We start from the raw sequence: 72,089 nt of genomic DNA on the forward strand, positions 1-72,089 counted from the left end.
TAACTCAGTAGACTGGAGATCCCAAGAATTGAGTTCAATAGGAAAACCTAATTGTATGAATAAGCGAGGTCACTGTGGGGGAATAACCCTATGCATTTAATAAGGTAGTTTATTATAAAGATTAATAAACTTCCTAGTCCATTCCTAAAAGTGACAAGTGTGAGGCTAAGCATAATATGTGGAAAATGATTTGCATAGATCACGGTAACCACAATGCTTTTAATGATCTAAGGAGAATCACCTATGTTAGAGAGAAGTGGGGTCGCTTCGAATGGAATTGAGGGCACAATTCCTAGAGCTTTCGCAGAACCAGGAAAGTGTTCCACGACCATTATTGGACACGACTATGAGGAGATGACCCGACTAGGGAGAGTCTTGTGTGAAGTGTATTGTTGTCTACACAAACGGCAGACGAGTTCAAAGACATCGAGATCTACTCAGAGCTAGTGGGCTAAGTGCATTTCATGAGCGAAGGTTCAAAGGGTAACACCTACCTATCGTATGCAAAACTCAACTGTCGAGGTTCCATTGGATTTTTGTGTGTTATGATCAATCTCCATTCATGTGGGGGATTGTTGGAAAATTAGAATAGTGTGAATGGAAATTAATTTAGTGATAAGTAGTGGGACTCTTCATGGTGACAAACTCTTGAGTAGAGTTTTTATGTCACTTGATTAGCTTTTATTAGAGTTTTTATTTCTCTAATTAAATACCTAATTAAGTGAAACTTTACTAGAGTTTTATGTCTCTAATAAATCACCATTTAAGAGAAACTTTTCATAACCCACATCTCTTGTAAAAATAGTAGGCTATGTGCCTCATTTTGAGATAGAGAAAAATGCTAGAAAAATACAAGAGAAGGGATACAAGAAATCTATTATATATAATAAATGTGAAAAATTCTGCTGAGGTGTCAAGCTATGAGCCCCTCTAGGTTGAGCATTTTGGCGGGATAACTTCCGGGTATTTTTATTCACTATATGGGTGCACACGGGATCCACATTATGACCCGCTATTTAAATGTCTGAAACCCTAATTCTCTATCTCTTCCACCGCTCCGCATCTTTTTGACCTAAACCTTAAGCCGCTTTCATTCTTCTCCTTCACGATTTCTCTTCTCTCCAAACCTTAAACGATCCTTTCCTTCATCCAGTTCTTCGCTTAATCGATGCATCAACCGACATAAACCCTAAGTTAAGGGTTCTGATGATTGGAACAAAATGTTAAGAGCTTTGTTTGAAAGGTATGTTATTTGATTAGATTTGCATTTTCGTTACATAATTAGGTTAAATTTATTCGTTAACATGTTGATTATGATTCTGATTGAATCTCATCTGTTTTTAGGGTTTTTTTTTTATTTGAGGGTTGCGTTTTTGGTTTTGAGTCTGCTTGGATTTGGTGCATACTCAAAAAAGGTCCGATTTGAATCTGTTTTTTTTTTTTTTTTGCATATGATACTTATATATTTTTCATGATGACAGGTATTTAAAGAAATTCGTACACAAACTCCATGACTTTCAATGCCAATGCTGTCACTACCTGCACCCGTGTCTGTTTTAGATGTATTTCTCCTTAATAATCACAAGAAGATGAATGCTTATAAAAGTCCGATGGCACTCATTGCCGTTCTGATGTTCCTTCTATTGCTAATGGATGTTCTGTAAGCATGATATATTCTTTGTTTAATTATACCAATGAATATATAATCACCTTACACTTTTGGTTCTGTAATGTTTAGGTTGTAAGCTCGAGGAGATGGTCATTTTTGTAATGTTTATACTATACAACTAATGCTCGGGTTATATCAATCTGTAACACAATTTTGACAAATTAGGTTAATGGTTTTTGGAAAACTAAAACTCAAAACATGGCCGATTTGTGCAAAGAATTGGGTTGTATTTTACTTGCTACGACTCAAATGGATGATTTAATTTTGTATTATCTTAGGATGAAGCTCACTAAGTAATATTTTACTTTGCAGGTTATGTGTTATAATTCAAGCTTGGAGTGTGAAAGGAGTGCCAAATCGATGGCATGAGTGCTGCGGAGGGGGTTGGCCAGGTACAAGATTTTTTTTTTAATTATTAAATGCCTCTTTACTCAATAATGTAAACGCCTTTCTTCACACAATATGTTTTCGAATTTACTACTTCTGTTATAATAAATATTTACGGATTTTAGAACTATTGATTTTATTATTAAACCCGTGTAGCACATGAGTCACTTTGTCATCTACTTTCATATAGGACTTTGTTAATTATGTTGATTCTGATCCCAACAATTATCAATAGTCTGTGCTAAATTATATATCCAGTTAAAATCACATTTATTCTATCCCTAGAAGATTTGGGCAAACATTCACAAATCTACGACTTTATTGATATTTTTACATCATTTTTTATGCAGCATTGTTTTCTATTCTGACCAGGAAACACTCCTGAATCAGGTATCAAGCAAAGAACTTTACTGATTCAGATCATTGGGTGTTTGATTTTTCTATAGTAAATCATCATCTCAACCTAAAATCTCAGTTGAAGTTCTGTGAGGTAAGTGAATTTAACCTACAAATGCTTCTGTTGCTTGGTATCTAAGAAAATTGAGTGCGATGTTGGTGTTGTGTTCATGTTAGTTGAGTTTGGAGACTGAAATGAAGAACTTTGGGCTCAACAGTAGGAAGTTTTCACCAACACTGGTGTTTCACATCTTCCTTCTTGGTAAGAAGTTATGTCTAAGCTTCATTTTTCACACAACATGCTTTGATTTTTAATAAATAGGCCTTGAAGGTATAGTCTTTGTTTGTTTTTTTTTCTTCAGCATCATTATCATCACTATTTGTAAGCTACTTTATTCTATTAAAACTAGGGGTTGATTACTTTAAAAGAGCAAGTAAAGTTCATGGTCTTAAAACAGGATATTATTTTCAAAATTTAAGCTATTTAAACTCACAGATTTAGTTGAGAAAGTTTATATGGTCAAATTGTTTAACTTGAAATGGTTTTAAAAGATATGCAGAGCTGAAAAAGGGTGTTTTAAATGTCCTGTTCATCAACCCATACGACCAAATAGGCTGGATATAAATTTAAGATTTATTCATTAGAATTTTTTTTTTATTACAACGGATGCTTAACGTGATTAGCATATTTCCAAAAAAAAAAAATATTTTACATGTGACCCTAGGATTTCGTTTACCTCTGCACGTTACTTTATAACAAGAAGATGGTATTTTTGGCCATGTTTTGCTACTTAGTTGTTGTGTGTGTTTCGTTTTTTTGTTAGCTTTATATTTTTTTCTTGGTAATTTATTTTATTCCTGAAATCCTAAAATATTATATATGATGTCAATTTTGTGAAAGTCGAATGCGACTATCGCATATAGATTTATTGATATCGAATTGGTTTCGTCTAAAAGAAATACATCCACGGAGTGTAAACTAATTATGTTCAGCACAGGTTCACTTTTTCGACTTACTCCAGTTGTGCTTCCTGGTGGTATGACAGCTCGCTAAGTAACTTAAGGTTTATGTATTTTTTTTAATTCTTCAAAAGGTTTTTTTATATATTTAAAAGGGATTATTTGTTAACACATGGTTTCGAACTTTGCATAAATTTTGTCAAAGGTGAATTACAAGAACTATGTAAATCTTATTGGGTAATTTAAAGAACAAAAACCTTTCATTAAAGTTATGGTTTTTGAATATACTCCAAGTGGAACTCTCTTCGAGCACCTACACAGTAAGTTACTTGGGTCAACTTTGACTTTTTCATCACTTTTGTTAGATTAGATAATTAGATTGTATGCATACCTTTTGTTTCAAAATTTTAAACCCAGTCTTAAGATCGGTGTTGCAAGTGTTCAACACCGACGACTAACCTATTCGTTAAACATCGCGAAACATAGCATCTGTGAATTGTGATTATAATAGTCATAAACACCATGACAGGCAAGTACTATGTGTAGGAAACAACTGATTGTGTGTTCAATGCAGTTGGCCTTTTGGTCTTTTCGCTTATGGCTATCATGCTTGATGTTCTTATAACACACAAAATAGGCCATCACCGGGTAACACACTACAAATTGTATGATTCATAGAATGTAGCATCTTATAATAGTTGTTACCGACTTAAAACTGTTGCTAGGATTTTTTTTATCAGTTTGTAGGTCAGATTACATATGGTTGTTTGTAAAATGGGTCAACTTTCCTCACTGCATCGCGTGGGCCAGAGGTGAAATGGATGCAAGCAGGTTAGTAACCAAACTACTCATTTCGGTTGAGGTGCAGAAAATGGCCATTGGGGTTAACGGGTCAGGTTGGGTTTGAAACTGAAGATCCTTAAATATAGGTTTCTTAAAGCATAATCCTTTTAAATACAATTTTTAGTGGCCAATGGGGTTAACGGGTCAGGTTGGGTTTGAAACTGAAGATCCTTAAATATAGGTTTCTTAAAGCATAATCCTTTTAAATTCAATTTCTAAGAGGTGAAATGGTGCAAGTAGGTCAGTAACTTATAACTCAAAAAAGGTCAGTAAGTTATAATCAATAACTCATAACTGATTATTTTACTTGATTTTGGTTGTAGAGATCTTCAACCACATACTATTTGGCATTAAAACCAAAGGTGAAAGAAACTAGAGGTGAGTATTTGGAGGCGGTGTGGTGTAATGTTTAATATTGTGTTTATATTTTGTGTGAATATTGTGAATGAGTATGTGAGTGCTATTTTTGCATGATTTTGATCGAAGTGGATGATGTGGTGTAATATGTTTGCATCCAGTTACATGCAATGATGTATTTGAGCATATATTAAAAATAAAAAGATTTTAAAGTTTAGACTGTATATAATTTGCTGCATACGGTTGTCGCCTATCATGATGCATTTCAGTAAAGTAGTAAATATATGCATAGCCAAGACATTTAATATGTTATACGTGAGATTGATTACGTGGTTAGAGAAATTATGGAGGCCTATGAAATTGTTTTCTATAGTTCACTGTGTCTTTTTCCTGAGTGTATAGAGGGGTTTGTGTGATGTGAGGTTTGGGGATGTGGATGGTCAGCTAGCAAAGTTATAAACACAAGTCATAAGTAACGGAACGTTTATTTTATTTCAAGGTTCATGTTTAAACGTATTTTTTTTCAAAAAATAAAAAACATATCATTTCTCAACATACGTATTCATAAAAAGATTTAAGGGTGTGTTAATGACTATTAAACCTGTATATTATTGTTGCTTTTGATTGTAATTTAAATTTTCCAACCCGGGTATCTACCCGGGGAATAACCTAGTATACATGAATATATGGAGAGTTCTTGGAAAGAAGAAACACTTGGAGACCCATGTGATGGGTACTTAGAGAAATATATTTTCTCTATACGATTTCATCACCTTCGAATCATAATTTTCCACAAGTTCTAACACTACAATAATTACCGGATGTAACCTTGGGCCCGTGAGCCATCTCCGGCAGTACAGACTGCTTCGGCTGTTGTACCCTGGGAGACAGACGCGTCATCTTTAGTAGAGGCGTGAAATCTGTTTTAAGGGAAGCGTGTTTGAACACGTGCCTCAACCAAATTCGTCAACATTTGTTTTTTCTTTTTGTAGGAAATTATTGTACATGAAGACATGGTTCAAGACCTCGTTGAATCCTACACAACGGAGTGAAAACATAACGAACCATACAAATAGATGCGGTTAAAGATCAAGTTGAAGACTTTATCTTTTGAAGATATTGGTTTGAATCGATTGTTTTATTAAATATGTTGTAGTTCATATTTATTTTCGTTTGAATTTGTACACGGTTCATGTGCTACAATTTCCCAAATGTTTAAAGAGAGTATCTTCAATTTTTATTAGTTTTATTAACAAAAATGTGACCCATTTCCTACATGATTTTCACTCAGGAATTTTTATACAGATTATTTTTTATATTAGTGTTGTATAACTTATACCAAATTCTTCTCATTCAGACATCCTTTGTAAATCGATCTGTATCCACTTTTTTTTTTTTTTTTTTGTGTTGTATTATTTATTGAGAGGGCAAATTATATCAACATATATGCATCGTAAAGTAACATTCGAATAGCATGTTTATGTATTTAACATAACCAAATTAGTAAATCATGCTAGAAATGCATATACTAACATAATTGATTTGATTTTTTTAAATAAATAGGTTACATATGTTATTTCAAACATGTTCGGATTAAAATTAATCTTTCTAACACGACTAAGGTTTAGCCTTACTCGTACCAGTGATGTTACGTACATACAGATACACATATTAAGAGGTATTTAACATTTTCAACTCTAACAATGAAATAATAAAATAAATAAATAAACCCGTGATGTAGAGTCAATCCGGGTAGATTCAATTCATTCAAATCAATAATAGTTGACTCATGCCTTAACAGTAACATTAATTTTTTTTAAATATTATTAAGTTGGATATTAAAGTTGTTTTCATCTCCCAATAATTTAAGAGGTTGCTTAATCAAATTCTCCCCTTTCTCATGTCAATTATCAGGAATCAATTATTAAATTTTAATTATTTTTATTATGCATGCTATCTAACAAAAATGACACACACATGCAATCTAACACAAATAACACACTTTGTAAGGTTCGAATTTTAACACGTGTTTAATATTACATAAAATTGTTTTGCATCAACCATTTAAACTAGTTAGACAATAATCTTCAATTATTAAGAAAGTGATTAGTAAAATATTGTTTTTAAAATACAATTAAAAATAATATCAAACTTTAGATTAATAATGTTTATTAAGTTTGTGATCACAAAAGCAAGTTTGTTTGGTTTCCGTGTCTCTTTTTTTTTTTTTAATTAATACTAGCTAATTTAAGATCCCGTGTGTTTCATGAGCCGTATAAAGAAAATATTTCTTATAAATCTATTGATTCAATAAATTATACATAGATGTAAATGCTACTATAATCACAATTGGTTCGCATGTTACGATTATTAACATATTTTAACACCACCTACTCTTTAACACGAAGTGGCTTCTCATTAACATATAAATACGAAAAAAAATCACAAGTCGTTTTACGTAATATATTTTACTTTATATAAACTATACAATCTAATAAAAACCATACCTATGGGACACATGTCTACCTGCTAGGGCCTCCATGCCTCATTTTCCCGCTAATTCTGTAAACTCTTCATTCCCCTGAGGTGAACCCGTACACGGGATCCGAATCATTCAATCGGGTCGATAAGTTCATTCCATATATAAAGAACAACCCGCTCCTTTCATTCACATACTAGGGTTCCAACATTCAGCGTCTTCTCCAAGCTTCCTCTCTCATTCTTCTCCAAGTTTCCTCTCTCAATCTCAAACGTCTGATAAGGTAAATCGAATATGTTCTTTGTAGATCCAACATAAATTTTGCAATATATTTTGATGATTCTTCATGCTTCATTACTTATTTTGTGTTTTGATTTCCCTCTGAATGACGATGCCATCTTTTCCATGATTTAGGGTTTTTTAAGCCTCTTTTTTACTGGATTCGTAGGTGAATGATTGGGGGCTCATAACCAGATGCCGAAACCCTAAGAGGGTGCCATCACCTCCACCGCTGAATAGCGGATACACGTCGAAGTTTCAAGCCCATCGGAGTTCATAACCAACATCGCCATTGTTGAGCAGTATCGATTACAGGTAAGGTTTTAAACGTTGTTCCACCTTGATCATTATTTTGAAACTTGGTTTTGGTTTGGACTACGATGACCTCTGGAAGAAGATGTAGTGAATAATCATCAAAATTAGGGATAATTTTACTTTTTCTTCTTAATCACAAAATTAGTTAGGGATAATTTTACTTTTTCTTCTTAATCACAAAATTAGGGTTATTTCTCTTCTTTCGTATATAGGATTGTTTGGACTTTCAGTTTGAACTTGATTTTTAATAGTTCCATTCCGATTTTATGTTATCTCGGATGTTGATTATTAAAATACTGAATTAGGGTTTATTTAATTCTGACAGGTATCGTTGATTCATATGCTTTGGTGGTAAACTACAAAAGTCCTTATAGAACTCAAGATTCGAACCATTTGTTGCCAGATGCATTCAAAGGTATTAAGCAGATTGGTGTTATTAGATCGGGTTCTCAGGTTTGTAATTTATTTATTTGATTAGTTATTTCAATTTCAGGAATGATAATTACCATTGGAATCAATTGTTGTTGGCCTGTAATAGGAATGGCCTTGCTTAATCTGATGAGCTCCATGAGATGTATAGTTTTATGCTACTTATGGTTTCGTTATATTATTTTATTCTTTTACGCTATTATGGTTTCGGTTTTGTTTTGGACATTTGTTTGAATAGAATAATTCAAATATCAATCAAATAATGGTTATTTTATTCAGCCCAAAGTTTTGGCTGAGTCTATTTAGCCCAACCCAATAACAGATTATGGTAAAAGTTGATAAAAATATTCATTCGGTTTGGTTTGGTTCCAGTGAAAATATATTCAAACCGAACCGATGAACTAGACTGAATGTTATTTAACAACACAAGTTATATGTCTCAAAGGTCTATTTATCAACTAGACTGACATTAACATCCCCTCCCTAATCCTCTGTTTCTTTTTAACCTTTTTAGTGCAAAATAACCTGAATGTGGTTGCATGCTACCTGAACATGGGAGACTGTCGAAAGTCAATGGAGACGTGAAATAAAGTAAGTTTCTTCATTTTTTAACATTTTTTACACTATGATCAGAATACTTTGGTGGTTGATTTTAATGGACAGTAACTGAAGGCACCTAGATGATGGTTTTTCTATTGTGCAAGTAGTAGATGTTAATCCTATTCAAGATAAAGCATTGTATCAAAGAAGAATGGCTTACATAGAGGTTGGTGATTTTGATGAAAAAAGAGTCGATTTCAACAAGGTATTATTTTGATGGTTATATTCGTACTTCTATTTCATGTATTTCTAAGAAAAAAATTTAGACCAAGCTTGGTTTTGTTTATTAACTGAAAGTGGACGAACTTAACCTAACCAAAAACTGACAAATTAGCCGAATAAACCAGACCAAGTAACCAAAAACCGAATGGTTAATAAAATAGATTAACCGAAGACTTCGGTTTCGGTTGAGGCTAATAACCGAACCGCATCGAAGTTTGCACCCCCTTAACTATTAGTTCGAGTATTGATTTTCAGCTGGAGTCTCACATTTGACTATTGTACTCAAAAAAGGAATTGCAGTTGGTAGGAGGGTTTAAAGCATAAATTTGTCTTGTGGTGCGAGATGCAGGAAAGCTGTTGACTAGGGCAGGGGTGAAACATTTGCGTGCAATTGGTGAAACTAATGTGCTGGTAAATAGAATCAAAGTAAGAAGTTTTTGTCGTTCGTTTCTTCTCTACTTTGTTTCTAATCTTTTTGCCATTCATCTTATTTTACACGAATGTTTTTTCAATTTTTTTTGCATGAATGGCTTTAATTCTTAAAAAAAGGACACTACTCTAGCCACAACAGTTGTTTATAAGTCCATGTTTGCAACAAAAGATGGCACCATCCCTGCAACTTTCCAGGTGATTTTTTTAAATCTTCATTATTAAACATAATTCCATTTAAACAATTTTTTTTGATAACTTGTAGAAATATATTTTCGTTCTTTGACTGATTATAGCATTTCGTCACATGTTTTGGTCAGGTGATATATATGACTGGGTGGAGAGAACATAAGTCTCAACAAAAAGCCGAGTGACGTGGATCTGCTACCATCTCTTTCAAGGACATCCAAAAGGAGTTTGGGGTCAAACTTCATGAACAATTGGCCGATGGTAGTGCTACTGCTGTATTAATATCCTTAGTTTAAGATAAAATAATGGATCAACTGCTCAAGTAGTACGACCCATCCCCCTGTGGTTCAGATGGAGTAAAATCACGATTTTGAAGGCTAGCTACTCAGGTAGTGCAGCCCCCTGTTCATATAGAGGATGTTTATCATTATTTTTATTTAGAATTGTTTTATAGAGAGGGATATAAGGTTTTATAGCGATTGCTTACAAATAAAATTTCAAGTATAAGGTTTTAGCGATTGATTACAGATACAATTTCAAGTTCGTTAAAAAAGATGCAAATTGTGGATTTGAGAATGGTAGAGTTATAGTAGCCATTTGGGTGTTGTCTGTTTATCAATGGCAAATAGAAGATGTGTGTTTGCTAATGAAGGGAGTGTGGATGTGTGGGCGTACATAGTGGTGGAGTGATGATACAATATAGAGTTTGATGAAATTGATGGAGTTGTTTGGTGCATAGATGATGGGGTGTTTTGGTTAAACTACTACTTTATAATCATATTTGGTTTATATAAACCACTCAATATAGAGTTTTAGATCATGAGTTTTAGATGCCAGTTAGAGTGCTCAGAGAGAAGGCGTTTCTATAACCAACTGATTGAACTTAAAGGCAACTTTCGAGTTTTTTTGCAGATGTAGACCGATGAACCATGATGAGATTGCCAAAGAGTCAATTTTAGTTGTTGAAACTCGAATCCTTTAAAGTATGTTTGCATTGTAAGATTCCTGACCTCTTGGTTTTTTTAGTTCTGTTGTTCGTATCTTTTAAAGTTTATGCCTACTGTGTACAAAATTTCACCCAAATGATCATACGAAATCAAAGTGTGGCTTACCAATAGCGTGGATGAAATGTCACACATTAACCATTAAAAACTACTGAGGTTAATAAGTTTATCTTTTTGTATTCATTAGTTACATGATTATGCCTATGTTTGTTAGCTTTCATCTTTGTAGAAGGTTTATATAGGGATGAGCTCCATACAGTCAAGTTCTAACATCTGTTTGTGAAGGCACTACTCACTTTGCTGAAAATAATGTCGAAAGTGCTTCGGTGCAGAAAAAGGTATAATTTAGGAATTAAAAGATCTCCTTTTTTATATGTAGTATATTTATGTGTTTTCTATTTCTACAGGATGTCGATACTCGATACCGTGCCAGCAGTGGTATCATCGAAAGATGCGGCTCCGGTATTAAATTTGTTAGTTGACGTATTTTTGTGTTTGTTATCAATATACTTTACTAAATAATATTTAATAAGATGAAAAAACATTTCTTGATCAGGTAACGAGCAACAGAGATATGGTCACTGGGAACGAAGAAAATGTTAATGCCCAACAGTCTAAAAATCCAGAGGAAGCTGTTGACGTTAACGGTACGGGAGATACGAATGATACATCGACAAAATCAGCCGAACCTGTTGTTGAAACCGTTCATGTTGAGAATACAGCCGAAAAAGCGCTGAAATTGTGGTTTGCGTTGAATAGACGTTAGAAAGTGAGGTCGCAAATGCTCCATTTCAGGGTGATAAGGGTGGAGCTACTGCCGATTACCAACCCACTTTTAACAGGGTAATGTTATTCACCTAACATGAGTTGCGCTTGCGGCGGTTAGATCTAACACAAACTTTATTGTTTTGAGATTTACATGTGATGATCTTGGTGAATGTTGAAACAGGGCTTAAACTTCCTTCGAGAACAGCAAAAAGTAGAGACGGTTCCTAGGATTTTCTAGATATATAGGATATCATTATGGTGGTCGTGGAACTACTCGGCTGTTACTTCCATCTGAGGTAGTAATCAAAACTACACAATCTGAAAAAAGTTATTATTTCATTAAGTTGCAATAATCATATCAAATGCACATCCGCTCTATATGTTGTAGCTGATATGTAGTCTATTTAGTTTTTAGACACTTTGCATTAATTTCTTTTATTCTTTTTTTTTAAATCAAATCAACGTTAGGTGCTGAAAATTCTGAAGACAATTCCCGACGGAGCCAAAAGGAAGCTGGTTGGTAGTGGCTGTTTTCCCCAGGAAGGTTATATCATGCAACATCTTCCTGTTCCGCCAAATTGTTTGCTACTCTAGATGTCTGTGATGGGATCACTGTTACATCTTCACTTAGTTGACCTTTATAATGGTTTATTAACTTATTCATAAATGTTTATGAACTATTGATGTGTGTGCCGTGTTATATGTTTTTATATATATTTTTAGCCCTTTTTTACACTTTACTCAAGTTTTAAATTTATAAAACACGATATTTTACTAACACCAAACACACATATGGGCAAGTGCACCCATCGTGAGCGTAGTATAGTGTTGGTAAGATACCGAGGTCGTCCAAGGACACAAGAGCTTTTAGTACCGGTTTATCCTCAACGTCTAATCAAATCAAAATTTTAGAAAAAAGGTTTAAAACTAGAAAATAAAAACTAAAAATGCTGAAAAATTAAAAAAAATAAAAACAGATAGACAAGATGAATCACTTGGATCCGACTCGCCTTTAGTGTAACCTTTGATTATTTCCGCACTTTTGCACTTTTTAAAAGATTATCTTAGTTATAGTAATAGGCCCCTCTTTTGAAGGTGACGTTACCCTCAACCCAGTAGTTTGAGTCAGCAAGGATACAATCCTAAAGGGTTGGATTATTAAAAGATAATTAAGTAAGTTATTAATGTGTAATGTGGTAGGCCCCTCTTTTGAAGATGATGTTACCCTCGGCTAAGTAGTTTGAGTCAGCAGGGATATAATCATAAATAGCCGGGTTAATGTTTTAATAGTAGTTTACATATGAGGGGATCAAGAAATTCGAACCCCACCCATCCAATACCAGTGGGTATTGAATGAGGTCCTACTAAGCTTGACCCAGGTCCTTGCAGGATCTATATACTGAACAAGGCAAGACTCTTACCAAACCATTCCATTAACCCCCGACCAGGTAGCCAACATATCTCCATATAGACCGTGGAGATATGAATGGTGTAAATCTTTTATTTTATATAGACAGTAAAATAACGCCAAGACACCACGGACAAATGATAAGAAGTTTCACCTTCAACATAAGAAACTAGTTATTAAAGTCATTAATACATAACCAAATAAAAAGTGCGAAAAAAATTAAAAAGAAAAAGTATTACACTAAATGCTTGCCTTCACCAAGTAATGTAAGAGACTTAGGCAAACATGGTCTTTGATTGTCAAGAACTCTTACGATCAATCTTGGATCCCGATACTACTACACACACTCTATGATGGATGGTGGATGATGGTGGTGGATGTGGGTTGTGATGGTGGTGGTGGGTGGGTGAAGTGTGAGAGAGGTGGTTTGCCAAGGGATGATTTGCAAGTGAGCCAAGCACCCCTATTTATAGCCTGCATAAAAGCCCGGACACGGCCCCGTGTACATTGGGCACGACCCCGTGTCCACCCATCTTCTCTTTCTTCATTAATTGCAGTTTGTCTGCATTAGTTGACCACGCCCCCGTGTCTGCTGGGCATGGCCCCGTGTGCAGAAGCGTATCTGTACTATCAAGATTTGCCTGGATTCTGCGAATCTTAGCATTGACCATGACCCCGTGTTGGCTGGGCACGCCCCCGTGTTGGGTGATAGAAGCTTCTACAACTTTGTCTTTTTTGCAGACACTTGGGCACGCCCCCGTGCTCAATGAGCACGGGGCGTGTTCAGCCTTCTGTTCTCTTGTTTTTGCTTGGGGAGATGTTATCGAGGGGTCGGGCATGCCACGTTTATTCCTCTTCTTGTATTATTGTTAGTTTTAGCTGCATTTTTGCTTCTTTTTGTTCATTTAAGCTCTTTAACCCTGAAAAAACAAAAGAAAGACAAAAACACACTTTTTCCAACATTGGTACTAAAAAAAGGGTTAGTTTTATGCCACATTTGATGTAATTTATATGTTGCATTTTGCACACATCAAATACCCCCACACTTGAATCTTTGCTTGTCCTCAATAATGTGGCTTACACTCCCAAATGGAACAGGTAGAAGATAAGGTTTTGGGCTTGTCTTGAGTTTCGGGATTCCAAGATTTTTATTAGGTTTTATTTTTATGTTATTTACAATCCTATTCGTCATGATTTATTTAGAACATTACATAAGATAAATTACTTATTTGGGCAAAACATGCCTTTTTGAAAAATTCCATTTATATACAAGTTCACATACCTCACGGGATATCACTCAACACTCGGCCGAAGATGTATTTTTGTGAAACACTTGAGAGCGGCATGGAACTTAGTTCTACCGTAAGCTTGCCAAGCAATCAATCCTCCTCCTTTTTAACCATACACCTTTGTAAATATCAAGAGGACTTTTGGGGGAAGGGTTAGGCTTGGGTTAAAGATAGGTGGTTGGGTTAGTGGTTAGTAGAAAAGGGCGAAAGTCGTAAAAAGCGTCGGTTTTCGTAAGACTTTTTATTTTTGTAACTTTTTGTTTTAATGAAACAAACCTTCAAACAAAGTTGTTTTTGATAAACTTGTTTGTTTTATTTCTTGGCTTCATCATTCTTTTTTTTTTATAAGGAATGTCATATGAAAAACCAAGCTTTTTACTAAAATAAAGGGTTTAAAATAAAAAAGGGTTTTGGTGGGTAAAGGGTGTTTGTTTTATGGGTTAGAAATGAAAAGGTTTAGGCTCAAAGGGGTTAACTAGAGGGATTTTGGGTAGGTGGTAAAAAATAGAAAAATAATGGTGTTGAAGGAAAAAAAAGGGGTTAGTCCTAATGCCTCCATCATTTACTTACTTGGGTTTAAGTTGGTAAGTACCGGGAATGTATCGTCATGGCAAGTTCTAGAGTCATAAGAACCAAGCGGCTATTCACACAAGAAACGAAAAATGAGCATTTAGTTTAAAGATGTGTATTTGTATGCTCAATAAAGGCTCAAAACTCACTTTTTGTGGGAATGGGTTTTTATGTGATCAAGTATATATAATTAAATTTTAACTAGATTTGTTATGTCGTTTCATAATTTTCTTATGTTGGTTCTTTTTATCACGACGCTATCGGTTGTAAATTTGTAAGAATATAACCTTTTTAAAACTTGTAATTCCCAAATTAAACCAAGACAAGTAAAAAAAATGAAAATTTTTGAAAAAATTTGGGGTGTTTAGCGGTTCCAATAGAGATTTGGGTAAGGCTTGTGATTAGAACTTGCAAAATTCAAGGTTTTAGAATCTCCCCACACTTAAAATTACACATTGTTCTCAATGTGTCCCAAAAATAAGTTTTTAGGTTGATTGAATGTGTAAAAGTGTGTTAAAAACAAATTTTTATGTTACTGGGCATCTGGAAACGGGCCCGTGGTGTCCGGGCACGGCCCCGTGTTCAGGTTGCCAGTAACAAAAATCATTAAAAAGTAATAGAAGCCTGGGTACGGGGGCGTGTTCAGCGAACACGCCCCGTGTCTAGTTACCTGAAATGGCGATTTTCTGCAGATTGTTCAGCACGGGGTCGTGTTGGCTGAACACGGCCCGTGCCGAACTTGAAGTAATGAAGAAAAATTTGTGGGAGGCTCTATTTTTGTGCATGGTTCAAGTTTCCCTTAGTATCTTTCACCATCCTGAGTGTGTTTTACCCATTACAACATCATCCAAATAATTTATAAAACCATCATAGAGAAAGTTATATAAAGTTCTTAATAAAATAAAATTTTAGATAAATAGTGGGGCTTGTAATTTAAAAAATAACATTTTAAATCTTCATGATTGCCACCACATATTTGACACCACGTACCATAAGAGGATCGATAGTACAAAAAATCAGTATCGCTCATGTTTGTGTCAGAAATTACCAACCGTCGGGCTCTTACGGTTCTGTTTTCAGTAACTGATACTTGGGCACGGGGCGTGTTGAGTGGGCACGGCCCCTTGTTCAGCTACTATCTGACTTAAAACAGGATTGTCAGTACCAAAGATTGGGCACGGGTGCGTGTTCAGCGGGCACGGCCCGTGCTGAGTTCTGGAGAAGCTGAAAATTTATAAAAATCATAAAAAAAACAAAAAAATAAGAAAAAATGATTAGGCCGTTGATTCCTAACTTTCTTAAAATCCTTGTGTCCCCGGCAACGGCGCTAAAAACTTGATGTGCGTGCGGTGTTTTATGTTTTTATGTATATTTTTAGCCTTTTTTTACACTTTACTCAAGTTTTAAATTTATAAAACATGATATTTTACTAACACCAAACACACATATGGGCAAGTGCACCCATCGTGAGCGTAGTATAGTGTTGGTAAGATACCAAGGTCGTCCAAGGACACAAGAGCTTTTAGTACCGATTTATCCTCAACGTCTAATCAAATCAAAATTTTAGAAAAGGGTTTTAAACGATAAAATAAAAACTAAAAATGCTAAAAAATAAAAACAAATAGACAAGATGAATCACTTGGATCCGACTCGCCTTTAGTGTAACCTTTGATTATTTCCACACTTTTGCACTTTTTAAGAGATTATCTTAGTTATAATAGTGGGCCTCTCTTTTGAATGTGATGTTACCCTCAACGCAGTAGTTTGAGTCAGCAAGGATACAATCCTAAAGAATTGGATTATTGAAAGATAATTAATTAATTTATTAATGCGTAATGTGGTAGGCCCCTCTTTTGAAAGTGACGTTACCCTCGGCTAAGTAGTTTGAGTCAGCAGGGATACAATCCTGAATAGCCGGGTTAATGTTTTAATAGTAGTTTACATATGAGCGGATCAAGAAATTCGAACCCCCGCCATCCAATACTAGTGGGTATTAAAGGAGGTCCTACTAAGCTTGACCCAGGTCCTTGCAGGATCTATACACTGAACAAGGCAAGACTCTTACCAAACCATTCCCTTAACCCCCGACCAGGTAGCCAACATATCTCCATATGGACCGTGGAGATATGAATGATGTAAATATTTTATTTTATATAGACAGTAAAATAACGCCAAGACACCACACCACGGAAAAATGATAAGGAAGTTTCACCTTCAACATAAGAAACTAGTTATTAAAGTCATTAATACATAACCAAATAAAAAGTGCGAAAAAGATTAAAAATAAAAAGTATTACACTAAATGCTTTTCTTCACCAAGTGATGTAAGAGACGTAGGCAAACATGGTCTTTGATTGTCAAGAACTCATACGATCAATCTTGGATCCCGAGAATACTACACACACTCTATGATGGATGGTGGATGATGGTGGTAGATGTGGGTTGTGATGGTGGTGATGGGTGGGTGAAGTGTGAGAGAGGTGGTTTGCCAAGGGATGATTTGCAAGTGAGCCAAGCACCCCTATTTATAGCCTACACAGAAGCCCGGACAAGGCCCCGTGTCCATTGTGCACGGCCCCGTGTCCATTGTGCACGGCCCCGTATCCACCCATCTTCTCTTTCTTCATTAATTGCAGTTTGTCTGCATTAGTTGACCACGCCCCCGTGTTTGCTGGGCACGACCCCGTGTGCAGAATCGTATCTGTACTATCAAGATTTTCCTGGATTCTGCGAATCTTAGCATTGACCACGGCCCCGTGTTGGCTGGGCACGCCCCCGTGTTCGGTGATAGAAGCTTCTACAACTTTGTCTTTTCTACAGACACTTGGGCACGCCCCCGTGCTCAATGAGCACGGGGCGTGTTCAGCCTTCTGTTTTCATGTTTTTGCTTGGGGAGATGCTGTCGAGGGGTCGGGCATGCCACGTTTATTCCTCTTCTTGTATTATTGTTAGTTTTAGCTGCATTTTTGCTTATTCTGTTCATTTAAGCTCTTTTTACCCTCAAAATACAAAAGAAAGACAAAAACACACTTTTTACAACATTAGAACTAAAAAAGGGTTAGTTTATGCCACATTTGATGTAATTTAAATGTTGCATTTTGCACACATCAAATACCCCCACACTTGAATCTTTGCTTGTACTCAAGCAAAACTCTTTATAATGTGGCTTACACTCCCAAATGGAACAGGTAGAAGATAAGGTTTTGGGCTTGTCTTGAGTGTCGGGATTCCAAGATTTTTATTAGGTTTTATTTTTATGTTATTTACAATCCTATTCATCATGATTTATTTAGAACATTACATAAGATAAATTACTTATTTGGGCAAAACATGCCTTTTTTAAAATTCCATTTATATACAAGTTCACATACCTCACGGGATATCACTCAACACTCGGCCGAAGATGTATTTTTGTGAAACACTCGATAGCGGCATGGAACTTACTTCTACCATAAGCTTGCCAAGCAATCAATCCTCCTCCTTTTTAACCATACACCTTTGTAAATATCAAGAGGACTTTTGGGGGAAGGGTTAGGCTTGGGTTAAAGGTAGGTGGTTGGGTTAGTGGTTAGTAGAAAAGGGCGAAAGGCGTAAAAAGCGTCGGTTTTCGTAAGACTTTTTATTTTTGTAACTTTTTGTTTTAATGAAACAAACCTTCAAACAAAGTTGTTTTTGATAAACTTGTTTGTTTTATTTCTTGGCTTCATCATTCTTTTTTTTTATAAGGAATGTCATATGAAAAAACCAAGCTTTTTACTAAAATAAAGGATTTAAAATAAAAAAGGGTTTTGGTGGGTAAAGGGTGTTTGTTTTATGGGTTAGAAATGAAAAGGTTTAGGCTCAAAGGGGTTAACTAGGGGGATTTTGGGTAGGTGGTAAAAAAAAAAAGAAAAATAATGGTGTTGAAGGAAAAAAAGGGGTTAGTCCTAATGCCTCCATCATTTACTTAGTTGGGTTTAAGTTGGTAAGTACCGGGAATGTATCGTCATGGCAAGTTCTAGAGTCGTAAGAACCAAGCGGCTATTCACACAAGAAACGAAAAATGAGCATTTAGTTTAAAGATGTGTATTTATATGCTCAATAAAGGCTCAAAACTCACTTTTGTGGGAATGAGTTTTTATGTGATCAAGTATATATAATCAAATTTTAACTAGATTTGTCATGCCGTTTCATAATTTTCTTATGTTGGTTCTTTTTGTCACGACGCTATCGGTTGTAAATTTATAAGAATACAACCTTTCTAAAACTTGTAATTCCCAAATTAAACCAAGACAAGTAAAAAAAATGAAAATGTTTGAAAAAATTTGGGGTGTTTAGCGGTTCCAATAGAGTTTTGTGTAAGGCTTATGATTAGGACTTGCAAAATTCAAGGTTTTAGCATCCCCCCACACTTTAATTACACATTGTCCTCAATGTGTCCCAAAAATAAGTTTTTAGGTTGATTGAATGTGTAAAAGTGTGTTAAAAACAAATTTTTATGTTACTGGGCATCTGGACACGGGCCCGTGGTGTCCGGGCACGGCCCCGTGTTCAGGTTGCCAGTAACAAAAATCATTAAAAAGTAACAGAATCCTGGGCACGGGGGCGTGTTCAGCGAACACGCCCCGTGTCCAGTTACCTGAACTGGTCGATTTTCTGCAGATTGTTCAGCATGGGGCCGTGTTGGCTGAACACGGCCCGTGCCGAACTTGATGTAATGAAGAAAAATTTGCGGGGGCTCTGGTTTTTGTGCATGGTTCAAGTTTCCCTTGGTATCCTTCACCATCCCGAGTGTGTTTTACCCATTACAACATCATCCAAACACCAAATAATTTATAAAACCATCATTCATTCGATAGAGAGAGTTACATAAAGTTCCTAATAAATTAAAATTTTAGATAAATAGGTTAGAAAACACAAGAAATCTAAACCCGGAAAGAAGTTCTAGCCTAAAGTTTATTCTATTTGTAAAATTTCCGAAAAGATAATTCTCTCGGTTGGATGTGGCTCGAAGAACCTCTTCTTCCGGTCACGGGTCCCTCACACGTCGGCGAGCCATTCTTCTATCTCCCTAGGGAGAAGAAAGGCGGGCTCGTTGGCATCATCATTTTGAGGGGGTGCAACTTCCACCGGGACTTCTTGCAAATCGTCAAGAGGAGGTTCCGCGGGGATGTCATCCCACCCGGTGGGATTATTGACTCTAAGTGCTAGGTTTCAATCCTCTTGAGGGAGGATTGGTTCCATGGGAGGTGTTACAAGAATGTTCAACCTCTGGTGCAAGAGGTTGATTTCTTGGAAACTGTTTTCCAACCCCACCGTAAGATAATTTATACGGTCTATCAGGACCTCCTCTACCGATGTCATCTCATCAAGAGCTTCACGTAATGCCATCACGTAGCGTACGAGAGTTGCTTCGATTGAAGACCTCCATTCTCTTCGCCTGTTTCTGGAATGTGCTGATGAAGTTCCACTGTTTTGGCTCGACATTCTACGAAAATAAACTGAAAAGAGTTTATTTTAATGAAACAGTACCTCGGACACGGCCCCGTGCTCAATGAGCACGACCCCGTGTTCACATGTCTGCAGATTTTTAACAAGGAATCTTGGAGTTTTAAATTATTTTTATAACTTTAAAAGCATTTTTAAGCAGAAATAACTTAAAACAATGTCGTAACACTTATTTTTAACAAGATTCCTTGAATAAAAATCTAACAAATATCTCAATAAAGCTTGAAACCATGTTGATTTCATGCTTTAATGGAGGTGTTTTGAGGTAAAAATGAAGAAGAAGACAATAGACAAAAGTAGAAAAGACAAGAGGGTTGTTGGGAACCTTCTTTAGAATATACCTAGGTTGGTATGTGTGAAGATCCACAAAATCTCTGTCTTTTGGAGTGGTCCAAATGTGTAGGAATCTTGGCTGCATTTATAGAAAACGACAACAAGCTGCACACGGCCCCGTGTCGGCTGAACACGGCCCCGTGTGCAGACAAGATCTTGAAACATTTTGTCCGTATTCTGACAAAAAGTCAGACGGGAATCTTTTGAGGGACACGGGGGCGTGCTGACCTCGACACATCCCCGTGTCTAGAGGCTGATTATGAAGTTTCGTCTATTTTTAATGAATTTATCCAGATCGGGTGGTTCCTTACTGGACGAACAACACCGAAGTGCCTGAGATACCTTAATTGCTCTAGATTTAGACGAGAACGCAAGAGGTTATCGGTGAGGGTGATTCCTATGCTAAATGTAGGTGGGCAAGTCCAACCCTTTCCCGGGCTCTCGTTAAAGAAGGTGTATGTCGAATCGCTCGGGTCTATGTATGCATCGAAAGAAGTCGATGGGGAGTCCTTCACAGCACAATCGACACAGGGACGACTATCACTCAAGTCTTCGCAAGAGCTAGAGGTGGTATCGGGAACAACGAAGTTCTTTTACCCAATTAAGAATTAGATCTTCCATTTGAAATAATTCATCAAGAAGCATTTCTCCTAGAAGGGTCGATTGAGAGCATTCGAGGGAGAGATAGGGATTATTTTTACTTTCGCTCCTCTTAAGGCTACAGGAAAACAATGGGTCGATATAGTGGAGCTTGTAATTTAAAAAATAATATTCTAAATCTTCATGATTGCCACCACATATTTGACACCACGTACCATAAGAGGGCCGATAGTACAAAAAATCAGTATCGCTCATGTTTGTATCAGAAATTACCAACCGTCGTGCTCTTACGGTTCTGTTTTCAGTAACTGGTACTTGGGCACGGGGCGTGTTGAGTGGGCACGGCCCCGTGTTCAGCTACTGTCTGGTTTAAAACAGGATTGCCAATACCAAAGATTGGGCACAGGGGCGTGTTCAGCGGGCACGACCCGTGCTGAGTTCTGTAGAAGCTGAAAAATTTATAAAAATCCTAAAAAAATAGAAAAATAAGAAAAAACGATTAGGCCGTTGATTCCTAACTTTCTTAAAATCCTTGTGTCCCCGGCAACGGCGGCAAAAACTTGATGTGCGTGCGGTGTTATATATTTTCATGTATATTTTTAGTCCTTTTTTACACTTTACTCAAGTTTTAAATTTATAAAACACGATAGTTTACTAACACCAAACACACATATGGGCAAGTGCACCCATCGTGAGCGTAGTATAGTGTTGGTAAGATACCGAGGTCGTCCAACGACACAAGAGCTTTTAGTACCGGTTTATTCTCAACATCTAATCAAATCAAAATTTTAGAAAAAAGGTTTTAAACTAGAAAATATAAACTAAAAATGCTGAAAAATAAAAAAAAATAAAAACAGATAGACAAGATGAATCACTTGGATCCGACTCGCCTTTAGTATAACATTTGATTATTTCCGCACTTTTGCACTTTTTAAGAGATTATCTTAGTTATAGTAGTAGGCCCCTCTTTTGAAGGTGACGTTACCCTCAACCTAGTAGTTTGAGTCAGCAAGGATACAATCCTAAAGGGTTGGATTATTGAAAGATAATTAATTAAGTTATTAATGCGTAATGTGGTAGGCCCCTCTTTTGAAGGTGACGTTACCCTCGGCTAAGTAGTTTGAGTCAGCAGGGATACAATCCTAAATAGCCGGGTTAATGTTTTAATAGTAGTTTACATATGAGGGGATCAAAAAATTCAAACCCCTGCCATCCAATACCAGTGGGTATTGAAGGATGTCCTACTAAGCTTGACCCAGATCCTTGCAGGATCTATACACTGAACAAGGCAAGACTCTTACCAAACCATTCCCTTAACCCCCGACCAGGTAGCCAACATATCTCCATATGGACCGTGGAGATATGAATGGTGTAAATCTTTTATTTTATATAGACAGTAAAATAACGCCAAGACACCACGGACAAATGATAAGGAAGTTTCACCTTCAACATAAGAAACTAGTTATTAAAGTCATTAATACATAACCAAATAAAAAGTGCGAAAAAGATTAAAAATAAAAAGTATTACACTAAATGCTTGTCTTCACCAAGTGATGTAAGAGACTTAGGCAAACATGGACTTTGATTGTCAAGAACTCTTACGATCAATCTTGGATCCCGAGACTGCTACACACACCCTATGATGGATGGTGGATGATGGTGTTGGATGTGGATTGTGATGGTGGTGGTGGGTGGGTGAAGTGTGAAAGAGGTGGTTTGCCAAGGGATGATTTGCAAGTGAGCCAAACACCCCTATTTATAGCCTGCACAGAAGCCTGGACACGGCCCCGGGACCACCCATCTTCTCTTTCTTCATTAATTGCAGTTTGTCTGCATTAGTTGACCACGCCCCCGTATCTGCTGGGCACGGCCCCGTGTGCAGAAGCGTATCTGTACTATCAAGATTTGCCTGGATTCTGCGAATCTTAGCGTTGACCACGACCCCGTGTTGGCTGGGCACGCCCCCGTGTTGGGTGATAGAAGCTTCTACAACTTTGTCTTTTCTGCAGATACTTGGGCACGCCCCCGTGCTCAATGAGCACGGGGCGTGTTCAGCCTTCTGTTCTCTTGTTTTTGCTTGGGGAGATGCTGTCGAGGGGTCGGGCATGCCATGTTTATTCTTTTTCTTGTATTATTGTTAGTTTTAGCTGCATTTTTGCTTCTTTTGTTCATTTAAGCTCTTTTAACCCTGAAAATACAAAAGGAAGACAAAAACACACTTTTTCCAGCATTAGTACTAAAAAAAGGATTAGTTTTATGCCACATTTGATGTAATTTATATGTTACATTTTGCACACATCAACTATTATCATTATCAGTAGTATATATCAAATTGAAGTTCACATGCATTTTAAAAAGTTGAGTAGTCTCTATATTCTTTAAAAAAGTCATTTTTCGTATAACTGCCCAAAATTATAATGATTATATGCTCGACGTAACATGCAACACTATTTTGTAATGTTTTAAGGACATCTCATTGCCAATGCTTAAAAAGTTTTGAGACAAACAAGTGGAGATCATCAAGAGTTCAAGGTCGGGAACACCCAATTTTTTATCTCTTGAGGTTGAAGTTAATGATCTACAGTCAGCCATTTCACAGTATATACAATCGAGGGCTGCTAAGGTGCTCTTTTTTTATCCACTATATGATGATAATTTTTTTTCTATTCTTACTCTTGCCTCTTACATGGTACTTATAGTTTTTCCAAGCCTCCCTTGACAGAAATACGCGCTATGCGATTTCACGAACTGTAAAAGATTCATCTTCTACAAAAGCATGGCTTGAGAAGATGAAAACCCTTTTCATCAGTAAAGGGTCTAGGTTTTCATCCCGTAGTGTCATAACAGGTGACCCGTATAGAGGTGTGGGTGATATTGGCATCCCATATGAGATAACCTTGATGAGAACATTCAAAGAATGGGTCACAGAGCACAACATGAAATTTCTTCAATAGTCAATTGATGACAAACTATGCTTACTCTACACAGTTGATGAAATATATATATAACATTAAAAATTTGTTGTATAGATAACAAACAATAAAGATTCACTGTAATGATATCTAGCCTTGAATCAACTGTATGTAATGATAGATCATGTTATATACTCTATTATTCTTATTAATTAGAGATGGCGATATTGAACTATTTACTTATAATTTATGAATGTATCATTTGGGGTGTGTTTGATCTGACATCGGTCAAAAAAAAATTTTAGCTAAAAGGGCTTAAACGGGTCAAATGAGTCAAACAAGTTTTGTTTGATATTAAAACAAGCTTTATCACTAGCGAATGAGTAGTATGTTAAAGTTTTTAAAATATTGAAAATGTTTAGTTTTTATTCGTTACGAAGCTCCAGCAAGCATAAATGTTAGAGTAATAGGCTTTCAATTATATTTCAAACCATAAAAACGTATTTCTGACATTTACTTATATTTTAAGGTTATTTTAGATCTATAGTACGATGGTTCGTTGTATTTTCATCGTGAACTCCAGATTTCCATAATAAGTCCATGTGCACAATTTATTTATCATCAGTATAAACGTACTTTGTTTTCAAACAATAAAAAACATAATAAGTCCAGATTTCCATAATAACTCCAGATATCCATAATAAGTCCATGTGCACAATTTCGCGGGTATTAGCACTAGTATATAATATTAATTCATTAAATGATGCATGAAATATGGAAAAAGTTAAATTGCAATATATACGTTTTTTTTTATTTCTTTTTGTATGTGAGACTTGAAGTCTTGAAAATAAGACCTTCAAATTTAAGTGTACCTAAAGGTTTTTGCCTTTGTCAATGGGTCACCAACCTCATTGGTAATTACAATATATAAGTAACAAACATATAAGCAATCTATAAATCTCTAAATATTCCTTTGTACATCACATTATTCGTCTTATTTCTAACATTTTTCATCTTAATCTAATATTAGTAACTTGACTTTGTGTCATCTTTTTATTCTTGATAGTCTCACATACATTATTCATCTTATTTGTAACTACCTATGAGCAAAAACCGTTTTTTTAATACAAACCAACCTTAGATAGTGATTGTGTTTGACCTTTATTAATAATCATTTATTAAACATCAAATTATTGTTTATTTATAAGCTATGCAAACATTTTAAATATAGAAATGATTTTCGGTTATCATTCAAGATTTCATTAAAAAATAATAATAACAATACAAAAAAGGTAATAATTATTATATTTATTTATTTAAACAAAAAAGACAATTTAAACTATTACCATTCTTAAACATAATTAAAAACTTTTGTTATTTTATAATTTGAATGTGTAAAATATATATTATGATTTTTAGAAGTCGGTTATAATTTTATATCAGTTACAATTATATATATTATTTTAAAAGGTCATTGTACTTATTAAGTGTCGTAGGAATGCCGACATAAAGAAGGAAACTAAAAATTAAGATAGTTATAACAAAATTACATTTACAATTTAGTTACGGAAAGAATTTTATATAAAGGAGAACACAATCTCGAAAATAAAGTAAAAAATATCACAAATATAAAAAAGTTATTTGATTATCTTAAAAAGGAATGTAACTAAAAAAAGTAATGATACATCAAAATAATCAAAAATATTTTTTGTTGCTTAATATTTTAAAAAATTACGCATGCAATCATTAATTGATTAAGATTTACTATAGAAAGTTCGATAAAAAGAAATAAATTTATATAATCTTGAATAAACTATTGAAAATTATATGCTGAATTGAAAGAATATTATTAAATGTTAATAAATCAAACGATTTTGTTAAACCTTTAAAATATTGAAAAATTTAAAGTAATTGAATATTGAAAATTTTAACGGATCAACATATACCTAGTTGCAAATCGGTGTAAAATAACTAATCATATGTAAGTTTCTGCAAGTAATTTTTTAATGAAGAAAATACTCTTACAAAGATAACAAAGGAAAGTGCATATGCCTTATAAAGAAAACACATCCCTAATATCTTCTATAAGTAAATTTCTACACATTAATGAAGAAAATAATATTACAAACCTTTAACGTGATTGAAAACTAAAGTGTTAAGATTGATTCTTATGGTCATTGTAATGGAAACCGTAATGAGAAGAGTAATCATGTGAGTTTTGCATAAAGTACAATTTGGTTAGTTATGCAGAAACATAACGAAAGAAAAAACACAAATAATGAAGCTATACATAATTAATTAAGGTGATTAACACTCATGAAAAAAAATGACTACTATCGATAAACACTCAACCTAATAAAAAATGTATCCATACATAACTACAAAACAACCTAATAAAAAATGTATCCATGAAAAAAATGACTACTATCGATAAATAATATTACAAACCTTTAACATGATTGAAGACCAAAGTGTTAAGATTGATTCTATAAAATTTGTAAGAAAAGAAGTGGAATAAAGGTCTTATGTTTTCTCTTTTAAAGCAAAACAATAAGGAGTATAACAATGCCACATGACAATTAATGGTTTAAGTGGTTACCAAGTGGCCAACATTTGTTTTGATTTATTATAATGTATAGATATAAATGATTCTTGATATGTGATCGACTAATTCTTTTTAAGTTTTAAAAACTCTATTGACATGCTAATTCAGATAACTACATCAAATGATTATCAATTATTGCAGATTAGTTAATTGTATTCACAATATATTTATATGTTATTATCTGGTTAGGGTTGTTTAAATAGTCATTGAGTCTAAACTCATTTGAAATCAACTTGAGCTATACTGGCTCATATAAATTCTGAGTTGAGTTCAACGATGTGATCCTTCAAGTAAATTCAATTTTAAATACACTATACTAAAGTTGGTCCAAAATCTAGGCCAACCTCATTTCCTTTTTAATCCACCTATCCTCTCATTATCTCTTATGTCTTTCCAAGACTAAGTTTTTTTTTTCTTTTTTGGGAGAGGGAGTCGACTTAAATTTGATTTCTTTAGGTGTTTTTTTCTTATACAATTTTGTAATTGGAATCTTCATTCTATTGTTAACTAGGTTAATGCCCGCACGATGCGCGGCTTCAACCAAAAGCATATTATTTTGATTCAAATTTAGTACTATGTAAAAAGACGAACATTGGAAAAAAAAACAACATTATTCAAATCTCAGCGGGGCGCCATCACAAGGCAAAATAGGGCATAGCGCTGCCAACACCACTACGGCGGGCGCTATGGGGTAATTCTTTTCCCTCCCGCAATTCATTTCACGGCGTGATCAATCATTCCCCACTCACACACATATACATACATACATCTATATAAAGCCCATTTTGAACACTTTTGAATAAATGTAATTACAATATTCACCATGAAAGAACCAATCTATGAACATATATAATATGCAATTAAAATATTCATCATGAAAGAACCAATGAATCTCAATAAAACGACACCAATGTACAAAAGCTACATAGCTACTCTATATTTCCATTTACTATTTAGATTAAGTAATAATATCACAATATTGAAGGGATTAATAAAATAAGTTGCCATTTCCAATATTGTAGCTGCGATATGCATAACCTATGAACAAACCAAGCAAAAGTCAACACCTGGAAAGTCAATAAAAATTTAAGAGAAAGAAATTTACAATCAATGTTTTCGAGAAGCTTACGGTTGGGAATGTATCATTTGAAGACTGTGATCTGTTCACATGGTCATTTGGATGCACAAACTTATCACCACGTTCGTGGCCGAGAATTTCAGCCGCTCTATTTGCAATAACCTTTCGCCGCCATGATTTATGATTAATATGATGTGTTGCTGAGTAATGAAAAATACTGAAGTTACCTCATTGGCGTTCATATTGCTTTGCGTGCCTCTGCCAGTCTGCCATACAACCAATGGAAAATGATCGTTTAACTTCCCTTCTGCCACTTCTTGTGCAGCTTCCATTAATACTTTCCCTATAGATGGATCAAGCCCGTATTCCATGTTTACCTATAACACATGTAATCTCATTTACCCAATAATATTGTAACGAATGTAAAACGAAACTTAACAAATAGCAAAACATAGGTACATATAATCTTTCCATTTACAAGTTTTTTTTCTCATTTATAAAAAGAATAAGAATATGAAAAGCAACCATACGCAATTAATTACGATAAAATTAAGCAACATTCTAGTGACAAACATGTTTCATTTATCTATTAATTAAGCAACAGGCCAACACACATCCTACTTTAGCTGATTAATAACTAAATATTGATATGAAAAAAATGTTGCGAAGTTGCAAGAATGAAAAACCTTAGCAGCACACTTTTTGAGGATTCCAAAAGAACGAATGATCGGTTCATGCATTCTTTCACGCTCACCACCGATTTCAGAATTCTGCAAAGATCGTTGCGTTTGCGCACCCCATAACCTAAAAAACAGAAAACCCAATTACTTAACAAAAAAAGCAAGTAACCTATTAAAAAGAAATTCATCACCACCCATTCCAAATCAAATTTAACAGTTCACCCTTAACTGTATTTCAACTAAATTCATCTTTAGAGCCAAATAAAATTTGATTTCAAAATATGATAAATTTATGTTCGACAATAGTTAGAGGTCAAGGTTATCTTATTCACATTCAAAACTAATACATGTCCTATAATAAAACTAACAACATACTACTTTTATGTTATATCTTTTAATTGGGAATATTATGTGTCTATCGTAACTTTCTTAATACATTACAAATTTATTGAATTATAGAAAGTAAAATTCATGTGTTGATGGATTTAGAGCTTCTTTTATATGAGAAAGAATCATCTCAAGATCCACATCCTAAACACCAAACCCGTTCAAAAGATGTGATAATAGCCACAAGAAAATAAATTTCGAATAAACACAACTCTAAAAATACCTTTTTGTCTTTGCTTTTCTATCTCCTCCTTATCAAGCCTTAACCTCTCTCCCTATCTTGCTGCTCAACTTGAAACTCATAATGTTAGATTATTATGTTAATTTGTTGCAATAGAACACATTAGTAATGGTGGTAAATTTAACTCAGTAGGCCAACTATGCAGAAGAACTATCTCGATGTAGTATAATTGGTCAAAATACATCTCAAGGTGGATTTAACGAAGGTTGTATTTATGCATACAATTAGATAAAAATTTCTGTATAAAAAGGTTAGTTTAGGATTTTTTTTTTTTTTTTTTGAATCTAAAATGGGTCAGAGAAATAAGAAACTAAACTCGAAGGGATCAAACTGGCTGAACGGGTTGAATGTCGTTCGAATTATATAACTAATGCGTACAACTCTTATATGATTTTATGCAACAATTAAATTTATTATAAGTGAAAGACATTTGCTCTGCGGAGAGAAAATCATTTCCATCTCAGCGTCATATATATATTTCATACATATCTTACAAAGATATGATTATATTTGAAGGTATAAAGATAGAATTTTGTTTCTAAATTGTACGGAAGGAACGATCTTAATTGGCATGTTGGGCTCATCTTGTAAATTAAAAGTTATAGATAATTTAATAATTTCGAATGATTGTTTATTAAAAACTTGATACTTACTTGACTACTGAACAACTTCCTCGGTAAATGGGTGCCAGTAACGCATTGCAACATAGACATTAGCAACCACTTTCTTTGCTTCAAGTGGCATTTTAAGAGCATCAGCCTACAAAAAAAACAACAATGTTAAGGTAATCAATATTAACCTTACAAATTTTCTGATGAATAAATACCAATAACCAAGAATTCCAGCAGGTCATATATAATATATGTTGACTTCTCATTTGGTATCTTTCTCAAAGGTCAACCACCTCCAATTGAAGCATACCCTTCTTTACTGTTGGAGAATATATGAAATCGACTAAGCACCTACTGATAGATTTTAGTGTGTTAGTAGCAAGTCAACCACACTTTTAATGAGAGCAAGTGCTTCGTTGATGGTGTAACTAAAAACACCAGGGTCACCCTTAGTTCTAAGAAAGTCATGTTCAGAAGCGTTTTGATCACTATTACAACACATGGATGATAAATTACCTTAAATGGGATTAGTTGTATAAATAATAAGCATATTTTGACAATAAACATTATTCTCATAAGAAAATGTAAATGAAAATAGCATTCTAAATATATCTTTACCACCTTTAATGAAGAGTTTTAATGCACATATAACTCCTGATGTTGAGTACCATAGATGTGGTTTATCAAAAGATTCACCATCATCTTTTAAAGAACTTCTCTTTGAAAACATATTTGTAGAATACAGAGTTAGATCAATGTTTGGGAATGCAACTATCAGATTCATATTTTTTATAAAATCTAAAAAATGCATATCAACATGAGGTACGGTTTTTGGTTGGTGTATTGTTACTATAATTAAATTATTGCAGTAAATGCAACTATCAGATTCATAATTTTTATAAAATGTAAAAATGCATATCGACATGAGGTACGGATTTTGGTTGGTGTATTGTTACTATAATTAGATGATCGCAATAGTGAAGTTGCATAGGCACCATTGGTACATTTATAAACCGTGATATAATGTGTTCATGTCTTGATGCAGCTAGTGCCAGGAACAATTTTTTGATAGTGTCCTACTTGAATATAGATCAATCCATTTCTGAAAAAAAAAACCTAGAGGAAGTTATTATTGTTTGTAGCTTTAACTGCAACACATATAAATCATTACTAACAACTCAAGGCTCAAGATTTACCGGTTCACATGCATTGAAACAAATCATTAAGATTATATGGATTGAATAGAAGCTTTAGTGGTTCTGGTCTAGCCTCTACAACATGAACACTTGGACATCCGACAATCTCATACTAATCTTTTGCACATGAAAACAGATAATTATAATCATGGAAAAAGCCTAAATATGTTTAAAAACCTAAAAACGTTTTGAGACATGTCAACTGAATTGGCTTCAGATTAACTATTCAGAACCCTAGCCGTCGTTGCATCGAGGCGGTGGCAAGGGCATTCTGTCCCAGTTTTGAGATCTGTAAAAAAACCACACCAAGAATGATAGCGAGAATCGTATACTAATCAAAACCCTAAAAACTTACTTATATTCATCTCCTGCGTTGCTGTGCTTGAATCCCTCAATTGTATACTCTAGACAAATTGCCAAACATTAACTAACACCAAATCCAAACGAAACTACCAGATTAATACGAAATTAAGGTAAAGGGCAATGACAATATACCAAAAAAATGCAAAAAACTTCTGTCAATGGAAGATTATTGCATCTTGAAGATCGATTTAACGTTGTCGGAGAGGATTGAGAGAGATAATGTAACACCCCAAAAATATTTATTGAGAGAATAAGTTAAGTTTAATAAAAATCATGAAAATTTTTGAATTAAACACTTATCAATCTTGGAGGGGTTAATGTGAAAAATTATAATTAAAAAGGGATTAAAAAGGTTTAAACCAAAAACACACACCCTGGTGCGTGTTTTGGATCGATCAGAGCAGGGGAAAACAAGGGTTAACCCTTGTTCTTGCAAGTTCATCAAATCATCAAGGAAACACGATGTTAAATGATTGCATGTCTTCAAATTTTCGAGTAGCTCAACATACCCAATAGAGTGGTAAGTTCAATTTTGTGTTTTGATGAATTGTAGGAGTTGGGTTTCACCCGAATCATGAGTTTATGAAACACTTTGTGTAATTGGAGGTTAAGATTATGGATTAGGGCAGAATTTATGTTTGGCTTTGGTGATTTGGTAAGATTATAGCAAAAACCCAATTGTTAAGAAGTTAGTATAAGTATGATAATCAAGTAAAATCATACATATGAATTTTAGATGAGTAATCTTGTTTGTGATACATGAATGGTGAATACGTTGATGTAGGATGAAATAATCATGTATAATAAAATGATTGTAAATGTTATGTGAAGATGAACTAGTAGAGATATGCTTTATATACTTGTACATTATGCTTAGATAGTAGTACGCACACCAAGTGTTTGATGAAATGTCTATGTGACAATAATATAGGAAATTGTATGCAAGTTGTGGGTCAATATGTATAAAGAGTGATAATGATGTGTTTGTTAGTAAACTAACATGAGAAGTGTGTTTTAGATCGAGTTCATGTGGAATTTTGATTGTAAATATGATTTGTTAAAAAGTGTACATTAGAAGGTTGTACTCTATGTTGTAATGGTATGATGTTCACCGTATGCTTGACTAATTTCTTAATTGAAATTATGAATTAAATGAACACTAAATGTGAAGCGTATGAGGTTTGTGTAAGGGGATAATAATGGAATGATGTTGGTTAGCTAATATGTGTTAAGGTGTTAATTATGAAGTAATAAAAATGTTAGTGTGGATGGAACATAATATGTATGTGAATGGGTATAAAATTAGGTGATTATGTGATTGTGAGCACATTTGCATCGTGAGTAAGAGATGTATAGTGTGTCATTGATATAACATAAATGATGTTACAAGATATATGTGGATAAGTCGGAAGTTCATATGATAAACCGTTGACTTCTGAAAGTCAACTACACATAGGAAGCATAATTTAACTTGTTGTTGTAAAGGTAGGATATTAGGAAGTCGTATGGTACATGTTACATCAATACGCGTTATATGTGATGACATGGTGAATTATATAAATTTGAAAGGATGTGAATTTGGGGATAGGTCTTATGTTTGCTAGAATCGACTAATGAAAGTCAAATGGGAAATATGCATTTGATATGATCGTTAACATGCGTAATCATGTATGCTAATAAGAATGTGATTGCGATGATGTGAAAGTATAGGGATCATATCAAGACGGATAAAAGCATAGAAGGTTAACGGATCAAAAGGAGGCAAGATAACGGACACGAACTCGGACGCACGAGGTAAGTGATTTCCAAATCACTTCTTAGTTTGTTAAGTAAGGTTATGTTCTAGTTAATTAGGCATGATAATTGAAGTCAAATAAGAAGGGTTGTATGAAATTGATGATTTACGTTAAGTAGGCTAAATGGGTCAAAAATGTGGTTTTATTACTATACCGGAAGGGTTGTATAAGTAATTGATTACGGTACTATAACCGGGTATGGGTAGAATTGTACATAAGTACGTTAATCAAGAATTGGAGACGCGGATTGAAAGTCTAAAGACTCGGTTGTGAGTCATGGTTAATAGACAAACAATTTCGCATTTGAAATTGTATTAACAAAGTTTGCTTTCGTATAAGTGAATGACATGAATAGGTTTAACGCATACCGGGTATCGAGTGCATAAATCCCAAGTACGAACCCCGGATAATGTAAAAGTATTATAGTTATAACGTTTATGTAAGTTTTGGGTTAAAACAAATGAGTAGTTTGACGAAAACATGAACGGGTCGAATAAGTGAAAACGTATATATAAAGCCGAGAGCCTTAAGTGAATATTTTCCTTAGACCGGATGTTGGATTTCAACTTCATATGATAGAATGTGAATTTACAAGCAAGTAGGAAGAAACGGGAGGTTAAACGGGTAAACGGTTCAAAAGTTATGCGCGTTTTAGTGCGTACGGATGACGAAACGGAGCTGCAGAAAAATGCATTTTCTAGAGGGCGTCGCCGACGGCCTTAGGGGCGTCGCCGACGGGCTCTAGAAAGTCAGTTTTTGGCTGACGGGTTATTTGGCTGTCTACGGAAGTTTTGGGCTACAGACACTTGCAAGGGCCGTCACCGACGCCCCTAGGGCCGTCGCCGACGGCCTCCCCATGTTCAAAAACCTGAAATTTGTTATCCAAGTTGATTTGGGAATAGTAGGCTTCGGTTTGTTATCCGTGGACCACGGCGGGCCTCCCAAACATGATTTTGATCGTTCCTTTGACGTTTATGAGCTATAAATCTAAGTCTAAGTACCGTGTAATTAATATATGGATATATAAGAGGTATGTAAGATCTTTAACATATACGTAAGAGTGTATGTACATATGTAGACGTGTATTTAAATATATATGAACGCACGTATGAGTGTATGCAAGTAAGTAGAGACGTAGTAATGTATGTACGTATGTAGATGTGTATTTATGTATATGTGAAGATACGTATGTGTATATGTACGTATGTAGAGACGTAGAAATGTATGTGCGTATGTAGATGTGTATTTTGGTATATATGAAGGTACGTATGAGTGTATGCATGTATGTAGAGATATAGGAAGGTATGTACGTATGTAGATGTGTATGTATGCACGTAAGAATGTATGTATGCATGATTTAGATACGTCGAGTAATACGTTATTAATAGTGTGCCTTGAGAATGAAAAGTAATGCAGGTACATTATTGAAGCCTCACCGGGATATGGATAAGCAGATGAAATGCTTAAAGTTAGAAAGATAACGAAATGGGAAATGTACGAGATTGAATCTTGTTTATGTATTGTATATTAGTGTTATGAATGTATGTGGTGAGTGCAGGTTGTACGAATCACGGGCGGTTATCACGAGGAATAGAGATCAAAGATCGAGTTACAAAATAGATTGTACGGGAATAATTGAATATGTACTTTAGTAAACAGGACTTATACTTTATTTTTGTAAAAGATACATATTAAAACGAACTTTCAAGTAAGTCAAGACGTTTGTAATGAAAGAAATTTTATGGCACGAATTTCCGCTGCGACTTTTTGTCAAATACGTATTTGGGCCTTACAGATAATCAGGCAGAGGAATTTTGATCTGCGCCGTTTCCGCGTCAGGTTCACGTGCCTCCGCCGATCCAGATGAAACACTAATCGCAAGAGCAAGCTGCATCTAAAATTCCTCCTCGAAGAAATTAAAATCCACATCGGACGAAAGTGAAGTCGAATTGTTGTTAATATTCTCAACAGATGATAAATCAACGTCTCCGATTGCATGTAGCGGTGATAGAGGTTGTGGTGGCGTGTCGGTGATTGAGAGATTGAGAAGAGAGAGAGACTGAATTAGGGTTTTGTTTTAGAAGAGGAACGATGATGAGAGAATGAGAGAGAGGGTATAATGAAGCGTACATGAGAAGCTTCTCAATCCTGGCCTTAGAGCAATGCCACATGTTCTCTTATGTGGCTGCTTATTTGGCATCAACCATAGGGTGGCATGTGTCCCCCAATGGTTTGCTTTATTAGAGATATAAATATAGATATAGATGTGTTAGATTAATAAATGAATTGAAATTCCTTTTGGATCATACGGTGTTAAGCGTGGATGCCTCCATTACGCCGTCACACCGCCTTGTGACATGGCGTGGTGATGGCATGGAGATGGAGGCGGCAAGAATTCCACCGGTGTGGAGAGGGTTTGGCTCGGTGATGTGGCGGCTTGTAATTGGTGAATGAGTTTGGGATGTTTGGTGATGGGTTTTTTTTTTGGGGGGGGGGGGGGTTAACAAGAAGAAGGCGGGTCTCAAAAAATGCCACCTCCCATCCCGTGCTTTCTTTTACCATGCCCCCTGCTAATGTGGCTGCCACGTGACTTTCATGCCCCTCCACACCGTGTAGTCTCAAGTTGTTAAGAAATTCAACTAAAGAAATTGGAATCCACAACCACTCACTATCATCATATCTCCTCACCACTAACTTCGGTCTCACTAGTCGTCATCCCATACGCGTCACCTCCATACAATCGTTGCCACATGCACCTCAACCACCATTACCGCTACGTCCACCACATACCACCTCCCACAACCCATCATCGCCACATTCGTTCCTCCCATCACCCCAACGTCAGACACCACCATTGTTGGTGCCATCACCATCACACTTACTCTTGCCCCCCCCCAACCAAGGATGACAATGTGACGATTATTGGTATCCCATACCCGATTGTAAAGTTGTGCCTGATACCCGGTCCAATACCAATCGCTACCGAGTTTACGATACCCATTGGTTTGTAAAAGTTACCCTTTAGGATTTTTAAATATATTTCATAGTGTTTCATATAAGTTTTACCACCCAAGAAAATAAAGGTTAAAACTCAAATGAATTAATTTGTAGAATGCTATGTTATCAAAGAACAAATTAAAAAAAAATGTTTACGAGTATGGTTAGATAAATATATATGTACGTCTGGGTAATCGGATCAGTTATCACCTAATACCATATTCGTCTCATACTTGTGAAAAATCTTAAAACTAATCTCATCCACATCTCATTACCCGTCTCGAATGTTTCAGGTTTACCATTGATTCGGTTTCCATCCCTAACCTCTGCCACTAATGATGGTGGTGTTGACGACGACACCCAACAAGATTGGGGTGGCATTCGTGGTGGTGGTAGTGGTGGGGTGATGTTAACGGGTAGGGTGATGCAACGTAGGTGGTGATGTAACACCCTACTTTAATATGGACCACTGGTTTAAAATTTTGCAGCGAAAATTAGGTCCTGGACCTTTTTTCTTTCAAAACCTTCACACTTGAAGTTATAGAACCATATGTTACTTGTAAAACCATTCATTATTCATACTTATATGTAAAAAATTGTTATCTATATCTATATATATTCTAAAGTTTAGTTATATGTTCTATTTTAAAACCAAAATTTATGGTTGTTTTAAATGAGGTCATTTACATATATATCCCCCTCCTAAGATCATTTATTACATATATACCCAACCCATAAAATCAATTACATATTTCCCCCTTTTAAACCATACATATTACGTATTTACCCATTTTATTAAAATCACTCATATTGAATTACTATTTTACCCTTAATGAACTTATTAAATGATTATTACATTTTTCCCCTTTCTAATACCATTACTTACATATTTTATGATTTAATGTGTAATATAATTGTTTACAAATAAGATATTAACCTAATGATATGAATTCATTTTTTTATAAGCCCTGCCTATTTTTTTATAAGCTTCTGTCTCTGTTATGTGAAAATTGAAAGTTTTGCTTATATATAATACGTCATAGCTCTTAAGCATTATTTTTTTTAAAGAAAACAGTCATGCGACCATGGTTTAAAAATTTACTTTTGCTGTAAAACAGTTTTTTCAATATTATTTTGAATGTTTAAAACATGACAATTAGATTTCTGAAATAGCATTACACAAAAAAATGGAAATTTAGCTCCTACTTCAAAACAATTAAAATGTTGATGATCGAACTAAGATTTAGGCTAAAGAAAAATTGATTACGACTTGAAAAAAACAAACGTATATTGTATAACAATATGTTTTTTTATATAAGATATTTTAGATAATCAATATTTTAACGTAAATTGTTAGTGTAGTTAACTAAAATTTAAATGTATAATGGGTCGGTTGTAAAAAATATGTAAAGTTAAACTTAACCAGTAACTAGATATGTAAAAAGGTCACTTGTTTTATAAAATGGGTATGATCGTTTTTTTTTTTCAAAGAAATATTTTAAAGATTTTATAACAACATATAGAGTATTGACTAGATTGATTTTGAAGTTAAGAGATAAGAAATTAAGAAAAAGGGTAAAAGAGTAATTTCATAAAGAAAGGGGGAAATATGTAATTGATTTTAAAGATTGGACAAATATGTAATAAGGGCTTTTAATAAGGGGATATATGTAAAAATTCCTTTTAAATGCACCAGCCTATAAGAATCCTATTAATTTCATTTAATTTACTTAATAATCACAAGTTACATTACTTTAATCATTTGGGTCAAAAACAATTCCAGTTTAATAATCACAAGTTACATTACTTTAATCGTTTGTGTCAAAAATAATTCCACAAACCCTAGATCATCTTATAATAATAATAAGAAGAAAGCTCCGGCCGCACACAAATCTCCGGTATTCGACTGCGATTGCTTCGATTATTACACGAACTATTGGTTCCGGTGGGACACGTCTGTTAACCGAGAGCTAATTCATCAAGTAATTGAAGCTATTGAAGAAAACTTTACCAGTAGTGAACAGGTTAACTGTCGCGACCGTAAACCTAACCAGAAGAAAGAGAAGGCGAGTCATCGGAGGTTCGCCGGAAAAGCTTTAAATCCTCCGCCAGAGGTTTCGGTTTCGCCTCCGTACGACATCTCATTAGTTTCACCTCCGTACGACATCTTATTAGTTGCATCGTTTTGGTTTTGATTTTTCCCAGGAATTGTTTTGTTTCGATCTAAGTTTTTTGAGTTCGTTTCGGTAAGATCTTTTACGTTTTTTGTTCCGTTTTCAGTTTTTTTTAGTTTTGTGTAAATTTAGTTTCCTTTCCGATTAGATTCGCTTTATTTGTTTTTGGTTCAGGTTCGGTTTTCATTTCAGCAACATTATTTGTCTCAGCTTATTTGTTTCGGTAAAATTATTCAGTTTGTATAGGTTCATTTCGGTCTGGTTTGTTTTTTGGTTCGTTTAGGTTTGGTTTCAGTTTCCTTGATTTTCGCTTTTAGTTGGGTTCCATTTTTTATTTAGTCCCTGGTTCGCTTTCTATTGGCTCAAAACTATTTATGCGGATCAAGTTAAAAACATTTATTCACATACACACACGCGTGGTTAAGGTACGTTGCATAATCTATACATCTTGCTTTAAACAGAAGTAGGTGCAACCCGTAAACGAATTGGAGGTTCAATGTTATGTTCGTTTATTTTCATTCATTTATGTTCGATGATTGACTTTCGCTTATGTATGTCCTCTCTCTTATTTGCGTTCGTTTGTAACCATTCTTTATTTTCATTTGAATGTTCGTTTAAATTTATACATTACTAATATTCATTTGAAATAGTTTTCATATTATCAAACCATTTGTTTACTTTTAAAAAGTTGGATGTAATGATACTGGTAGAATATTGACTTCCACCATGCTGGTAAAATTAACACAGTTTTACAACCCACCAACCCGATTACTACTCGCCTGCCTATTTAAATAAATGAGTTAAATAAGTAATGAACCGCATTCAGGTTACATGAATTTAAGCGTGACGGAGTTAGACTTGCATGGAGTTTTCCTACATATTTTGATAGGTCTGTTTGAATTTGCATATAAAAAATAATTATCTGAATATGGTTTATTTCAACTTCAACTTTCAGTAAACAATTTCTAAGTTTAGCTATATCTTATATTTAAAATCAAAATTTATGGTTGCTTTAAATGCATTACAATTAACTTTAATGAAATAGTACCAGCCTTTATGACCATGTTTAATCAATGAGCCTCTTCTTTTTCTCCATATATTAATGTTTAAGTTAGGGTTTATAGACTTTTCATAACAATTCACCTTAAAGGATTGATTGGTTATTAGATAACTAATACTTAATATTACAATTAACTTTAGTGAAATACTACAAGCCTTTATGACCATGTTTAATCAATGCGGCTCTTCCTTTTCTCCATATATTAATTGAAATAGCTCTAGCACGGGATTTCTGGACTCTGAGATATACTACCAGTTTAGCAAATGGTAGTCTTGAGGTAAGTTTATTGTACCATTGACGGTTCACCATTATCTTTAGAAATTTACTTCTGATGTATATGTTGCTTCTTTAAATAACTGAGAAATAGAGGCGAAACGAGTTGGTTAACGGGTATTAAAACAACATCACATGACTATAAGCACAATGACAATTGTCACAAATAGAGGACTACATTGTACCTATGCGTCAACTAAAAATAAAATTTAATTAAATGGACTAAACAACTACATTAAGTTTGAGACCAGGGTAAAAATCTAAAACATAATTTTTGTTTATTTTTTACTTTTATAACCAGATGTGTTGCAGGCATCTGAAAATGTTACCCTGGAGTCGGTACACAAGATTGGCAAGCTGGAGTGACATACGTGTCCAGATAACACTTTTTAAGTCCTGCATACCCTATTTGTTAAGTATTGGGTTAATTGTAATAAATTTTAGTATATAAATATATAGATTATATAACTAAACACTTGAAGAACTGTTAGGATTTGTTAATTTTATTGGTTTATAAACTGCTTTCTGATCTATAAAAGGGAACAAAACCTGTAATTTGACTTTTAGATGTTAAAACTAAATTTATATGTGTATGTGTATGTAGTATAATATGTATATATATATATATATATATATATATAACATCTATTTTACACCATTTAAAACACAATGAAAAAGAAAAAATAAAAAAAATTGAAAACTGTGACGTCTTTTGAAGAGGATTGAGAAACCACACGTCCATAGATTTGAAGTTTTGTGAGACCACATGTGGTGGGGCGCAAACCTCTCTCAAAGCGTCTTAAAAACGTGGGGGAACACTGTACCCTCGGGTGTTTTGAGCCTTTTTTGACTGGTGGTGCTACCACAAAGCGCCGAATGAGGAGTGGACTTTGGTCAAAATAACCATGGTCAAACGGCTAACTTTAAAAAAACCCGGTTTTTGTTTTAAAAATCTATACTATATTCGCACTTTCGTACCGTGTCACGCACTATCTATATCAGTCGTCGTTCCAGAAAAAAAACAATAACTGTTATGCATGTCGTGCATCGCACGGGTATTCCCCCTAGTTATAGTTAAAACAAAAGTAAGATTTGACGACACATGATTTATAATAACTATGCAAACTTTTCATTTAATGAACATGTTATCTACAATCGCATTTAGTTTCGTTACATTCTTCTACAATTTCATTTCATTTTGCACTAATCACCTAGCATAACATGATTGTTTATTCATTTAAGTTATGGACATGTTATTTGAATTTTCGTCATTTACGGTGATTTATTTATATAAATTCCATATCCAGAAAGAAAAAAGTGAATATTGTTAGATATTTAATGTAATCGGGATTGATTTGGTGATCAAAGCGAATAATAATACACATCAAACAAGTTAGGAGGTGCGGGAGTGCACGCTTGTTTGAATTATTGTAATTCGAAGTGTACGGGCGGAGCCCGTACTCTACAAAAGTTCCAATGGGGCAACGCCCCTGGGAGCAGGGTCCAAGGGGCGGCAGCCCTTAGCAGGGTCCAAGGGGCGGCAGCCCCTTGCTTCGATCGGGCTTTTATTTTAATTAAATTGCCTTAATAAAATTACATCAGAAAATTTTATTTACCAGAAAATATCATAATTTCGAAACTTCAAAATTATGGCAGTTTGATGGCAATTATGTCTTAAAATTTGAGATAACTGCCTAATAGCAGTTAATCACCCCCAACCCATAAATTCGTAGACAAGTTTTGATCAGTTTCTCCTGGTTCAAACAATTTTTGCATACAGAGTTGTATATGATTAAATTATTCGTACACACATACCCTTGTTCAAATTTCTCGAAAATCAGAGTTGTATATGATTAAATTATTCGGATGAACCACCGAAATAATTTGATCTGAGAGTAATTACACGCCTCTCTAATCATCCGGTTTTCTGAAAATTCCCCAACAAACATGATTCTTTTACATATCTATATCTATATTTTAGTGAACATGAGTCTCTTACATATCTATATCTATATTTTATGTGAAACTCTTTTTAATTAACATTTTTTAAAATAACATTAAAACTAAGTTATACTTTGGGTTTCGGGTTCGGTTTCGGTTTCAGGTGTGTTTTGGGTTTGGGGTATGTTTTGGGAAAAAATGGGAGTTAGTTGGGAATAATATCCGTAAAAACCCGGAATCGGTGGCGTGGTCGGATAAGGGGATGTTGGGGTTCTAGGTGGCATCGGATAATATCCAAGCTCACCCGTCCGCAGGTCTCTTCGATAACGGTCTTTTTGCTCGTTGTTGGGATTGATTGGTGCACTTTGTCAAAACGGATGATTGGAATCCCACACGTTTTGGTTGTTAGGAAACATTGTGTTGATTGTTGGGAAACATTGTGTGATTATAAAAAGTGTATGTTATTACTGGTGTTTATATTCTTATCCTAAAATACGCACCATTCTTGGAGTTTTGATCAATTCTAATAACATAAACCTTCTCACATGTTTGAAAAATAAAAGATGACGATACCATTAAAAAGCATTCAATATGAATCAAAATCAAAATTTTACTGCTAAACGTACACATTCCTATTGTTTTTACTAAATGTATGATATTTCACCTACTAAATCAATCACATCATCTATTTGTTTTCACTCATAGCATAGCATGTGAACATTCAATGATACGTTTAGTCTCACCCAAATTCAAAATAAAGTCATGTCCCTACATGCTAAACACACCTATATTTGTAGGGATATTATATTTAAATAACCCAACTTTCACTAATTAGCCAATAATATTTTCAACTTTGATATGTACTACAACACTCCTAACTTTGAACTTATCTTCCTCTGAGACTCCCAAACTAACTGAACTCTAACCCAGTTAGTTTTTTTGATGACGTAGCAATTTTTTTTGCTAACATGGCACATTTTTGCTAACGTGGCGTCTGATGTATCACTTGATTAGTGACGTGGCGTTTAACGCCAGCTAACTGGGTTAGGGTTCAGTTAGTTTGGGAATGCTAGAGGAAAATAAGTTGAAAGTTGAGAGTGTTGTCGTACAAATCGAAAGTTGAAAGTGTTATCGGTTAATTAGTGAAAGTTAGGGTTTGTAAGGCCCTAATACGTATTTAACAAAAAGTCGCAGCGGAAATTCGTGCCATAAAAATTTCTTTCATTACAACATCTTGACTTACTTGAAAGTTCGTTTTAATATGTATCTTTTACAAAAATAAGGTATAAGTCCTGTTTGCTAAAGCACATACTCAATTATTCCCGTACAATCTATCTTGTGACTCGGTCTTCGATCTCTATTCTTCGTGATAACCGCCTGTGATTCGTACAACATGCATTCACCACATACATTCATAACATTAGTACACAAGACATAAATAAGATTCAATCTCGTACACTTCCCATTTCGTTATCTTTCTAACTTTAAGCATTTCATCTGTGTATCCATATCCTGGTGAGGCTTCAATAATGTACCTGAATTACTTTTCATTCTCAAGGCAACACTATTAATAACGTATTACTCGATGTATCTAAATCATGCATACATACATTCTTACATGCATACATACACATCTACATACGTACATACCTTCCTATATCTCTACATACATGTATACATTCATACGTACCTTCATATATACCATATACACATCTACATACGCACATACATCACTACGCCTCTACATACGTACATATACACATACGTATCTTCACACATACATAAATACACGTCTACATACATACATGCATTATCTCTACTTACTTGCATACACTCATACCTACCTTCATATATACTTAAATACACGTCTACATATGTACATACACTCTTACGTACACGTCCAAGATCTTACATACCTCTATATATATCCATGCATTAATTACATGGAACTTAGACTTAGATTTATAGCCCATAAATGTCAAAGGAACGATCAAAATCATGTTTGAGAGGCCCGCCGGGGTCCACGGATAACAAACTGAAGCCTACTATACCCAAACCAACTTAGATAACAAATTTCAGGTTTTTGAACATGGGGAGGCCGTCGGCGACGGCCCTTGCAATTGCCCGTAGCCCAAAACCTCCGTAAACAGTCAAACAACCCGTCAGCCAAAAACTGAGTTTGTAGAGCCCGTCGGCAACGCCCTAAGGCCGTCGGCGACGCCCTCTAGAAAATGCATTTTTCTGCAGTTCCGTTTCGTCGTCCGTACGCACTAAAACGCGCATAACTTTTGAACCGTTTACCCGTTTAACCTCCCATTTCTTCCTACATGCTTGTAAATTCACATTCTATCATATGAACTTGAAATCCAACATCCGGTTTAAGGAAAATATTCACTTAAAGCTCTCGGCTTTATATACCCGCTTTCACTTATTCGACCCGTTCATGTTTTCGTCAAACTACTCATTTGTTTTAACCCAAAACTTACATAAACGTTATAACTATAATACTTTTACATTATCCGGGGTTCGTACATGGGATTTATGCACTCGATACCCGGTATGCGTTAAACCTATTCATGTCATTCATTTATACGAAAGCAAACTTTGTTAATACAATTTCAAATGCGAAATTGTTTGTCTATTAATTATGACTCTCAACCGAGTCTTTAGACTATTAATCCGCGTCTCCGATTCTTGATTAGCATACTTATGTACAATTCTACCCATACCCGGTTATAGTACCATAATCAATTACTTATACAACCCTTCCTGTATAGTAATAAAACCACATTTTTGACCCATTTGGCCTACTTAACGTAAATAATCAATTTCATACAACCCTTCTTATTTGACTTCAATTATCATGCCTAATTAACTAGAACATAACCTTACTTAACAAACTAAGAAGTGATTCGGAAATCACTTACCTTGTGCATCCGTGTCCGTATCCACTTCCTTGCCTCCTCTTGACCCGTTAGCCTTTCATGCTTGAGTGCATCTTGACATGATTCATCTACTTTCATGCCACCAATTCACATTCTCGTTAGCATACACAATTGTACATGTTAAAGATCATATCAATTCATATTTCACATTTGACTTTCATTAGTCAGTTATAACAAGCATAAGACATATACCCAATTTCACATCCTTTCAAACTCATACTATTTACCATGGCATTCCATATAACGCGTATTGATGTAACATGTACCATACGACTTTCTAATATCCTACCTTTACAACAACAAGTCAAATTATGCTTCCTATGTGTAGTTGACTTTCAGAAGTCAACAGTTTATCATATGAACTTCCGACTTATCCATATATATCCGTAACATCATTTATGCTATATCAATGACACTATATACATTTCTTACTCACGATTCAAATGTGCTTACAATCACATGATCACCTAGTGATATTAAACACAACGTACAAGTCCTTAATGCATAGTCTTGACCAAGACATACATTCAAACCGAATTCTTGTATGAGTTCCATCTAAAGCACATTCTTCAAGTTAGTATACTACTAATTACATCATTACCTCATCTCATTCATATATAGCAAGCCATTTCATACAATCTCACATCTTAACTTCACTTAGACATTTCATCATACACTTGGTGTGTGTACACCCTTTAGTGCATATTGTACAACTAATTAAAGCACATTCTTCCTAGTTCATCCATGGATTAACATAATCTTTCACAAATCATTATCATAGCCAAACATCATGCATATTCTATAAATACTCAATTCATTTAACATTAATTCATCTAATACCTTACACTACATCACGAATTGAGCAAGGCTTGGACATGGTGAAACACCCATGTCATCTTCATCACCCAACTAGTGGGTTTTTATCTTAAAACATCAAATTAATCGAATTTATGCCTAACACATGTTTCCTAGGATGATATTAACCCATATTCATGCTCAATTTCATACAAATTCGTGGATTGATCAAAACCCACTTCATATCAAAATCACCAAATCAAAAATTACAACTTACCAAGTGATTTTTAGGGCTAGATGATTAAGAATTCAGGTACATGCATTAGATTTGGGTTGAATTCCCCTTTCAATTTGAGCAAATTGCATCTTTTGAGCATTCTCCTCCTCTTCCCTTTGTTGGTGTCGACACACACACAAACTACTGACTTTGTATTTTACTCAAATTTCATCTTAAATCTTTAAGTTCAGCCCCTCATGTTTGTTACTTGTTCATAATTGTCCCAATTTCATTCCTTGTTTGTTTTGACTAACTATTTAACTAGGTTAAATAGCCTAGTCATTTTGTTTTATGTTTTACATTGGAAACATACTATCGAATATATAAATTCGGATTTTGGGGCGTTACAGGGTTATTTAAATCTAGGGGGTGTAAACAAGCCCAGAGGCTCGAGAGCTACTCATTATCGGCTCGGTTAGAAGCTTGAACGGGTCGAGCTTTAACGAGCTCGAGCCGAAACACAAATTTATTTATTTTATATATAATATGATAATAATGATGATAACAATGGCGAGCCGAGCTCGAGCCAAGCTTTGGCTTGTTTAAGCGAAATTGAAACGAGCTCGAGCCGAGTTTTTAGTTCGTCACCTTTATACTATGTGTATTGACCTATTTTAACGTATGTGACAGGTGTTTAGGATGTTGTGCTATGCTAGCTTTTGTGGAATCAAGCTAGGGGAGTCTAGAAACATCATTTAATAATTTATGAGTTGTCGGAACAGTTTTATCTGTCTGAGATTGTTCTTAAAATAGCTAGAGCCGAGCTTGAGCTATGGATTTTACTTGCAAGCCGAGCTCGAACTCAAATTGGTAGGCTCGAACCGAGCCGAGCTTCATAAAAACATGACGAGCCGAGCTTCATAAAAACATGACGAGCCGAGCTCGAGTCTAGTCAAGCTCAGGCTCGGCCCAGCTCGTTTACACCCATATTTAAATCCTTCCGTATGGATAAAAATAGAACAATGATGTGATGCATTCAATACCGGAAAGAGATTACATTCGGTAGAACCAATGGGTGGTGGTCCATTGACAAAGATAAAAGTCTTTAAATACTTTGGTAAGGGGGTCTTGGATTCAAATTCCATCATAGGAAAAAAGAAAATTTCCGTTAAAAAAAGATTGCAATGGGTAGAAACAACAGGAATAACTTTACACAAATTACTCCCTTTTGTAACTTTCTCTAACATAATATTTACTTTAACATGACCATTCGGAGACACATGTTCCATCAGCATGAGTATCCAGAATCCAATCCTGTAACCAAAAATTCATTATTTGATGATGGCATCCTCACCCATTTCATCCACCCACCACCACCACCACCACCCTCCGGCACCTCCTTTTCTCCACATTCTCTCACTTTCCCTTCATAATAATAAGGTCAAACTTTACCCTTTTCATTTTCCCCAATTCTTTATTCATCTCCCTGTTTTTTGTGCCAATTTTTTTTATTATAACCCCCTTATTTAGTGGTACCCTTTATTGTTTTTTACAGTTTTCTTGCTTTAATAAGACGCACAAACAGCGTACCAGCATCATATTGCAAGCTACTGCTGAAAAAAAATCGGTTCTTGATAATAGAATGCTGGTGAGTGGATGTTTGACTTTATCTTTTGATATTTGGTGTGAAAATTAGAAAAAAAAAATTGATTTTTTTTTGGTTGAATTGTTTGAATTTGTGTAGGTGTTTGTGCCTCCTCATCCTTTGATTAAACACTGGGTTTCAGTGCTCAGAAATGAGCAAACACCATGCCCGATTTTTAGTAAGTTTTGTTGTGGAATTTAGTTATCTTTATTATGGGTTTTTGTTTTTTTCTGTAGGTTGTGACTTGTAAGTATTCATTTTTGTTTATGGAATTAATGTGACATGCATTTGGATCATGGATTCACTTGATCTTGAAGTAAAATCTGTAATTATACTTTAGTCTAAAAGTTAATCCCTTTTACTTTTGTTTTTGTTCTTTTTTTTTCATTTTTTTAATCCAAATGGAAATGTAAGTTGTCAATGAATGTAAATTTGTTTCTAGTCGTAGTCAGCGGCGAAGCTTGACCCGAATGAGAGGGGGGGGGGGGGGGGTTAGATTTCTATAGAACCGGGGGTCGAAAACGTATATACCCAAAAATTCCTATAGAACCGGAGGGTCGAAAACGTATATACCAAAAAATTTCTATACGAAGACTACACACATAACACCACTGAGCGAAAAGTTCAGGGGGTCACCCCCCCCCCCCCTTCTATACTTCGCCCCTGGTCGTAGTGGTAAGCGTTTGAGTCCGTCTAGCAGAGGTCTCTTGTTCAAATCCAGCTTCCACTGGTTTTCTATCTTTAGCCCCTTGAAGGCCGTCTGTCTAATGCAAGTTGTGTTTTACCTGATCCCATTGATTAGCAGGGTATTAGTGGGATCCGTGACTTTTCTTGTGACGGGTTCTCAATGAACATGATCTTGTTAGAATCTGATTTAATTTGGTTCTTTCATCTTTTTGGTCAAAAGGGTTCTGATTTATTTGCTAATTTTATTGCAGAGAGCGCCATGGCTGAGTTGGGAAGGTTGCTTATGTATGAAGCATCAAGGGATTGGCTGGTATACATTATTCTATTCTTAAAAAAATTTAAGAGTTAATTGCCATTTTCGTCCCCGTGGTCGTGGTTTGTCCAATTATGCCAGTTCAGACCAAATTTCAAATTTGTACCATTTTCGTCCCTGACATTCTTGAAACATGTCAGTTCCATCCAAAAAACTAAGGTTAAATCGAATAATTAGACAAACCACATGGACGAAAATGGTAGTTTAACTCATGCTTTTTTGGACGGAACTGGCATGTTTCAAGAATGTTAGGGACGGAAATGGTACAAATTTGAAATTTGGTCCGAACTGGCATAATTGGACAAACCACAGGGACGAAAATGACAGTTAACTCAAAATTTAATTACAACAAGACTTAATTAAAGATAATAAATAAGGACAGAACAGGGTTGACACAAAAGTCAAAATTGGTCTTTTAGCATTATATAAGTTTGAGATGCCTACATTTGTATTTGTGAATTAGCTTTTGGCATACATGCTAAGCAAAAAAAAAATATTGTTTTTTGCAGCCTACAGTTTCAGGGGAGATTCAGTCGCCACTCGGGGTTGCTTCAGTAGAATTTATCGATCCACGAGAACCTGTAGCGGTTAGTATATACATTATAGGATCGTATCACCATGCTTTATTAGAATATATCCTTCGTTTGTGTATTTGGTCTAGAAGTTTCAATAAACGCCAGTTGTTCGGCATCTTACATCCTAGCATTTCAAATTTTGTCATGATAAATGCATATTATGATATTAATCATGTGTTATATAGTTAACTTATAAGCCACATTTGCAGGTTGTTCCCATCCTAAGGGCTGGTCTTGCTCTTGCAGAGCATGCATCGTCCATCTTGCCAGCAACCAACACATACCACCTAGGTAATTAATAATGTTAATGTCCATGTGTAATTTATTACTACACTTTTTTACATAAAGTTGACATCTACCGCCTATTTTTTATACCGGTTTTTTATTTTTACTTTAAATGAAGGTGTACACGTTTTTACATAAAGTTAACATCTACCGCCTATTGTTTATACTGGTTTTTTATTTTTTTTACTTTAAATGAAGGTGTTAGCAGAGACGAGGAGACTCTTCAACCAACGGTATATTTGAACAAGTAAGTTCCAACTAGAGTTGTTACTTTTTTCTAAACACATCCCATTTAATTTAAAAGCTATTCTGTGCAATAGCCAATAGGAATCTACGAAAAGCGTTATGGTATCGTAACGTTTGTTCATTTCCTTTTATTTTTAGAGTTTGATCCATGTATGGCATTTGTTAGTATCATAGCTTCAAAACGGTGTAAAATTTGATGTCAGTGTCACCATCTCCAACCAAGACAACAAAACGACGCAATTTATTGGTGTAACGCTATTTACTCCACCGGTGTATACCAAAATTAAAATAGTAAAATAATTTATAAAATAGATATATTGTTAAAACGATATCATTGAGACCTTCAAAATGAGTATGGTCTTAACTCTTACATATATATTTACAACTGTTATTAATAAGTTAGTTAATTAGTTTTATTTAATGCAGGTTACCTGAAAAGTTTTCCGAAGGAACTCGAGTGTTCGTTGTAGATCCTATGTTAGCAACAGGTAAGCTTGCTTTTAGTTTGTTTCCGTGTATATATTGAGCCTTCCATTTATGTTTTTTATTTTCACTGATAATATTTGTTTTTTGCATTTTAATAATCCTTAGGTGGCACTATAGTTACAGCCATTGACATGATAAAGGAACGCGGAGTTGACAACCAAAATATCAAAGTGGTGAGTATAGAAGCCGTTCATATCCTGTTCTAAATAATCACAAAACTTTTTTTCATCGAGCATTTTATGCTAAATTACCTATATGCCCCTTAGCTTTCATCTACCCCCCCCCCCCCAACTGCACTTAACAGTAGAGATTGGCATGTATTTAGGTATCCGCTGTGGCATGCCCTCCGGCACTCTCAAAACTGAGTGAGAAGTATCCCGGGTACGAACGATATAACCACCTCGAAAACCATTGTGACTTGATGACACGTGTTATTATCATTTAGATTGACATTTTTTATATATAATCTCCTCAGGCTTCATGTATATGCTGGAATTATTGATCCAACTCTTACCGATAAAGGGTAAGCAATCTCACAAATTCATTAATATTTAATCAGGTGTCATTAAGTGATCTTAAGCGCGTGTTTGAAAATGATGATTTCAGGATGATTATCCCTGGACTTGGAGATGCGGGAGACCGAAGCTACGGTACATAAAACCGAACCAAACGGGATACGATTTAAAGCTTTTCGGCACAAATTTTGCTGAAAATGTTGATGTTGTGGAGTCTTTTCCATCTGAGTGTTGGTTATCGCGTGTCAGTGGTCGAGTACTTGTTTCTGTCATCTAGTTTCTAAGCCTTCGCTCTGTGTTTGTTCGGTTATAAAGTTATTTAGATGAGCTTTCTTTCTTAAGGGGCTGTTTGGATTGCTTCTTAGAACTGTTGATTTTTTATGTTTTTGGTCATTCTTAAGTATCTAAACGGGGTTGAGAGAAATATCAAAGAAACGCTTTGGTATACAGTTTAGGTCTTCAATCGACTCCCAATTAATCGGCTTTATATTATGATTATGTTTAAACACAATTATACGGTTATATAGCCGTTTTATGTATCATTAGGAAAGACACAATTATGCGTTTACATAGCCGTTTTATGCATCACTGTTAGACCAAAGAGTAATACACTTATCACAAAGAATCCCATGCATTATCAGAATGAAAAAGGTTGTGAATTTAGGATGCAACAGCATATGGTTCATACGTTGAGTAACGAGTCAAGTAACCAACGTCAACTAAATGTTTAAAATTTGGCCTCCTCACAGGTTTAGGAAACAAAAAGGAAACATTAGATTCACCGGGCTAATTTTCACCCACCAAGCTATAGGCAACTTACAACCCGTGACGTACTTTTTTGACAACGGAGCAGCCCAAACTACAACGATTACAATTATTCCGCAACTGCAACAGCAGGATCAATAGGAAGTCCAGCCACAAATATACACTAGAGATGTCTCTTCATCACTAACAAAATGGATAAAGGTTAATAAAACCATACAAATCAGGCAAATATAGCATGATAAAGCTACAAAAACAAGAGTTCACTTATCTTGTCATCGTTAAAGATTAATGTCAAAGATTAAAGTCACAGATCAAAAGAAGGTGTGCTCACATGAACGTTGACTAGAGTTCACTGTAATTTCGCCAAACCGCACGAAACTCCTCACGAAATGTATTCAATCGAGCTTTCAGGTTAGGTGTCCGAAAGCTTGCATGCATGATAGTAGCTGAGAAACAGACAATAGTCAGCAACCAAACAGTACTTGATATTATTCGACGAATAGCAATAAGATAGAATATACCAAGAAGCCCAACGGCTAATGCCCATAACAAAATCAAGAGGCCGCACGAAACAAACCAAAGAGTGAAACTCACTGCAAAAGGACAAAAGGGTAAATACTAAATTACCAAAAAAAAAGGATTATAAAGAGTAAAATGGCATTTTCATCCTTGAGGTTTGGCCAGTTTTGCGACTTTCGTCCAAAGGTTTGTTTTTCTGCATCTGGATCCAAAAGGTTTGAAATTTTGCCATTTTCATCCGGCTCATTAACTCCATCCATTTTCTCCGTTAAGTCAGTGATATTTTCGTCTTTTTTGTTAACTTAAAAGGCAATTCGGTCTTTTTCATTACATGTACAAGCATTTAGCATAATGTACAAGTATTCAAAATACCTTTACTAAATAAAAAAGACAAAAATACCCCTGACTTAATGGAGAAAAATGGACGGGGTTAACGAGCCGGATGAAAATGGCAAGATTTCAAACCTTTTGGATCCAGATGCGGAAAAACAAACCTTTGGACGAAAGTCGCAAAACTGGCCAAGCCTTATGGACGGAAATGGCATTTTACTCGATTATAAATGAGAAAAAGTTTTTGCATACCAGCAGAGGACATGATAACAAATTGCCAACGAGGACGTCCACATATATAAATTGCTCTTTTGGAAGAAGGGCGCCCTCGAAGAACAGGCCTGCAAGTTTCGGATGGTCATGTAAGAATTGCTACCGTTATATGTTCTAAACGTTTAAGCAAAGAAGCTTACATTGGTGGAGGTCTCATTTTTGCAGCTAAATGTGGTGAAATTTGCCTAACGAATCTTGTTACTTTTTCACTAAATGTGCCTGCAAAACTGTAAACCGTTCGGTTGCCAAGTTAGAGGACGTTTAACTAGTTACAGTAAAACCTCACAGAACCATCTTAAATCATGTTTTTAATGTACAAACTAGCATAATTTGCAATATTGATACTTCAAAAACTAAAAGAACATACAAAACATAAGAAACAATGACAATACATAAATTTGTGATGTCAGCAAAATGTAAAAAAATTATGACAAAGACCACTTCACATTACAGAAAAATTCAATATTTAGGGGTTCAATCTTCGGGGGTGCACTATTATGGGCTTAGAGAAAAATCTAAAAGTAGCTTAAGTGTAAATGGATTGTTACAAAATAAGTGAAGCCTGAAAATACTTGAGTGCTATTTCCATGATTAGTAAAAACAAAACAAAACAAAACAAAGTAATAAGAAAACAAATAATAATAAGAGAGACTAAAAATGTAGGAGCTAATATTTGCAGACAACAACCACTTCTTCAAATTTTTCACATTTTCAGGGGTCTTTCCATATAACTTGTGGTTATTTCTAAAAAAATTTTAACGGGACAGTTGGTCTGTCAACATATCAACTTGATGTCTTAGTAACTTACAAATCTTCGAACACGTATAACCCGTTTTTTATTCTTATAATTGGTATTATTTATGCGATATTTTAAAATTACTTATAATCAGAGATGATACCAACGAAGAAAAATCTGGAAGAACAAGGATGTGACTAGGGTTTTTTGCTGATTGACATCCTGGCAATTATTATGTATTTCACCAAAATTGGCAGCTCTACTCACTGAAAAAATGTCTTAGAAATTTATATTATATATACCAAATTACCAGTTTACCACATACAACCTAAATAAGAAAATATACTACTATAGTGGATTCAGCTAAATAACTGTTGGTAGCATTCTAAGGTATCAATAACTTCCACATTTAAATCAGAACTAGTGTTTTATACACAGTTGGATAGTGTTCTTTAATCCCAAAGAACTAATCGCAATTGTATGCAAATTGTCGGAACTTTGCTAAGAGAAACCGAACTGTTAAAAACACGAACATATATATTCTAAAATATAGATAAATCTGGATAATTGATCTAGAAGCTCAATCTTGAGTCAAATCCCTAACAAGTATGAACATAAACTAGTGTTGTACTATACACTAATGCACCCATGGATTAAGAATCTAATATCTCATACACCGTGTCGTATCGTTCAATCATCATTACAAATATCAATATACATTGCAAACGTAAAGACTAAAACCAACGTACCTATCATTTAAGAAAGCAATTGTGAGAGCTGTAGACACAGCTGCAACAATGGCCAGTGGTCTACTTAGAAATCCCAATCCTACACATAACAAATTCATCATCATTATACCCTTTATAAACACCTTCCAAAACACATCAACCAATTGTATCTCTTCATATCAGTTCCCTTACCAAGTATAAACAGAATCATCAGAAAGTAATTCGTCCGGTAACTGCCCAAAAAAACACAAAACCGTACAAATCATAAAACTAAAATTACTCAAAATAACATAAATATTAGGTCCAATTCTTCTACAAAACAAATTCCCCCAATATACACAAATATCATAGTCCTAACTTAACCAGTAGTAACCAAACAATACCTATAATAGGGCTGAACCGAACGTTTAGTGAACAGTTTGTCAATTTGTAAACCGTTTGGCAGGAAGTTAATTTGTGTTCATTCATTTAATAAATGAACAAACACGAACAAAATAATCCGTTTGTTTAGTTAAATAAATGAACATGAACAGAGACCGAGTTCATTCATTTATGTTCGTGTGAACGTTCGGTAACATGCTCATTTTAGTTCATTAGGGTTTTAAATTTTTATATATTTTATTTAAATACTTCAAAATTCAAACTAATATACATTTGTTTTCATGAACAGTATTTATTTCCTTGGATTGCAGCCCTAGAAATGAAAAAAATAATGCAAAACCGAAGTGTTTATTATTATTATACCAATATATGTAAGGATTGATGATGAAAGAAAATGATAAAGAACATACTAGTAGAGATTACACTTGAGGCGACTGTTCCATTTGTTAGATGAACGAGGGACGGTGAATTTGGAAAAGAATTCGTGGAGAGGACGAGGAGGTGATGACCAGTCGACTTCTTTCAGTGCTTCGATTAGATCTTCGGTTGAAACCGTTCCCCAATCCATTTTGATCACCCTCAAATGGGAATTTTTAATGTTGAGGTTCAAGAAAATGTAAAGATCTTGCAATTTTTGGAATGTGGGTTGTTGTTAACGATCTTGCAATTTCAAAAAAATATTTGTTTTTTTTTTCTTTTTGTGTGTGTGTGTGTGTAATATCATAGAAAACAATTTATTTTCTTATTTTTCTCATAAAAAAATACTAGTGACTTGATTTAGATTAGTATGTTGAACTTCATTAAAAAATGAGAAAAATGCGCGGATAGTCCCTGTGGTTTCGTCTTTTTTCACCTATAGTCCCCAAGTTTCTAAAATTACCTGAATAGTCCCCAACTTTTCATTTTTTATTCCCGGATAGTCCCTGAGTCTAACTTCAGTTTGTTTTCTCTGTTAAGTGGGTGTGAAATTACAAAAATACCCTTTCCTTAAAAAGGCCAAACCACAGGGACTATCCGGGCATCTTCTACATTTTTAGAGAAAAACCCACCACCACACTTTCCGGCGAACTTTTCCGGCGAAATTAATTTCCGGCGACTTTAAATCTTGAACGCGAGTTATTCCGGCACCGCCGCCTTTCCGGTGAACTGACTTCGAAGTACGGTACTCCGCCGTCAGTTCACCGAAAAGGCGGCGGTGCCGGAATAACTCGCGTTCAAGATTTAAAGTTCGTTTTCTTTTCTTTTAATAATCAGCCGCTAGAAAAATAGTTCGTTTTCTTTTCTTTCCCGACAGTCTAGCGTCACAAATGATGATGTCTTCTTCTTCGTTCCTTTTGGTTGTCGGAGATGTAGAAGGGACTGGTGATTGTTATGATCAATGTATGGTCGGAGAACGGTGCTACCGCGGTGAAAGTGATTGACGGCGAGGTGTTGATTCACGACGGCGACGGCAACGGTGATGTTGATGACGGAATATGCGGTAATAACGGAGGGTGTCGGAAATGAATGATGACAGTTGAACGTTGCCGGGAACGATCGGAGGTTGATGATGAATGATACGGTGAACGGAGATGGGCTGTGAATAAAAGATGTCGGAGAATGATTATTAGAAGACAAGCAACTCGAAACCTCTGTGTGTCGAAATCGGAACTCGAAAACTCGAACTTGAACCGGAGAAGATGATGATAAACGATGATTTGCAGAGTGACCAGAGAAGACGACACGTCGATGACGATTGAGGATGACGGATGATGAACAGTGAATGATGAAAACAGGATGTGTGATTTCTGATGATGATGAAGTCGATGTTGTGCACACTCTGATCGCACAACAACGTTCCGGTAGCATAATATGATACTTCAGTCGCACAACAACGTTCCGGTCGCACAACAACCTTGTGCAATTTGGATGATAGTTGAAACTGGTGGTTTTCGGATGTTTCGGATGATGATGATAACAGATAATGGTGATCCGATGATCCGATGATGTTGATGTTGAAGATGCCCGGATAGTGTGGTGGTGGGTTTTTCTCTAAAAATGTAGAAGATGCCCGGATAGTCCCTGTGGTTTGGCCTTTTAAAGGAAAGGGTATTTTTGTAATTTCACACCCACTTAACAGAGAAAACAAACTGAAGTTAGACCCAGGGACTATCCGGGAACAAAAAATGAAAAGTTGGGGACTATTCAGGTAGTTTTAGAAAGTTGGGGACTATAGGTGAAAAAATGCGAAACCACAGGGACTATCCGGACATTTTTCTCTTAAAAATACTTGTAACTTAAAAGATACTTGCAATTTCAATAGTTGCACCTGATAAAGAAGTGAAGAACGCGAAAAGTTAATCAACGCACTTTTGCTATATTAAAGTCTTATATATGAAAAATACACTAATTTGTGAGTTAAATGTGATTTTAGTCGTGTAGTTTGTGTCATTTTCTAGTTTAGTTCAAAAGTTTTACTTTTCGTCTGTGAGTTCAAAAAGTTTCAGCGTTGCCATTTTAGTCCGCTGGGTTAACTTCATCATTTTTTTGTTAACGAGAAGGACAATTCGGTCATTTTATATGTCATTCTGTTAACTAGAAGGGCAATTCAGCCATATAACTTTATACGGCCCGTATACACCATATAAGAATAAAATTTTACCATCTAGGATTATTAATTGCCTTTATATTTTGTTTGACTTGTAAATCTATCAAATGATCTGGACGGTAGTTAATGATAAATGATATAATTTTCTTTTTTCTAACATCCTGTGTGAAAAGAAAAACATCATTTTCTATCTTTTTACATCACAACTTTCACCCTACATATATATAATATTATGGATAAAAAAAAGTCGAATCTCTATATTATATGAATAACAAGATTACGAATTTAGGTAGAACAAAAACAACAGAAAATTAGGGATGAGCAATTCGGTACAGGTATCAAAAAATATCAGTAGCGACGCCATGCTTAAAGTTGGCCCCTTTCGGGTGCTTCGTCTTCATAAAAAACACACCAGATCTGCATGGTTGGCTGAGAAAATAATTTTCAAAAGTGACCGGAAACTAGTAGCAAAGTTACTACTAGCAACTAAGTTACTGAAGTTAGGTACCAACAGAGTCGCAAGAAGTTCGGTAACATGTCCTCATTCTTAGTATTGGCAACTGTGAAGTTTCAAGAATTTGTGTATTGACATGCTAGCTTAATGGACTTGTCCTTGATACGATGCTAGCTAATTTGAATATCAAATATTGTCTAAACTAAAAGCATGTTAACAATAACACATAAGTGGTATTTGTATGATCACTGTGATATCCATGAGACAATATTTATTCATCACGTATAGTTAACAAATTAATCTTGTGAAAAAGAAAATGGCATATTAACAAAACACGTGTGTAAAAATCATAGTTGCAAAAGTCGCTAGACGACCCCTAAGCGGTTGACCGAGGAGTTGAGAGTACTCGGCCTAGGCGGAGAGTACTCGGACATATTAAATTATAAAGAAATTAGTTTTCGGAAATTAAAAATATGTCAAATAACATAAATTTACAAAAATTTTTATAATAAAATACATGAAAATAATATTAATTCTTTAATATGATAGACATACGAATTATGTTTTGTTTTTTTTAAGTCAAACTCGGCCCGATTTGACCTACTAGATCCGATTCTGACAAAGGTTGACCGCGTTTGATCGATTCCGAGTAATTAGGCGTAGTTAAAAAAAGTCGTCTTGGTAGGCTACCTTGTAGCGCTTACTCGAAGAGTACTCGACTTTCGAGACCTTGTTTTACAACTATGCTAAAAATAGAGTTCGGTTGATGAGAGAATGTGTAGGGATGTCCACGATGGCCCTAGTTGCTACGTGTAACTTTTGTAACTTCATGCAATAGTGATGTTATTGACTTGATGATTGATGCAACTTGATGGCAACTATAATGTGAGTTGTGAAGGAGATGGTTGGTACACATTGAGTGGTCTCATGATGTGATTGACTTGATAATTGATGCAAACTTGGCTACTTGCCAACACTGGCACATGATATGCTTAGACTAGAGGCTCCCGTCACGGATGAGAATGAAACTCGAACCCAAACTCGATTAGAATACATCGAAAACATTTGGAATGGGTATAGGGTTGTTAATAAGTGGCGGAGCTTGACCAAAAGTTTCAAGGGGGTGAAAAGTCATGGAACCCAATTTATATTTAGGCAAAATAATTGGGGGGACAATCCAATATAATTTTAAAATTTTTGGACGGAAAATATGAAATTTTATACTTCTAACCGAAACATTGGGAGGGGACGGGTGCACCCCCTCACTTCACACTAAGCTACGCCCTTGTTGGTAATCGTGTATAGAACCAGTTGTGTGATTACTTTTGATATTTGCTGTGAGTATGGAACGGCTATTAGATTTGGTGATATACCCATATATCTGAACTGGTTACCCGATAACATATACTTGCTTATCTGATTATATGTCTGAGATGATTTTCTTTCTTTTTTTAATTTATTTATATTTGAGTTTTCTTTTTTGAACGGCAAACTTTTTTTGTTCCATGCCGTATATGTATATGGGATTTGAACCCAAGATCTCACTCTCCTAAGATGTTTAAAGGCTTTGCTTTTGCCAATGAACCACCACCCTATTGGTATTTATATTCAAGTTTATCTGAATTTTTCCTAAGCCAGACCCATTATCATCCACACAGATTCACATGAATTCAACTCATTTAATCTGAAAATCCACTTATATGCATAGTAATAGTACAAAATGTTAAATTTGCACATTATGCCTATTTTTTGAAGCAATTATGAATTTTAATTTGTAATTAGGCATAAGCTATACTCGAAAAACTTAAGTTATTACATAAAATACGTTTACCAAAATAAAAATAAATAAACGGGTTATACGTGATAACCCAGCCATGAATTCATTGAGTTGACACAAATACAACCCATTTTGCTAAATATATTTATGGGTTCAACCCAAAATTCGCCCAAATTGTTTAGACTAAACTCAGACTTGCGAATTTTATATTAGATTCATATCGTGTCAAAAATTTAAGTCGCCTTTATAATTCATAAACAAAATTAAACAGTAGAAAACAAATTTTAATTATAAATAAAAACAATTAACTTAACTAAAATTACTTATATAGCAATTACCTTAAATGCATAGAAAAATAAATAGTAAGCGTATTTTGTTTTTCTTAAATAACTTAATTTTAAGATACAATATTTTATAAAATTTAATTATCTTGTTGCGACGTGCGTTAATTTATCTACATCTTGATATATTGTTTTCTCAAAACCAAGTTATGAGTAGTAATGTATACCTAATTGAAGTATAAACGTACATGTTATCAAAGCTATCTTACATTTAGTTTTATTATTATTTTCTATAAATTAACACTATTTAGCCTTTTAGTTACTCTAATTACGAATATATCATTGTGACATGCTTCCTTTAATCTATAGAATTCTCCGTGAGTATGCAACTGCATCATACCTATTTTTATCTATGTATCGGTATAAATTACTCAAAACCAAATTGTGAATAATAATGCATTAGTTATTGAATCCCAAAAGCATATGTCATCAAAATTGACTCATGATTTAGTTTTTTGTTTATATAAAAAGACGACGTCTTCTCTTTTGTTATTTTAATAATAGATTATAACGTTTTATAGAATTTGGAATATACCGTTGCGGTATGCGCATTTTTTATCTACTATTTGATAAAAGTTTTTTCCACGGGTTAAATATAGTTGATTTTTTTTCTTTACCATGACGTGTTGATATCCTCTTGGGCATATCTATTTTTGTTGCAATGTTAGTATTATACTGAAACGGTAATAAACCTAACTGCCGCGTAGTTAGATAACAAAAACAATAAACAAAAGAGAGATTATAAATCATCAGAAATTTGAAAAAAAAAATATACACTTATAGATAAGCGCCCCTTCGTAACTAGTGGCTACGTGTGATAGGGGTCCACCATACATCCATTTGTTTGTGTTTGGATTTTCGGACACCCACAAACATGTGACATCCGTTCGTCCATCAAAGCATCCTAAAGTGCTCGAATATGCACTTTGGAGGTGCTCTAAAGACTACGAGTGAGTTTTGGTAAATCAACCATTGATAGATTATAACTTGTCATAGCTTGAGAATGTTATCGTCCATTATTCATAGTGCTTATCATACTTGATTTCACTCTTTTCTCAATTATTTTGTTTTGTATACCACAAAACTAAATATTTTTACTATCAATTTCAGTATCAAAGGGTCGTGTATTTGATTGATTGTTTTTACTATGAAAACTAAAGAGGTATAAATACCAAGAGCCTACCACCAATTACTCCTAAATTAATGCCCTATACAAGGTAAGAGATAAACAATAGAAATACGAGTAGATATAGGTGCCAATTTACACTCCCCCTCAAGTTGGAGGGTGTAGGTCCCAAACGCCTAACTTGCCAAGAAGGAACATCTTGCGAGCCCAAAGCTTTGGTGAATAAGTCAGCGATTTGCATTTTAGTGTCAATGCCTCTTGGTCGAATCTGTTTTGATTTCACCCGTTCTCTAACAAAGAAACAGTCCATCTCTACATGTTTCGTGCGTTCATGATAGACCAGATTATTAGCAATCTCTCTAGCGGATTGGTTGTCACAAAAGAGAGGTGTTGGGTGGTTTTGGTGTACGTTTAGCTCACTTATTAACCATCACATCTACAAGACTTCACTTAGCATTATTACCATAGCACGGTATTCTGCTTCAGCCGAGGAGCGAGAAACTATGGAACATCCAAGCCAGTCTGAATCACTATATACCATGAGTTCAGAACCACCTTCCTTTTGCAACAGGATTCCTTGTCCAGGAATAGTTTTTGAATATCTTAGCGTAACGTTCCGTATTTTCCGATTCTTTTTTCATTTATTTGTAATTCATATTTTCATTTCAATCCCTGTAATTCTAAGACTTTCTCATAATGGAAATTATATTTTGTATCTTTTTTTGTTTAATCATACTTGCATAATACGTAAACAATCACAAATACGTGTTTTATATAAAACTCGAGCCATCTGTTGAGATTTTATTTTCTCGAAATGATATTCATACGTGTTCATACATTACACATGCTTATATACACCTTAAAACCTAAAAACATGCTAAATATTGAAGTTATTGCATAAGATGACAAACCTATCAACCATCAAGGACCAAAAATGAAATTTCCCTCCTCCTAACTCCCAACCAACTTATTTAAAACCCCAACCACTATACATCGCCTTTGTAAAACGGTAGGTTTACAAGAAGAAACCCAAAAAAATAAGAACCATGCGAGTTAGAATAGCCGAGTTAGAGGGCATGAACCGGATGTTGACAAATGTAGAAACTCAGAACAGGATAGTTCAGCAGGCACTAGATTTGGCTCAAGCCCCGAGAGGGTAGTAAATTTCTAATTTTATGGGTTATATTTGACAACGTGTGTACTATGTGTATTATGTGAACTTGTTATTGTGACCGCTTGTTAGTGAATAAAATGTTGAAGTTGTATTTTCTTGAAATTATAGAAAAGTATCGGCAGAACACCCTAAGTGCGAATGACTAAGACTTTTACATTAGGACTTGACTACATCAGTTTTCCTAATAATACTTAAGTTTGAATAATGGAACTCTTATACTTGACGACTAGGATTACGACTATTAAGTAATAATGGGACTTAATAGAGGAGTTACTAATATTATTGTGAAGCATGGTGACTATGTTGTACTCCACTAAGTAGAATGATAGTTAAATCTTTGATATGAGACCAATGTAAACATGTGTTATGTCCTAAGATCAGAAACACCAATACATGTATGTACAAAACAACGACTAAACTAAGAACATGTATTGTGGTATATGACGGCCCCGTGCACTAAAATTGTGGCTAAACTAAGAGCACACTATTGAGTATGATGTGATCGTGTATTTGAAACATGGTGACCATAGGTATGATGTGGCTAAACCATGATGGCCAAAGTAAGAGCACATATTGTGGTATGCGATGTGACGGTGTCCTTGAACCATAATAACTAAAATGAGAACATATGTCATTGTGTATAGAGAGGTCATACAGTACAAAAATGTGAGTATACATTATGATACCTTATAGAATAAAAGTAACCTATGTACTAACTGATACACGCAAAATGCAACATATAAATTACATCAAATATGGCATAAAACTAACCCTTTTTAATACTAATGTTGGAAAAAGCGTGTTTTTGTCTTCCTTTTGTATTTTCAGAATTAAATGAGCTCAAATTAACAAAAGGAGCAAAAAGACAGCAAAATCTAACCTAAATACAAGAAAAGGGACAAAAGTGGATTGCCCGACCCCTCGACAGCATCCTCCCAAGCAAAACAAAGAAAATAGAAGACTAAACACGCCCCGTGCTCAGCGAGCACGGGGCCGTGCCCAAGAAGCAGCAGAAAAGACAAACTAATAGAAGCTTCTATTGCCCACCACGGGGCCGTGCCCAGCGGACACGGGGGCGTGGTCAGAGTACTGCAGGCGCATTTATTGTAATTGCGAATTACAATTAATGAAGAGAGAGAGAGTGTCAGACGACCACGGGGCCGTGCCCAGCGGGCACGGGGCCGTGTCTAGGCTTCTGTTCAGCCTATAAATAGGAGTGCTTGGAGCCATTTCAACTCATCCCTTGACACACCACCTCTCTCACACTTCACCCACCACCCACCACCACCATAACACCATCATCCACCACCATCATCCATTGTCCATCATAGAGTGTGTGAGTCGTCTCGGGATCCAAGATTGATCGTAAGAGTTCTTGACAATCAAAGGCCATGTTTGCCTAAGTCTCTTACATCACTTGGTGAAAACAAGGGTCTAGTGTAATACTTTTTATTTTTAATCTTTTGCACTTTTTATTTGGTTTTGTATTAATGACTTTAATAACTAGTTTCTTATGTTGAAGGTGATTCTTCCTTATCGTTTGTCCGTGGTGTCTTGACATTGTTTTACTGTCAATATAAAATAAAAGATTTTCACCATTCATATCTCCACGGTCTATATGGAGGTATGTTGGCTACCTGGTCGGGGGTTAAGGGAACGGTTTGGTAAGAGTCTTGCCCTTGTTCAGCGTTTAGAGGTCCTGCAAGGGACCTGGGTCAAATTTAGTAGGATCTCCTTCAATACCCAAAGGTATTGGATGGCGGGGATCCAAACTCTTTGACCCCCTCATAAGTTAAACTACTATTAATACTATAGCCCGGCTATTTAGGACTGTATCCCTGCTGACTCAGACTACTTAGTCGAGGGTAACGTCACCTTCAAAAGAGGGGCCTACCATAATTTGCATTAATAACTTAACTAATTATCTTTCAATAATCCGACCCTTTAGGATTGTATCCTTGCTGACTCAAACTACTGGGTTGAGGGTAACATCACCTTCAAAAGAGGGGCCTACTACAATAACTAAGATAATCTCTTAAACAAGTGTAAAAGTGCGAAATTAATCAAAGGTTACACTATACACGAGTCGGATCCAAGTGATTCATCTTGTCTATCTGTTTTTATTTTTATTTTTATTTTTATTTTTATTTTTCAGCATTTAGTTAGTTTTATTTTCTTAGTTTTAAAAATCTTTTCTAACATTTTGATTTGATTAGACGTTGAGGATAAACCGGTACTAAAAGCTCTTGTGTCCTTGGACGACCTCGGTATCTTACCAACACTATACTACGTCAACGATGGGTGCACTTGCCCATATGTGTGTTTAGTGTTAGTAAATATCGTGTTTTATAAATTTAAAACTTGGCTAAAAAGTGTAAAAAGGGCTTAAAAAATACATCTAAAACATATACTGTTGGTGCACTGATGTCTGCTGACTATGTCTTATCGAGTCTTATGTCTAAGATAGGTTAAACGAGTGTTCAAAAGTGTTTAGATTAGGGTTGTTTAGGGTTTAAATGGTCCTGGCCGTTTGAAGCAGGCTGGTCGTTTGAGTCATGACCGTTTAAACAAGACATGTCATGTTCAAACGGAAGGGGTTGTATCTATAAACAGATGAACATTTCAAACGGTTAAGATATGCATGTATGTGTGTGTAAGCGAAGGTGCTGCCGGATTTCTGTCAAAATCCTTGTAAAAGCTCGCAACCAGTAATAGAAAAGAAAGATTGAAAGGAACAAGCTGTTTTTGACTTGGTTTACTTTGATTCCGCCTCTGTAAACTAAGATGAACTACTTTCACTGACATTTAAGGTCACCGGATTGGTCCAACAAGTGGTATCAGAGCTCAGGACGAGGAGTTCATACCAAATTCAGCTTGAAATCACCGGTTTATCTCACTTCTACCTTTCTTTTCTGATTTGAACTATTTGTTACGGTTAAAATGGCTTGAAAAGCTCACATATCAAACGAAACACACTCTTAACGAATTCTTGAAAGTTTTGTATCAAAATTCGACGTAAAAGTGATAAAAATGGACCAAAAACAGGGTTCCGTTTGAACGAAGAATACTTTCGTTTGAAACTATCGTTTGAAAACAGACCTTTCGTTTGAACATTCGTTTAAAACTGACATTCCGTTTGAAAATAATGGATTCCGTTTGAACTTATCGTTTGAAAGTGGTGTATTTCAAACGATCAGGACAGCTTTCGTTTGAAATTGTATCGTTTGAAATTGTATCGTTTGAAACCATTTCGTTTGAGACCATACCGTTTGAAACCATACTGTTTGAAACTATACCGTTTGAAAGCATTCCGTTTGAATCTGTAATTTTTCAAAATCAAAAATATTTCTAAGTGTTTGCTGATTTTTCAGGTTCATTCAAGATGGATGATATATTCTTGAATCCGTTCAGTGACAGGTACGCGTTTGCTGGAAACTCCGGCAATGATGATACTTCATCAAGTAACACGAATGAAAATCCAATGGTCATGAAGAAAAAGGAAGCTTGGGAATCGGAAAGTGCTTTTGGAACATTCAACAAACCTCCAAAACTAATGGCTATCGAAGATTACAGTAGGTGGTCGAGAAAGTTTGAAGACTGGTTGATGGCATTTGCATTTGCTAGCTGGAAGAGTTTGAAGAACGGCTATGAACATGGAGAAAAATCTGGTGAAATGTTGACCTCATCTGATGAGATTGATTCATTTGTAGCCGAACAAAAGTGCATAGCGTTGTTATTTCAGTTTGTTCGTGAAGATATAATCTCACTAATAGATTATAAGAATGCAAAAGATCTTTGGATGAAGTTAGAAAAGAAATGTATAGGTAGTGAAGAAATCAAGAAAAACAAAATAAAACTGCTTAGGAAAGAGTTTGACATGTTTGGGTGTATAAAGAATGAGTCGGTTTGTAAAATGATAGAAAGATTTGGTCATCTGAAGCTGGAATTGGCAAGACATGGTATCAAATATATTGATGAAGAACTTGTTGACAAATTGTTCGATTCATTACCAGACGAGATGGATTGGAGATATTATGCACTGATGTTGAAGAACACTATTGCTCCTGAAAATTTGAAACCAGATTTGGTAATTGAGAGACTTGAAAGTCACGAACTGGAACTGAAGAAGACATACAAAGTCAATCACTCATCTTATCAACAGAATCTGGATCTGTACTATCCGAAAAGCATGATGCCAAAAGCAACTTCTCCTAAAACTGCGTTTTCTGCTGAGAATGTGTCAACAGCAAGCAAAGAAAGTCAAAGCAGTGGAAGTCACAGTGGTTATCACAGTGGATCTTCATCATCTGCAAGTCATTCTGATGCGAAGTTTCGATGCAATATTGCAATAGATTTGAAGAATGCACAGAATTTTGACGAGGAGTCGGCTAAGCAACAGATGGTTTTCTTGGCGTCGGTGTTGGAATCATATGAAGGGTTAGTAGCTGGGAAGATAGGCAATACAAACCTAACGAAAGAGGACTATGATCAAATAGATCCTGAAGAAATGGAGCTAATCGATATTCGTTGGGCTATGGCCAGTGCTGTTCGTCGTGCACAGCGTTTCATGGAAATAACGGGTAGAAAATCAATTGGTGGTCTGTCTACAAAATTGGGTTTTGATAAATCCAAAGTGACGTGTTTCAAGTGTAAGCAGAAGGGTCAGTTTAAACGAGAATGCAGAAACGCTTATGCTGATGAGTCGGAGAACCCTTTCAAAGATGATTACTACAAGAAGGCGATTTATCACCAGAATAAATCTGAGCCGCCTAGATTGAAGCAGGCTAAAGATAACAGAGACAAATCTAGGGCTCTTGCGGTGATCTACGATGATGAGGGGTATGATTGGAGCAAAGAGGTTCTACCGGAAGAAGACGCGGTTGGTTATGCGTTCATGGCGAAGAATGAACCCATTCCGTGGAAAGACAATCGTACTGAAGAGCAGAAATATAGATACAGAAAAATGATTGCTGAAAACAAGATCATTAGACTGTCTGGTATCTATTCGGAAGCAAAACGAGCGAGAAGATGGGATCCGGACAGAGAGTGTTATCTTGATCCGTATGGAAACATTGCGATCGATGACAAAACACTAGATATCAAAGCTATCATCAAGGAGTATAAAGAAGAGGATGAGTATTGGCAAAACAAATGGTGGGGAACTCCAACCGAGAAAATGAAAGAAGAAGAAAAAAAGAAAGAAGAGAAAGAGAAAGAAGAGATCGAGAAAGCAAAGAAGATTGATACTGGCATTATCGATACAACGCAGGAGTTGACTGCAGAGAACCTGGGAAAAATGGCTGACAAAGTGCTGGCTGCTAAAGCACTTGAGGTAGATTCTAACTCCGTGTCTGAGTCAAAAGGCCAGGTCAGTCCAAATTCGTCAACGAATGCGTCAGGTAAAAAGATCGAAGGAAATGCTGATTGCAAAAATTGCAACAAAGAGTGCAAATTTTGTAACACTGTCACGTATCTCAACGATGAGAAAGTTAAAAATCTGACAGCAAAGGTCAGAAGCGTTGAGGATCAAATTCTTGGTCGTGACAAAACAGTTAAAGCTTCAACTGAACGGATAAGAGAATTAACTGCTCAAATTGAAACTGATAAAATTGAACATGAAAAAGTTAAACGTGAAAATGAAAAGTTAATTCTTGAAAACCGTCAGATTTCTGAAAAATTTGAAAAACTCAAAAGCACAGTAAAAGATAGTGATGATCGAAATGGTAAAACTTTTAAAGAAAACGTGTGACAACCCTCACCAAACCAGGTATCCGTACGAATTAATTAGCATTTAATTACTGCTCAATTACTGTGTTTGCTTACAGTGGTAAATAAACTTCTACATGATTTCTGAAATATGTATAACCATGCCTCATACTCTATTTGCTGTTACTCTATTATTTACATACAGAACTTTAGTGACAACCTTGATGCACAAAAGCACAGTAGCACAATGAACGGATAACCCATTTAACATGCTGATATAGCCAGCACCAGGCAGGCACTGCCTCTAAGGCCTGTATGAGCCAGAGATAGCTTACTACACTAGTAGAGAGTGTAGGGATAAGAGGGTTGTAAAACTGCGTCACTGGGTGATAGTTATAGTGACCGGATGTGGCTAAAAACGTACTGTAAATACAAAATTCAGCACTTTAAATAAAAATTCAGCATTTAGCCAACTAATAAAGTGCCAAAACATGGGAAAAATATTACTAGACACTTTCCAAAGTGTCGGGAATAAGTTGTGTCACTAAAAATAGTATTAGCGACACTTTAAAGCTTTGTTAAGCACTTTAACGGATCCCTATCCAACCGAACAACCGAACTATACCCGGAACATAAAAATATTGCCATCAACATTGTTTTTCTTTTTCTGAGCCAGTTAGGGTCCCCGAATACCCTAACACCCGTTACAACTTACTACACGCTAGTAACCGGATTAACCTCCTAATTATCTAACTACATCCTAACCATTCAGTTGAAATGGAACCGAATACCCCCCCTCCAACGAAATCGTCCCCAAGGGGGACACCCCTTGTCCTTTGTTGATTAAAATAATCCCTTTGCCTAATATCTAGTTAACACAAAATCCGTTGGACAATGATGCAAGAATTGTCTATAAGTAACATCCTTAACACACCATAACCTTCACATAACCACTTGACAAAAATTCACTCCCTCTCCTCTCCTTGCTCCTCTCGGCCGAAGACACAAGCACACACCCACCCACTTTTCGATTTCCATCTTCCAATTTCAAACATATACAAGTGTGAAGGATCGTGTACGAAGAAGCTCGGTGCACTCGGATTGCGAAGGACCTCACTACATTGCTTTTATCCACTCGATTTCCGATTAGTTCCTTCCCTAGCCTCGAGCTAGTAGTAAGTGACTCTAAACGCCTTCTTGATCTATTCTAAAGTGGTTAAAATGAACTTTGTCGGTTAAAAATCATGAACATACAAGATTACATGTTAAAAGTTTACAAAAATGATAAACATGTTGGATAAAAGCTATGAAATTGTGTAAAACTTGTAAGACTTGTTTTATTGTGATTATTTAGTGTTGATCTATGTGAGTAGTAGCTCGGATCGTCATCTAACCCGGCTAAGTCATGTCCATGAAACATGACCTAGAATATGTTAAAGTTTGAAAGGGGTTAAATGATGAACACTACTACATATCAAACATGAACTTGTGTAAAAACAATATTTCTTATGAAATGGAGTTGTAAACTAGTAGATCTACGGATCTACAAGTGGTATTTTCGAAGAACCAAGTGTCAAGTGAAATCATGTTTTCTAAACCGGATCTTTACTAAATAAAGGTGATTTTTGTGAACACACGAGTGTGTAGACACTTGTGAAACAAGAAGTTTTGACAAAGAACTATTTTTGTAAACTTTGACAAGAAGATGTGGAAATGTATTTTCTTTAGAAACGAGATTTACAAGAAACCGAGTTCATTCATAAAAAGGTCTACTAAAAATACGGGGAAATTACTACATATTTTAGATAAACCACAAGTTCATGTATTTTTGCGATTTAGATCTATTTTGACTAGTTTAAAGTTGAAATATTGTTTGTTAATGTTGGGAACATTGTTGATTTGAATTTTAAAAGAAAATGATACGCTTGAAAGCGTGGCCACCTCCAGTTATAGGGGAAACTCTGGCGAAATTTTTCCAAAAACCTAGCACTTGGAAATATTTTCACCACAAGTGTTATAAATATGTTTCTAACTTGTTTGCAAAAATGTAAATTTCGCCACGATTTTTATTACAAAACTTTTTAAATGTCGGAGGTGGGATTTTCATGAAATAAAACTTGCTAAAATATATATTTAGAATATATATTTTCATAACAACACTTGCGTAAATTTTTGTGATTATTTTGCAAACTATCTAAATATTATTTTTAGAGTAAAAATAATATTACCGAATGTTAACAACTCCAAAATAATACGAACGCCTTCACAATAAATATTAAGCTACAACGGTATTATTAATACCACCCGATCTTTAAACGTAACTTACGCATTTTCAGAAAAATACTAGTGAACGCGTATTTTGACAAAGGTATTATTTTGGGGAAAAACTATATGTAATAAAATATAATATTTTGGGAAAATATTTATATTTTGGAGAAAGGATTTAAAATATATTTTAAGTGAGACTTAATAATACATTTCGAAGATATACGAACGCACATGTATTAAAGCCCCCATCCTTGGGAAAGAAAATATTTACCAAATATTTGCAAAGTGTAATTACGAAATAGTTGTCTAACTATTTCCCAAAGACATTAAACCTTAAGCTAAGGCACGGTCGTCCGTCTAATAGAAGTTAGTACGTGTAGGTCGTCGCACAGCAGATTGACCAGGAGATTTTCTTGTTAGAGACGCACCACTGTGAGTTCATGTCCCCTTTTCTCTTAACTGTTTTCAGTTTTCTAAACTGCGGGGGTGAAATACATGTTACTATGATTACAAGTACTTTTTACATGGTATGGATAGCGTAAGGAGGGTTATTATTTAGATCATGTGAGTGGGTAGGCGCAACTTGAGGCCATTAATCCTCATTGTGGGACCGAGGGACAGTAGCGGTAGATCTATCTGGGTGTAGCGAGCCCAGCCCCAGGCCCAGCGTAACGGACCTCGGGGTGACTTTGTACCCAACGCAAAATATGCTAGGTTTGAGTCTTCCTACTTGCACTTCACACATATCAATGGCCTTGCAAACCATTGGTGATCTCTTTTTCCTTATTTGCTACATACCAGGATTTTTATACATACAAAGGTTTTACTTACTCACTACACATGAACTTGCTCAACAATTTTTGTTGATTTTTCCAACTTACATGTATTTCAGGTAATTAAGGATCTGGCATGGTATGCTACGTTTTCACGCTGCATAAGAGAAATAAGGTCATCCAAGTTTAGGGGTCGTGGCTCTTGCCTGGACGAGCCACAGCTCTTAAACTACGTCTGCTTTATGTTTGTGGTTATAAATTCTGAATAATGTTTTTACGTTATTAGGTTGTAATCTCCGTTGCATGTGTCAGCACTTTAAAACAATGTTGTGGTACTTTTATTTTGGAACTTAAATCAATGGATGATCTGCATGGTTTTATTTTCATATAACTTTGTTATGATTAAGCTATGGTATTAAGAAGACACACTGTTAGGCAAAAATTTGACACTTCTAGTAATTTGGTCAAGAACATTTGTGATATACAACTAGAGTACAAAGAAAAGAAAGGGGCTGGTTTGGGATACACAAAAGCTCCTCCTCCTTACAATCACAACTATACTTATTTGCCTTTCACGGAAGAGGAGCTAATTAGTGAGGGTAAAATGACGGTGAACGAGGAAGATGGAGAAGACGACCGGAGACTACGGTGACTCGTAATAAATGATGAAGGTGATCGGACGTTGGAGGTGATGATGATCGGAGAGATGAGCGGCGTCGACGATCAAGCTAACAAGATATAAAGACAGTGAAGCGGTATAATATACAGATCAAATGAGTTTTTCTCAATTTGATATAGGTTTCTTGGGGTTTCTTTTGGGCACTAGAGGGCCTCTTTCGGGTGTATTAGATCTATAGCGCGACAACATACAGCTAGGTCAGCATGGTATCTGGATGCAGCAGAAGCTGTCGTTGCCTAGCACCTCCAGGTCAGCATATATCTGGATGCAGCAGAGGAGGTACACGACTTTTTCAGAGAAGATTTCAGAATCAGATCAAAATTGTGTGTATCGGGACAACATACAGACATTCAAATAGAAATGAGCTAATTCCAAGTGACTTTCTTTCCTGGGGTCATGTACAATTTTAGTTCTGAACAGAAAGACAGCCAAGATATCCCAGGGTGATATCAACCGGATCTTTCAATGATATCAAACCTAATCTTGTGAGAGTGCGGAATCCAATCACAAGATGATTCAAGATAAACCGAAAAATATGAAAAACAAAGAACAATACCGAATCACCTTTAACCACTTGCACACGATTGTATTACTTGAATAAGCAAAACCGTCTAGTACAAGTGATCACAACCAAATCGCCTTCCTCTAGCTCTCTCTAGGAATTCTGTAACAATGAAGTTCAAACCCTAAAACAAGTTAGAAACTTGTTTATATACTAACTTAAGCCCAATTCCCTACAAGGGCTCCCCTTGGGCCTACTTGGCCCACATGGCCTAAAGCTTAGCCCAAGTGACCTATAAAGGTCCAAAACCTAATATAACTAACCCAGTAAAGCCCAGTTCGTAACCATAGCCCGTTGTATTAATTTGATGCGTCATTCTCACACTTTAGGGCCTAACAATCTCCCCCTAGACTGATGCCATCAAATTGTCTTCATAACTTGAATTCAGCAACGTCTTCAACAAAGTCTATGGTTGTCGCTATGCTGCAGATGTTGTGGAAGTTCTTGACTTCTGAACTCTCAGCACTGGGTCTCTTTCTTCATATTTTGGTTAGCTTCATATCAGGATCTTGATCAGCTTTGCTTGAAAATCTTTGTCAAAAAGAATGTGAGAGGAGGATTCTCAACAGCTCTTTTCTTCTTCAGTCTTTTTCTTCCAAGCAGGTTCACAGGTACTTCTTTAAATGTACTTTCACTGTCAGACGACGTTTCGTATCTGGTTCTTCTGACTCAGGTACATCTGTTGATTTGCTGCTTCAGGCTTCTTCAGCAACTAACAGCATCTCAGTCTTCATCAACCCCTGTTCTTGATTGAAATCAAGTTCTGCACATGCTCACAAACTCATAAGCAAACATTTATTATGCAACAGGGAGAATACCATATGAACACTAGGTACATCCAAGTATCCATACTCGGATTTCACGATTTAAATTC

General features: G+C 35.3%; 3 protein-coding genes and 1 long non-coding RNA gene across 4 annotated transcripts; 2 read left to right on the forward strand and 2 right to left on the reverse strand.

The window, feature by feature from the left end:
• The first annotated feature begins 23,326 nt into the window (after window positions 1-23,326).
• On the forward strand, window positions 23,327-24,160 carry LOC110863950. The gene is made up of 2 exons (XR_002549492.2): window positions 23,327-23,636; window positions 23,713-24,160. It is a non-coding gene; the product is annotated as an uncharacterized LOC110863950 (long non-coding RNA).
• A 3,291-nt stretch (window positions 24,161-27,451) lies between these two features.
• Window positions 27,452-28,424, reverse strand: LOC110944702 (fumarate hydratase 2). Its single transcript, XM_022186349.2, has 4 exons — window positions 28,295-28,424; window positions 27,836-27,985; window positions 27,660-27,770; window positions 27,452-27,568 (listed from the first exon to the last, which is right to left on the reverse strand). The coding sequence occupies exons 1-4, from the start codon at window positions 28,346-28,348 to the stop codon at window positions 27,452-27,454; spliced, it is 432 nt and encodes a 143-aa protein (XP_022042041.2). The 5' UTR covers window positions 28,349-28,424.
• An 18,129-nt stretch (window positions 28,425-46,553) lies between these two features.
• Window positions 46,554-50,534, forward strand: LOC110865387 (uracil phosphoribosyltransferase). The gene is made up of 12 exons (XM_022114632.2): window positions 46,554-46,724; window positions 46,840-46,932; window positions 47,029-47,107; window positions 47,868-47,926; window positions 48,439-48,516; window positions 48,714-48,795; window positions 48,988-49,036; window positions 49,462-49,523; window positions 49,627-49,694; window positions 49,847-49,902; window positions 49,997-50,044; window positions 50,128-50,534. Exons 1-12 carry the CDS (start codon window positions 46,623-46,625, stop codon window positions 50,177-50,179), a joined length of 828 nt encoding a protein of 275 aa, XP_021970324.1. The 5' UTR covers window positions 46,554-46,622; the 3' UTR covers window positions 50,180-50,534.
• A 136-nt stretch (window positions 50,535-50,670) lies between these two features.
• On the reverse strand, window positions 50,671-54,512 carry LOC110865388 (PRA1 family protein A1). The gene is made up of 8 exons (XM_022114634.2): window positions 54,179-54,512; window positions 53,580-53,620; window positions 53,409-53,487; window positions 52,064-52,150; window positions 51,903-51,991; window positions 51,323-51,394; window positions 51,133-51,247; window positions 50,671-50,984 (listed from the first exon to the last, which is right to left on the reverse strand). Exons 1-7 carry the CDS (start codon window positions 54,334-54,336, stop codon window positions 51,144-51,146), a joined length of 630 nt encoding a protein of 209 aa, XP_021970326.1. The 5' UTR covers window positions 54,337-54,512; the 3' UTR covers window positions 50,671-50,984; window positions 51,133-51,143.
• Between the last annotated feature and the right edge of the window lie 17,577 nt (window positions 54,513-72,089).

The sequence above is a fragment of the Helianthus annuus genome, chromosome 6 (assembly GCF_002127325.2).
Source record: "Helianthus annuus cultivar XRQ/B chromosome 6, HanXRQr2.0-SUNRISE, whole genome shotgun sequence".
NCBI lineage: Eukaryota > Viridiplantae > Streptophyta > Magnoliopsida > Asterales > Asteraceae > Helianthus > Helianthus annuus.

What these genes read in the sequence shown, in the direction of transcription:
- LOC110944702 (XM_022186349.2), bottom strand. Translation starts at nt 28,348, where the DNA reads ATGCATGAACCGATCATTCGTTCTTTTGGAATCCTCAAAAAGTGTGCT. An exon ending in TCAAAAAGTGTGCTGCTAAG is followed by an intron (nt 27,986 to 28,294) that starts GTTTTTCATTCT and finishes CATGTGTTATAG; the next exon opens with GTAAACATGGAATACGGGCT. An exon ending in CAAATGATACATTCCCAACC is followed by an intron (nt 27,569 to 27,659) that starts GTAAGCTTCTCG and finishes GTTTGTTCATAG; the next exon opens with GTTATGCATATCGCAGCTAC.
- LOC110865387 (XM_022114632.2), top strand. Translation starts at nt 46,623, where the DNA reads ATGATGGCATCCTCACCCATTTCATCCACCCACCACCACCACCACCAC. An exon ending in CCAACGGTATATTTGAACAA is followed by an intron (nt 49,037 to 49,461) that starts GTAAGTTCCAAC and finishes TATTTAATGCAG; the next exon opens with GTTACCTGAAAAGTTTTCCG. An exon ending in CTGAGTGAGAAGTATCCCGG is followed by an intron (nt 49,903 to 49,996) that starts GTACGAACGATA and finishes TAATCTCCTCAG; the next exon opens with GCTTCATGTATATGCTGGAA.
- LOC110865388 (XM_022114634.2), bottom strand. Translation starts at nt 54,336, where the DNA reads ATGGATTGGGGAACGGTTTCAACCGAAGATCTAATCGAAGCACTGAAA. An exon ending in CTCAAGTGTAATCTCTACTA is followed by an intron (nt 53,621 to 54,178) that starts GTATGTTCTTTA and finishes TTTTTTGGGCAG; the next exon opens with TTACCGGACGAATTACTTTC. An exon ending in ATTGCTTTCTTAAATGATAG is followed by an intron (nt 52,151 to 53,408) that starts GTACGTTGGTTT and finishes AACGGTTTACAG; the next exon opens with TTTTGCAGGCACATTTAGTG.